Source organism: Ictalurus punctatus, chromosome 14 (genome assembly GCF_001660625.3).
Source record: "Ictalurus punctatus breed USDA103 chromosome 14, Coco_2.0, whole genome shotgun sequence".
In the NCBI taxonomy this organism is placed as follows: domain Eukaryota; kingdom Metazoa; phylum Chordata; class Actinopteri; order Siluriformes; family Ictaluridae; genus Ictalurus; species Ictalurus punctatus.
The window spans coordinates 25094904-25166992 of NC_030429.2; the positions used below are offsets into that span (position 1 = coordinate 25094904).

Here is a 72089-nt window from a genome sequence, read left to right on the forward strand (position 1 = left end):
ATGTTAGCTATTTTAACCCTGTACCTCATAACTAAAGAAGCAAACTTAACATGTTTTTTTCAAATCAAAATATTGCTTGATAGTTCAGTTGACTGTTTAGCAAGTAGCATTTCTTAAAACTCCATATAAATAACTGCTCTTGTCATTAATATTCTCATGAACAGCCAGGTGATCAATTAAAGGGGAAAAATGGTGGGTCTGTTATACTCTCATGGAATTTGTTTATTTTTGCTGGCATTGTTTGGTTCCCCTTAGAGTTAAGCACCGCTGCAAGCATCACTACTACACTACACTACGCTATGATCACCTTCATCCTACGATGACACATTTCTATGCTGATATTCGTGGTCTCTTCCAGGATGACCCCGCCCCCAGATACAGGACACGAGGACTCACTGAATGGTTTCATGAGGATGGAAATGGTGTCAATCATACGCTAATGCCTTCACAGTCACTACATTACAACCCAACGTAACGCCTATCATCATCAAAACACCAGTCGAGGGAAGATCTTTTGGAAGGATGGTGTTTATTGCACCAGTACTGCTCCGGAGAGTTGTAGAATCAATACAGATGAAGCTGTTGGTGTGGCTCATGGTAACCTTACTAACAAACTTTATGTTCTTGTTTTTTTCCCTGTAATTAGTCACTTGTCTGTATTTGCTATCCCCATATTCATGAGGCAGAATGGGAACTGGCAGGTCGAAAAATGGGGTAACCCAACAAATGAATCAATTAATTCAGTGAGAAACCTCTATAACCAGGGCTAACACTGTGCTTGATCTTGCTTAGCTGTGCTTGTGTGCCCCTTTTTTTTTAATTAATATTTATTTATTTATTTTTAACTACATGAGATTGACTTGTACAGCCATATGTCACACAATTGAGAAACTGGCTGCTTCTCTCACAATCTGTGCACGGGATTTGCTCCTTCTCCTTCTATTACTCTGGGCACAAAGAGGACAGATTGAATAATGCACATATGCTCATAACGTCCTGAGACTGCTGCAGGTCCGAAAGCTGACGTCTGAGGGCAGTCATTGCGAGGTAAATTGGTGCAAAACGGTTCAAAAATGCTGACAGCGTTTAACAAGACCGCAGCAAGTCTCTCAAGCAGAATCTAAAGCACTGTTTTAGGGTTCTACACAGAACATCAGAGGGACAACCAAAGTATCCTTAACCTCTAGATACATACCTTCAATTTATTTCAGTGGTTTTCTTTCAGCAACAGAGATTGTCAGAAAGCAGCTTTTATAGAAATCAGGATGTACAAATAGATCGCTCTGGTATTCTTCAATCATTGTGCTTTGAAAGCTTTAACAGTAATAATAATAATAAGAAGAAGAAGCAGAAGAAGAAGTGAAACGAAATAATAAAAAAAACATTTTGTTACTCTATAAACTAGTTCTGAACTACATTCTGTACTTTGTAGCTGTAGTTCATAGGTTATAATGAACAAAATATTCAAATATTACAAAGCTTTATTTCTATTACTAATATTTACCCTAGCACTGCTGAAATCTGCATTCTGATTGGTCAGAAGCTGTTGATTAATCACAGGTTCATATTAACGCACTCATTCTAATACATTATCGCTTCTATAGCAACAGCTCATTCGCAGGGACTTGTACGGCAGAGGTAACACTAAAAGCGCGTGTAATTGTTGATGTGGTGAAGTTTTCTGTAAGGGGATGTTTATTTAACATTAACGGAAGGAGTCTCCAGTGTCTGTGCTTTGTGATAGTCTGAGGTAAAGCTGTAACTTTAAAGGAGTCATATGATGCTTTTTTTCAAAGCCGGGTGTAATAGAATAGGTTAACATGCTTTACTGTTAAAAAGAAGACATTATTTATTATACATACTGTACATTATTGCAGTACCTCTGTTCCCAGGCTGCTTCTCCGACTGAGGTCCGGTTTCTCCAAAGCCGCTCTTTCCGAAAAGCCCAGAGTGCTCTGATTGGCCAGATGACCCATTGCGTTGTGATTGGCCCAAAACCTCAAGCGTGTGTCGGAAATGTAACGCTCCTTATCATAATGGCGAGCTTCATCTTCCAAGGCTTCTAAAGCAATTCTAAGCCACACAGTCAATAATGTCGTCAGTTTTACCCGAGTCGTATTCTGAAAATGCGGATGATCGAAAGCAGATCGATCGGAACCAACTTTGCAAGCACGATTTGAGCAGAACGTTTCACAGTGGGAGGTTTTTCTGTTCCAACTCTTTCAGATATAACGGTTTCATTTGGCTTATGAAATCAACAAACAAAAAGACCCACAATACAGACAGGTAACTGTGAATATGCGTTACTGTACACGTTTATAGGTAAAAATTCCCTCGGTTGAATATCAAGACAGAATAACTTTAGCTAGCACGTTAGCAGACATCTACAACTGATCCCTGGACCACAACACAAAACTCAGCATCTGAACAGTCAGTAGCAGATACTTCATAAAATAATTAGGTTCTGATTCAAAAGCGCAAGATTGTTCGAGCAAAGTGGAAATTGCTCCATTTTTCTGGTGTAGCTTATGTTTATAGCCTGAGTTGTACTTTCCCAGGTTCAGGAAGCTCTCCTCCGTAAAATGTGCTGTGCACAAGCAACTTTTGGGTTGTACTTCTCAGGAACAGCGTTATAAATAAATAAATGTTAACCACTGATTCCTAATTTCGTCCGTTTTCAAAGGGGGTTTTGCTTTCGCATGGAAACACACAGCATGTTTATGACATGGCACCAACACTAACACAACTCACTGAAGCCTCGCCTTCTTTCTTCGCGCCTGCCTTTGTGCAGGATTATTCTACTATTTCAAATTGTGACAGATGTTTGGAAAAGGAAAACATTAAAAAAGCATCATATGTTCACATGTTCTGGTTTCTTGTTAACGTGCCAAGATGTGTTTTTTTTTTTTTTTTTTTTTGGTCTTATTAAATAAAAAAAAATAAAAAAAATTATAAAACAGAGAAAAAATGTTTAATGTAAGTGAGAACAGGAACTAGTTCCTCCGATGTTCCACAACATTAAAGTATGATGTGTTATACTTTACTAAATAAAGATCTGGCAACCCTGATCATAGCACGTACATCCTCACATCTAACTAAAAGAATGAATAATGCTGTTTCTCCATTTCATACTCAACTGGATTTCCCTTTGAGATTGCTCAGGCACGTACATGCGTTAGTAAACGAGAACAGGAATAAATGAGAGACAAACTGTGAAAGAGAAATGCAAAGAATAAGCCAAAGTGTGATATGCAAGAGCTGGAGAAGGAAGATGAGAAAAGGTTAAACAAGGAATGAAAATAGAGAGGAAAGTGGGACTAGTAGTGAGAATGCAGAAAGTGTAACACTGCCCCCTAGAGACACAATCACACACAGCCATGCATGCTGCATTGATGTTTTTTTGTTTTTTACCCCAGCTAACCTGGAGAAGCATTTTCCCATCTTTCAAACTCGTAATACAACCATGAACAGGTTCAACCTGTGAGCTCAAATCAGACGACGTGCAGAGCAGTGCATGCTGGGAGTGAGACGAGTCTGTAGCACTTCACAGCTGAATCTGTCCCTCCATCGATCGCTCTCTCGCCGCACCTTTTAAATATTGCACAAGAACACACCGACATTGCTGCTTGATTTTTAGTGCTAATCACTTTTAACGACAATGAGACATCCCTCTTCCTTACGTCACCTTCTTACCCTTAACTTTCAGAGCTAAATGGGTATTAAAAAATGAAGAATAATTGCTTGTATTGAAGTTTCTGGGTGTTTTAATTTTTTAGGTTTTTGAAGCAACGTGACGATAATTATTTCTATGCAAACTCAAATTAGCGCTCAGCTGTTGTACTGAAAACCTACCTGGCAAAGGCAGTGAAGAGTATATCTATGAAGCAGATTTTAAAAAGAAATAAATGAATAAACAATCCTCCTCTCAGAAATCCTGTCAGGTTAGCTCATGTTAGCTAGACAGCTAAGTAAAGAAAATGATAGACATTTCTGAACGTGACTTAAAGAAATCTTCTCAAAAAGCCTGGGTTCACTCGTGTTAGCTAGCTGGTTAATGTCAGTAATTAGCTCATGTTAGCTAGCTGGTTAATGTCAGTAATTAGCTCATGTTAGCTAGCTGGTTAATGTTAGTAGTTAACTCATGTTAGCTAGCTGTTTAATGTCAGTAATTAGCTCATGTTAGCTAGCTGGTTAATGTTAGTAGTTAACTCATGTTAGCTAGCTGTTTAATGTCAGTAATTAGCTCATGTTAGCTAGCTGGTTAATGTTAGTAGTTAACTCATGTTAGCTAGCTGTTTAATGTCAGTAATTAGCTCATGTTAGCAGGCTGGTTAATGTCAGTAATTAGCTCATGTTAGCTAGCTGGTTAATGTTAGTAGTTAGCTCATGTTGGCTTGATGGTTAATGGAAACAGCTAGTTCATGTAAGCCAGCAGGCAAAAACTAGCAGTGAAGATTTATAAATAGGAAAACTCCTGTCAGGTTAGTTGACGTTATCTAGCTGGCTAAAGACTATGGAAATCCTAATAGAATTTGTAATGGTGTTAATGGTTATAATGGGAATTGTATTGGCTTTAATGGACACGGTAATGGTCCCTGTGGGTCTCTACTGGTAATTTGTTGCCTTCATGGTGGCATGTTATGTCTAGTGGACATCAAGGACCCATAATGGTAATGGTTTAATAGTTAGCTGATGGTTTTCAATGGTATTTGTAGTGGAAACCATTAGAATTCCTGTGACGTTTCTATTATCTTGTTTGTTTGTTTGTTTTCAGCAGGGTGGCTAATGTTAGATTAGCTAATACTAGCAATAGTCAACAAAGATGGTTATTAAAACACTCCAGGTTTGGGGTTGTCTACCAGATTAACCAGATTAATTTTTAAAACAAACAAAAAAAAAATGATTAGCATAGACGATAATATGAATGTGATGAAAATTTCTCACACATTTTGATCCTCACAGAAATACTGCCAGATTAGCTGATCATTTCTAGCTAGTTAAGGTTAAGAGTGAATATTACATTAATATTATAACGTTTACAAATATGACTAAATATTTCAAATACAGACTTTGTCCTATAAATAAAATAAACACTCATTTAACGGCAGTGCCTGAATCAAACTGGCACCCAGTTTAGCTCGTTGTTGCTAATAGCTATAAGAAGCTGCACAAACTGCACTCCTACTTTCCAAAATCCAAAGTATAAAGCTCGAGCATAATAATGCAGGTATCCCAGTCTCTCCATCCCAAGCCTGCAGTGTGTGTGTTAAAACTGTAGAGCTGGCAATCCTAACCTAACCTAACCTGAGTTTCCTCCATCACACACCGAGTTGTGTTTTGCTAATAGTCAGCCTGAGGTCCCGCCCTGCGCAGTGTCACAGCAACTGATCTTATGAATATTTAATCTTCTGCCCACACAATCCTCCCAAAATGTACAAGGTAGAGAATAACTCCTACACTGCAGTACAGCGCTGAGGGTGTACAGGGCTTTCCATCCAGCTCTTTTATGTGCATTTTGAAAAAAAATACGAATGAGGAAAGCTCAATTAACCAAATTTAAAAAAAACACCCAAATATCAGATCTAAAATAGATAAATAAATAAATAAATAAATACATTGAGATGCACAAATTGGCTTTCACTCACGAGTCTCAAACATGCTTATTGTCCCTTTCCTTAAGCCAAATGGCTTGTAGAGGAAATCTATTTTATCATCGTATAAATTTTAGTGTTTATGAATGCTTATTGATTATTTGTCCATACGTAGCGTGAAGTGTTTTATTCCTCTTATACTACAGCAATTCACCAGCATTTATGAGTCAAGGGCAGTGGTAGCTCACTGGTTATGGTGTCGGTCTATTATGCTGGAGGTCATGAGTTCAAATCCCAGCCTTATCAAGCTGTCACTGTTGGGCCCTTGAGCAAAGGTCTTAACCCTTCACTGCTCAGATGTATAAATGAGATCAATGTAAGTCACTCTGGATAAGGTCAAATCTAAGTGTTTATTTATAAACACTGATATGTCATGAGTTTTATCCATTTATAGTTGCGTTTAATGTTGAGGAATGTCTGTAAAATAAATAAATAAATAAGCTAGTTTTTATTATCACTTGCATTACAGCAGCTATAAACATTCATTGTTCCCCCACTTAGTTACAGCTTTATCTCTGACTGGTTCAAGGCACTGAAACTGTAGACTCCATCCATAAATGTTCCATAAAACCTCACCATTTAAAAACAGACGCTTACGTGCAGAGACGTTTATGTTACAGTGAAGTGTATGGTATATTTGGCTTATATCCGTTTGTCCATTGTTTCGGCTTTGTTCGAGTCTCGTTTAAATTATGCATAAGTGGGTCTGTGTAAATAAAAGTTTGGCCACATCGATTCAATCACATTTAAGCCGTCAGCACACCTCATACAGTATTCATAGAAAATGGATTTCCTAATTCATTTGTAAATAAAGGTCAACCATTAACCTCAACTGTTCATAACCTTACATACGAGTTCAGTGGAAAGTGGCACTGTGTTATTAACAGGCCTGACACAGCAATGTTGTTGAATAGGAAGCATGAGATTTTTTTTTTTTTTTTTTAAATATTACAAATATGATGATACTACTGTCTTGTCTGATATTAAATGCAATGCATATTTATGGAGTTATGGAATTCATTTCAGGGCGGGGATAAGGAAGAATGCTAAATAAAATCAGTTATAATAAAAGTGTGACACACTCCTACGTTTTGGGTTGGATAGCAGAAAGACAGGGGCGGGGCTTAACCTGCTAACCCATTTATCTGCTATTTAGTGATGCAAATCCAAAATCCCTTGATTTTCCTGGCATCCGCTTCATCTCATTTCACACATTTTCTCAGTCTTAAATGCGGCATTAGCTTTGCTAAGTTGGTACAGCATTGTGACTCATCCAGCACTCACTTCCACAGCGTTGGTGAGAAGAAGTGAAAAGCAAGAAGAGCGAACAAAAACACAGTCATTCGATTTGGACGTCATGCTGGGCCAAAACACGACGGGGTCCCATTGGAGGATGGATACAAGCAAAAATATTTGACAGAATACATTTGCTGGATCTGCAAAGACAGCAAGAGCAACAGGAGGGTTTTTTTTTTCCTTTCAGTTTTTTTAAAAAGAAAATATGGCCATAATTGGGTATGATGCATTTTCGGGTAACACAAAAATATTTTATAGAATACATTTTCTGGATCTGTAAAGACACCAAGAGCGACAGGAGGTTTTTTTTTTCTTTCCTTTGTGGCCATAATTGGATATGATGCATTTCGGGGTAACGCAATATTTTTCCTAGGAAGAAAAGACTTCATGAATGGAGCTCATCTGAGCAATAAGGACTGTGTCAGGTGGGTCCCGTGAAATAATCCATGTGAGAAAAAGCAGGAAGGACTGTGGTCTCACAGGAGGGACCACAGCCATTTCAATAAAGTACATCCATATCTATATATCTATATCTGTCTATATATAAGCTTTAAAAAAAAGATCGATCAAACCTGAGTTTGATTTGCTCTAAAAGGATTTTTTTTTTTTTCCAGCAATCGATCTACAATTCCCTGGAAAATACTTTTATTTCCTTCGATAATTCTGTCAACACCGCTCTCGAGACAAGAAAATCAAAACAATACCTGACATTATAAAGACTAACTTGTATTTTCATCATATGGTACACACACAACTGTCACACAAGTGTGACATTTCATCCATAAAATACTTGCCAAATCAATCGCTGTCTCGCGAGTGCCCTCTGGGTGATGCGGTATGTGAGGACGCTCAGACATCGTTAGTGTCCGTCAGACCGTTTGGACACCTTATAGCCAAAGGGGAATTGGAAGCTCCTGGGTCACTGTTTGGTCTGAAAATTCAGTCAAACCAAAAGGATGACATTTAGAATGATGAAACGTTGATGAGAGTAACCAAGGATGTGTGAGATGACAGAATCAAGGCTGTCTGAGAAGCAAGTAGGATTGATGATGTGGCGAAGTGGGCCAAGGTTTCTGGATTCTTTCGCTGTTTTCTTTAAGGGAAGATGGAAAGAAGGCAGAAGACCAGTTCAATTAATTTAGGTTAACAAAAAAAAAATAATCATTTGCTTAAACTGTTTGTTGCCATGGTTCTTGCTCACTACTACTCTACTCCAGACCCCAAACAGCACTTCTGAAGATAAATGTATGGATGAAATATAGCTTGATCTCTTAAAGTTCTTAAAGTGGGGTCCAGGGACATAAACATAGACATTTTTTTATTACAGCGGGGAAAAAAAACAAATAAACAAATCTCACCATTATCAGAGTTATTAAATGTATTGATGTGTTTTTCTGTCTTCAATGAGTGGAACGTTCATAAATAAAAGATAAATAAATCTACAGATTGGACGGCCCCAAAGGCTGAAATTGATTGGCTCTAGGCACTTCTTTTTCAGTAGGAAATGATATTTTAAACACATTCTGGAGCAAAATATAGTCAATGAGCTCAAAATAGTGGAGGCTGAGTGGTTGAAGCATAGTTCTACTGATGAGAAGGTTGTGAGTTCAAATCACCAAACTGCCCTTGCCATGCCTGTTAGTAAGACTGCTAATCTCTCAAGTGCTCAGGTGTATATCGGAAAAGTGTTCATCAAATGGCTTGTTCTTGGCAGCGTTTATTGAAAAAAAAAAACATACTAGGATCTCTAGCGAAGACCCCTCCAGTTTATTTTTACTGTCAAATTAACTCTATTGGTTTGCCTCATAAGGTTAGTAAAACATTGCTCAAGGCATACCTGGATATTTCTATATGTCTGTTATCACTGCGAAACCGTTGCAGAAATCTAGTGAATCCTATATAAAATTCCTCAGAACAGGATGAAACTACCAGATTTTTCTGGTTCCTCCTGTGTTCCAGGAGCCCAAATTTCCTAGAATGAATCACAAAAGTCTTCAGCTTGATCGTTGTGGTGTCTTTCAACTCTCCATTTGCCTCTCTGACAGCAGGATAGGCATTTGATAAATTATGCCATATGGTGCAATTGAGTGAAGGCTGAAGAGGCTGAAAAATAATTCCTTCCCTGCTGCAGAATTCATCGCATGAATCACTAAACTCAACGCCAGAGGAGCAAGTATGCACGAATAATTGTGCTGAAGAACGCAGCCATGCTGGCGTACGGTAATAAGAGAAGCCGGGTTAATAAATAAATAAATAAATAAATAAATAAATAAATAAACAAACACGTGTACAGTAAAGCTGCCTTGAGAGACGTTCTCTCGGCTTTTCTTTGAAGATCCACTGCAGTGAATAAAACAGAATACTCATTAGATGCTTAGCTCATAAATTCCAACGTCTGAATCAGTCAGATGAAGCAAAGCAATGGTCGATGATGACACAGTGGTGCAGGGGTCACTGGGAAATTCTCGAGTTTCCTTTTCTGCCACAGTAACATCTGATTATTCACCCTCTCTCATAAACCTGCAAAGATAATGGGGAAAATACACACACACACACACACACACATAGTGGAAAAATCTCAGTGTAATCTCAGAGGTATAAATAATAGTCACACAAAGCTCTGTGCCGCCATTACTATAGTGAAAGATTGTTGCTTTTATACGCCGTGCTTTGTTTCATATCCCAGGATTAAAGGAAATTTATACCACAGTGTGGCTGAATTCTCTAAACTGAAAGTGTGCATTCATTTCCTATAACAGCAGCTCTGACACTAGTTCCAGCTGTAACGTAAATGTTTATATGAATACACTCGTCCTAATACATTAATATCTCTATAGTAAACAGCTCATTCACAGGGACGTGCACATAAACTAAGGTTAATAATAAACAGATTAAAAGACACGTCGTTGTTTAACAAAGAAAATCATATAAAGGTTGATGCCGAGATGGTTTCTGTTAGGAGATGTTTAAGTAACATTTATGGAAAGAGTCTCCAGTGTCAGTGCCTTGTAACAGTCAATAAGTTTCCAAACATGGGATAGTCTTATGCTTCCTGGTGTCTGGGTAAAATGGCAACCTGTTGTTTTGCTTGTTTGTGTGTTTATTAATGTCGAGAAAGAGAAAGAAGAGAGTGTGGTGAGGGAACGGTTGTTTATAGCTACTATAACGTAGGTGATGGCAGGAACTAACTTTTTTCATGGACGGTCAACACATGAAATGTACCAATAAATGGAAGGAAAAAAAAATAGTATGGCACTCTTTAATAAATGAAAATCGTCCGCATCGGTAAATTGTTGTTGTATAAGAGGAATAAACCACTTCGGGATGTTTGCTGTTATAGGACGGTAAGAGAAACTCCACTTCTCGACTGTCATCTGGCATCCCACCAGGCCCTCGTTGATTAATTTCCCATAATAGTATTCAATTCAATTCAATTCAATTTGATTTGTATAGCACTTTTAACTATGGACGTTGTCTCAAAGCAGCTTTACAGAAACATATAAACACAGGATACGGATTTTAAGTGTGTGAGTTTATCCCTATTGAGTGAGCCGGTGGTGACGGTGGTGAGGAAAAACTCCCTGAGATGATACGAGGAAGAAACCTCGAGAGGAACCGGACTCAGAAGTGAACCCGTCTTCATCTGGGTAACGACGGATAGCGTGAAAGTAAAAGAAAGTTCATTATGACATCGAGTGTTTTATTCCTTAGATAAGCGTCTGATCATTGTGTCCAGTTATACGTGAAATTCCAGTATCACACGGTAAAACTTGTCAGTAAGATAAATAAATATATCATTAAAAGTTACTTTTTAACATCAGGTCAAAAGCCTCACAGGAGTTCGGCTTAAACCAAACACAAACTCATAACAATAACAATATGCAGGACGTGGTGAAAGTGCTTCAATTTATTTATATATATATAAGACAGGAAATGACTTGCATTAAGTTTCACCTTAATCCTACAGTCCCTTGATAACCACAGAAATGAAATGCGCTTAATCTGCTTGTTAGGTGCAGATGAGTCTCGCGGCTGTCGGCTTGTTGAAGTGCCGTCACACAATTTTTTCTTTTTTTCTTTCTGTCCTGCCCACAGGAGCTTAATAACCACTGCGCTAATAAGAAAGATACCTGACTTTAGTTCCTTATTAGCGTTATGGTTTTACCTCAAACAGATAGAGCTCGATTCACCATGCAGGGATTGAACGCGTTGGTGCCAGTGGATATAGAGGAAAATATTTCCCGAGACGACATGAGTGTGTTGTGTTTGCATCTTTCAGAGGGATTGGGATTATATCTTTAAATGCAGTTTTTCTCGCTTTTCACTTTTGTGTCTTTAAAATGGTAGAATGTTTCATTAGGATACATGCGAAGAGTAACACAGAAACATGAACATACAGTATGGTGTAGAAAAGAATGTTCATATAACTTCCATACATTTTCTGTACAGTTTGTCCTACACAGGTTTGCGAGGAGCCTGGAGCCTACCCCAGGAGTCTCAGGGCACAAGACGGTTGACACGCTGGACGAGGTGCCAACCCATTACAGGGCACATTCACACACATACACACACACTGCGGACAATTTGGAAATGCCAATCAGCCTACAATGCTTATCTTTGGTCTGGGAGAGGAAACTGGAGTACCTGGAGGAAACCCCCAAAGCACAGGGAGAACATGCAAGCTCTGTGTACACCGGGTGGAGGTGGGAAGGGAATCGAACCCCCAACCCCGAAGTGCGGGGCAAACCTGCTAACCACTAAGCCTCTGTGACCCTCCCTGAATTTAACCTATGAAGGGTTTTCCCAAACCACAATATACATTTTAAGGGACTACGACTACTGTTTTGTGCAATATATGACATCATTTGTGAAAAAAAAAGTTATTTTAGAAAAAAGAAGAAGACTTAAAAAAGCCAGATACTTCTAACATGAATCTCTCTGGACTGAGAAGCAGCATCATCAGCTTCTGGAAAATGCTGATCAAGCAGAAATTCCTCCAATATGGTGGTTTGTCAGTGCTGCAGAGACTGAAAGCAGGCTGGAGATTAAAAGACAAACAGACTAAACAGCTCTCGCCCAGGAGCATCATCCTGTTAACGGATATAAATTGAATTCGGGGGCTTCCAAAGAATTTATCATGATCTAAAACACCTCTCCAAGGATCCAGCTTTACTGCTGGAGGAGTCTTCCACTGCCAGCTTTCCCTGCGAAACCATTTTTTTCCCCATCCATGGCAGTAGCAATAGGTCACTTTTTATCTAAAGTGGATGAATGCACAAAGCTCACAGTTTAGTTCGAGTTTTCTCCATTCCTCATATCTGAACTCCATTCAGTAAAACCTTCCACCAACCACAGTGATAAAGAGCACGAAGCTGGGCTTCACTGAAAGAAAATCACTGCACCTGGAGCGCTATTGGTGTAGAGCCAATACCAGCTTCAACACCTTGGAGAGATCCCAAAACCAATAACTAATGCACATGCATGATGAGAAGCCAGCCTCCAGCATGCACAGCTGGGGAGAGATATCACACTCAGCAGCTTGAGGGGTTTGTAGACAGCGTGTAAGGCTAGGAGAACAAATATTAGACACTATTCCGAAGAAGCTACTTAAATCTTTCAGTATTAGCATGGAGAAAGTTACAAATATTCAGTACCAGTACTTGCCAGAAATTGCTGGAATTCTTGTACTGTTGCTGTAGGCCTCTTGGCAGCCTCCCTGACCAGTTTTCTCCTGGTCTTGTCATCAATTTTAGAAGGATGTCCTGTTCACTGGTGTGCTATATTTTCTCCACTTGTTGATTATTGTCTTTAGAGTGTTCCATGGTATATCCAATGCCTTGGAAGTTTTTTGTAACTGTCTCCTGATTGATATTTTTCAACAGTGAGAGCCCGTAACTGCTCTGTAAGCTCTTTGTGGCCCATGGCTTTTCAAGTTGGATGTTACCAAGAGGGACCAAGAGGGATGTTACCTATAGGAACTATAAGAACAGTCACTCTAATTGATAGCCGGTGTATACTAATTAGTATTTGACATGAGTTTGAATGTGATGTGATTGGTCGATTCTGATTCTGGGACTTGGGAAAAGGTTCTGACATGATTTCCTTTAACTTCAATTATTATTTTTTTTACATCACAAAAACATCCCTTTTTCACAGAGGTGTGCCGACTATGTATGTGCACTGTATTTCTACTGAGGTCTTTGACATTTATTGAAACTTTGCTTGATTAGTTCCAACAAATCACTTCTCCAGTGAAACCATTAAAATGGAAAGTGTGTGAAAGGCAGTATCATGCATTGTTGAATGTCACTTGTGTATTATTCAAAAGGTGAGTAAACAACAGAGAACAAGAGATGTGCTTTTGGCTCTACACCAGCTGTCTCATTAATATTCGTGTTCTGTTGAAAAGGAAAATTGCACTGGGACTCGTGTAAGGCAGGTTTTGTTTTTGCAGTTTCATCGTCGCTTTGGAAGTACTAGCCTCACAGACCCAGGATTCCGACCCGCTAAGGGAGCATTAAACCATTCATGTTAAAGGTTTATAGTTTGCAGTGTGGCAATTATGTGATTTGTTTTTTTCCCCCCTTTGGATATTCACGCATGAAATGCACTCTGATTTGGTATTTCTGGGAAATGATGGGAAAAGCTAGGTGTGAGGATCTACTGTTAAATGGGTTTTTTTTGCGAAATGCTTGATGGGTTTTTAAAAATATGCAGGATGACTTGGGAGGTCTTGAAATCCAGTTCTTTACAGAGTAAATGCAGTGCCATTAATTGATCTCATTCCCTCTTTGCCTCATTTCTAAATCATAAGAATATTCTTAGTACGTTACAATCTGTAAACTGTCGTATAAAGCAGATATTATGGCAACACGTCTCTTCTTATTAGGAGTCGCCATTGTTTTAACACCTCCTACAAGTCTCTGTCTCCAAGTGCCTCTATATTCATAACAACTGGATAGCAGCAGAACAAAGAGACGTTAGATTAAACATTAAATGAGTTGACATTAAATGAGTTGATCTCACTTAGCCGCCTATACAGCGGTGCTTAATATCTGCTCATTATCTCAGAGTGACTAATTGTCTTTGTGTGAGAGTCATAAATCAGTGAGAGTGTAAGAAGGTAAACTCATGAGCTCATCCAGCACTTCCTGCTCTATTCAGCCCCTGCTTTATTAATGAACAATGCAGCTGCGGTTGATTATGCAGCAATGGTAAAGTATGTTTTAAGCAGAGATTTACTCCACAGGTGATAATTGCCTCATTGAATGTTTAATGCACCTGGGTAAGTGAAGGATGGATGCAGGTTATAATGAATAAACGGCTTTATTTGAGAAAAAAAAAATGTATGTGAACTAACCAGCAAGTGTTCAAGTATGAGTACAAGTACATGTTTTTTGGTAGTCATCAAAAACGATACTGATACTGAAATGAGTACCGTATGTAGTATTACTAACTAACGTTTTATTCGAACATTTTCTTCAACTCTGTTCGGGTTTGCCGCTGCCATGTGCTGAGTTTTATGTTGAAGATGTTATAGCGCAGAGCAGGAATTAACCTGGTCGAAACTATACTGTCTGAAATGTCACCGATGCTCATGTTGTCTTTGAGGCAGAGGTGGGTAGAGTAGACAAAACGTTCATTCACGTACATGTAAAACTACTTACAAAAACAATTACTCGCGTAACAGTAAAAGTAACAGCGTTAATAATGACCCGAGTACGAGTAACAAAGTATCCAATGAGAAGACGACTCGAGTAGCGAGTTACTAGTTACTTGGGATCTGATTTAAAACGAAGGGATAATCCTGAATCTCAGACCGCGTGGTGAACTGTAAGTCACACCTCTCCCTGAAAGTCTGTCCGTTCTGTTTATATGATAGAAAACCTGAAGCAGCACGTCCCAGTCCTGTGATGAGTACAATAACACAACCTGTCATTTTCAACACAGAAACTCTCACACACACACAAAACTCTCACTAGGTCATTATACTTGATTTAAACTAATTATTCAAACGACATATATTCATTAATATTTAACAGTAATTGAGGAACGCCACAGAACGTAGAGAAGTAAAAGTACATTTCTGTGATTAAAAATGAACTCGAGTAAGAGTATGGCCAGTTAAACCTACTCTTATAAGTACATTTTTGTCCAAAAAATTACTCAAGTACGTGTAACTAAGTAAATGTAACGTGTCACTACCCACCTCTGCTTTCAGGTTTTGTACATTTATAATCTGTGTGTGTGTGTGTGTGTGTGTGTGTGTGTGTGTGTGTGTGTGTGTGTGTGTGTGTGTGTTTGTGTGTGTATGTGTCCCACCAGTTTCCTGACTCACTGCTGAGTGAGCAAGTTTATATATTATTAATAATAATAATAATAATAATAATAATAATAATAATAATAATAATAATAATAATAATAATAATAATAATTTTTATACAGCACCTTTCATGTAAAAAGCAGTTCCGAGTGTTTTACAAAATGACAGACTATATAAAACAGTAAAAGGATAAATGTCAAATGATAAGGCATTTAATACAAGAAAAGCTGAACTATAACATTAGGACATTAAAAGATATATGATAAATACATATCTAATTAAAAACGAAATTAAAACTAAAAATATGAGAATAGAAATGTGCTGAGGAAGGGATGACCGCCTGGAATTCAAACAATACGAGTCTCAACGGACTCTGAGACCCTTGCAGGCAGCCTAATGCACTCACTTCCTTAAGAGGGAATAACAATGAAGAGTGACTGACAGAGAGAGAGAGAGAGAGAGAGAGAGAGAGAGAGAGAGAGAGAGAGATTAGAGAGAGTTTAGTCATGGTCATAAATCTTTATACCCTGATAAAATATGTGCCTCCCTGCAGTAGAAGCCAGTTTATTGAATCTCTTCTTATGCTATGGATATCGCCTCAGACCTCGGGGTGTAACTTCATTCGACGTTCATAAATCATATTAGGGCATTCGGATGCTGCTGAGAGAGTGCTCTAATGGATTGAGTCAAAAGGAACACACTGAAATTTTGTTTCCATCACTGCTTTTATCTGGATGTTCATTTCGCAAATGCAGACTGTGCATTCATTTACAAGCACGACTTACTAAAAAGCTCACTTTTTCGAACGTGTTCACACAGGGACATATCCAGAGTTGGATTAAGCAAATAGTGAGGATTTAATCTAAAAATGAAGCACGTTATTATTAAAATCTCAGCTGGAAGTTTCGACGTTATAAGACAATTTAGAAGTCACGTGGGAGTTCGTCATGCAGAAATGTATACCTTTCGGCTATAGAAAAACAAAACCAAAAAAAAAAAAAAAAATATGGAAGACAACTTGAAACCAATATTAATTACATAAATATGACACTATTAATTCATGAATAATATCATTCTTTTAAGGTGTGTTAGTGTGTGTGTGATTGTGCCCTGCGATGGATTGGCACCCTGTCCAGGGTGTACCCCGCCTTGTGCCCTATGCTTCCTGGGATAGGCTCCAGGTTCCCCCTCGACCCTGACGGGATAAGACATTTCACTGTGCTCATGTAGTCTTTGACTCAGACATATTAAGCTGGAGTAGCTATATAGTAGCATTGTGAAAAACTCAAAGTGCTACAACGAAACCATTATAAGTTAAGGTGGTGCACGGTAGTGTGCGGATTTCTCATTATATACCAATATTCGAAATATTTACAGTGAAAACAACAAACACTCGGGGCAATGGTGACTCGGTGGTTATTGTTCTGAGCTAGCAATACGACAGATGTGAGTTTAAATCTCAGAACTGCGAGAGAACCATAGTTGAGATACCATTGAGTTACAGCTTGTCTGCCAGTGGAATGCTGTTAAAGGACAGAACGGCTCAGGGTTAAGTTTCTCACGATCATATGTGCTGTCTGCCCATTACAAATTTTTGACATCAGCCAAAACTTTCATGGGTGAGTAGTTTCAGTTCAAGAGCCTTTGGGAGTGATTGCACTCATTCATCAAATGCCACACGAAAGTGAGGATTTGGAGAGCAACGCCCGAGACGCCTTCCATAAATATTAAATAAACATCTCCTACCAAAAACTTCACATCAATGATTATACGAATTACAAACAACACAACCTTAATTCCATGTATTAATAGTCTTACATTATGCAGAGTGTCTGCTGTACAAGTCCCTGTGTATGAGCTGTTACTATAGAAACAATAAAGCATTAGAACAAGTGCATTAATGTGAATATTCATGTTAAAGCCAGACCTACATGTGCTGTTATGTGAATAGAATACATATAACCTTCTGACCAACCAAATTCAAGTTTTCAACCACACTGTGATAAAGCTTTTATTAGTTATTCATTTTTTTTTTTTTAACAGTATTCCAGATGAAGCTTTGTCCAATTTTTGGCAACCATCTTTATAACAAGCATCATCCAGGATACATTTCAAAATAGTAATTAAATTTGTCTTAGGAACAAATTTCTTTAAAACAATACAAACCTTAATATGGGTGACAAATTAAAGGGGGGAAGCAGTTGCTCTTTAATGCAATGAGGGGGCACTTATTTATCTGCTTGCAATGTTTGGCTTCTCTACAAATCAATCCAAAGTTCTTCTGATGGATCACCTTAATCCTTTAATGAAATATTTCTATTGTAATGGTCGAGGTATCTTCCACAGTGACTCCACCCCCATCCACAGGGCACGAGGCTTCACTGAACGGATTGATGAGGATGAAAATGATGTAAATAACATCATGCTATGACTTTCACACTCATCAGATTTCAACCCATATGAACAGTATTTTGTTTTCATGATTAGTTTAGGGAAATATGAATAAATTAAAGAGAATTTTGTTTCGTTGAGTTTTTTCCTTTTGTCTGCAGGTTTCCACTGCCAGAGGATGCAGAGCAGCCCCAGAGCATCACCGAGCCACCACCATGCTCGACTGTGGACAGAGTGTTCTTTCTTCATTCTTCTTCCTCCAGACATACCGCTGATCCATCATGCTGAAAAGTTCCAGTTTTGTTTCATCGCTCCACAGAATAGAATCCCAAAACTTCTATGGCTTACTTATATGATTTTGAGTGACTTTTCTTGGGCTTTTGGGTCAGTAGCGGTGAACGTCTTAGAGTTCTAGCATGGAGTTCTTGGAGTTCTGACTTCTGCATTTAGTACGCGCCATACTGTGCTCACTGAAACCTCAGTGCCTGCGGCACCAAGTCTTGCTGCGGGTCTTTTACAGTCACTCGAGGGTTTTTCACAACGTGCCTTCTCACAAATCTGCTCGCTGATATCTGATATCTTCCTTTTTCTGCCCCGTCCAGGTATTTCATACGTTTTCAACCCCTAGCCAGTTCAGGTATTTCATATCTTTTCTGCCCCTAGCCAGTTCAGGTATACCATGTGTTCCAGCTCAAGCACGCCTGCTGCAACTAATGAAGCTCTTGATCAGTTGCATCAGGTGTGCTTGAGACAACACCTGTTTTGCATATATGTGCCGTTGTGAGGGAGTCTATTCAGGGGGGTGAATCATTTTGAAACTGGAGAATCCATTATAAGTTGTATTTTCAGTTGAACTTGGTGAATCCACTTGAAGCATTCGTCGTGTTGAACCATTTCAATCGCTTTTGCTTGATGTGTTCAATGCAAACAGCTGAAAGTCTGTACATTTTGACAGTAAACCTGATTTGCACTGGGGGTCGAATAATTTTGATTGCAGCTGTATATATTGTAAATAATTATTTGATGTTTCACTGTGGCACTGTAAATACTATCAGGTGTTTTCTCTTAATGGTCTATTATTAAAAATCAGTAGCCCGAATCTGTCTCTGCCTGCTTCATTCCACCACACAATTTCCAATAACTGAACCCCGTTTATTATTTAATATTTTTTCTTTATTTTATCACAAATATGTTGCGTGCCCTTTTACCCTAGACATTAAAAAGGTAGTTGTAACATAATTGGGGGCTCGTGCTCTTTTTGTTATCGTGCATGGAAGAATTGTGCGTTGTATTGATAATGGCAGAGATTAATTAGGGGAGGCAGGGATTAAATATCAGGTGGAGTATTTTCCTGTTTATGCGAAGACAGGTTGTGATAATACTAAGCTTGATCATGGCATTCAATTTGCAAGGCTTTATAATCCATCTTGGGAGGTAATTGAGAAAAGATGAGTTTATAATGGCTGCATACTTCTGTATTAACATTACCAAGGAATCATTAAAAAAAATAAATAAAACATTCAAATTAAAGCTGACATATTAAACTGACTGTTCGAACTTGGAATTTTAAAGGCGTCTGAGGATCATGGAGAGACTAAGTGTGATGAGCTTGTTACGGGAGAAGTAGGGAAAGGAGAGGTGGAAGCAGACGTGAAGGAGGTGGAGGTCGAGACCAAGGCAGCTATACCACCCTTCAGTGGGGGGGTTATACCCCCAGTTTGAGTGGGGAGGCACAGATGAAAGTGCGACTGAATGATTGCACGACTCCATACGGAGACACGAGAGTGTGTACAGGCCTGGCAGGCAGAGTTGGATCTCCGTCTCGAAATCCACAGGCTGGAAATTCAAGCTGATAAAGAAGTGAAGCTTCATCAGCTGGATATGGAGATGGCGAAGGTTGCGTCGATCTCCTCTTTTCAGCAGAACATCTCGTCGTGAGTGATGATAATGCAGCTATTTCGGTTTCTACCACATTTGATGTTGGGAAACATATTGCTTTGGTACCGAATTTAAGAGAATCGGTAGTGGACAGCTTTTTTATCGCTTTTGAGAGAATAGCAACTTCCTTAGCGTGGCCGAAAGATGTTTGGTCACTACTGTTGCAGTGCAAATTAGTTGGCAAGGCTTTAGAAGTTTGGAAAATCTTTGGGAAATAGTCTTAAGTATGACGTGGTTAAACTGGCCATACTTAGAGCTTATGAATTGGTTCCAGAAGCTTACAGGCAACAGTTTCGTAACCGTAAGAAAAGTGCTACACAAACATTTTTAGAATTCTCTTTGACAGGTAGAGCATTTCCGGTGAGGCTGACGATTGTAATTCACGTATCGAACTCATGTTACTTGAGGAGTTTAAGCAGTGTCTTCCTGAGCGGATGGTACTGTATTTAAATGAGCAGAAGGTGACCGCACTTTCTCAAGCTGCAGTGTTGGCTGATGAATTTGTGCTCACTTGCATCTTTCATATACCAAGTGCCAAAAATAGTGGCTTATCGAGGTCCCTGCTGAATGTTCAGCTACCTAAACAGAACATTGAAAAGTCTAGAGAGATGAGAGAATGTTTTTACTGTCATAAGAAAGGACATGTAATAGTCAACTGTTTACCTCTGTTTATTTATTAACCATAAACTGAATCCTCCGGCATTTGTAAACCCTGTCAAGTCATGTTCACGTTTTGAAGAGAGAGAGGAAACGCCTGACTCTAATGACCTGCCTTTTCTATTAAAAGGATTTGTGTCTTTGACAGGCAAAAAGGAAGACCAGGTGGAGGTGCAGATGTTATGTGACACAGGGGCTGCACTATCTTCTGTATGTGCTGACGTGTTGCCTTTCTCTGATCAGACATCGGTAGGTTCCAGTAGAGTAGTGTAACGTTTTGACTGGGTGACAGACTTTTTAGAACTTGGAGTACGTCCATGTTTGCCAGTGAGAGGGGTATCTTCCATTCTAGGCAAAGATTTAGCTGGGGAAACGGTACTACCTTTACTAGAGGTACTAGATACTTTGCCTACTCAGCCTATGACAGTTGAGTTGTTCCAGAAGTATCCGACAATTAAGCAGCACCCTTGTAGGGTTAACGAATTACGAGAGCTATTATGAAAGAGGAAACGCAGTACTTCTTGGAGAAAGGATTAGCTCATTCTAGTATTAGTCTTTGGAGTTCTCCATGTCTTTTAGTACAGACATCGGATTATCGAACTGTTACAATACCAGGCTGCTTTCCTTTATCCAGAATGGAAGATTGCATGGATAGCTTAGGGTCAGCAAAGTTTGTTAATCAGCAAGTTCTTTTCACCCCCCAGGGCTTCAGAAATGTCTGCTCTCGTAACACTAGATTGTTTTCTACAACATAACGTTATGGCATTTGGTTTACGAAAGGCCGCTGCTACGTTTCAAAGACTGGTTAACATAGTGCTTGCTGATGTTCTTAATTACAATGCTTACCTTGATGATTTGATAGTGTATTCACTATGTTGTTTTCTGATTGGAAACTGTGCTTAAATGTCTAGAGAAAGCATCCTTGACACTAAATCTTGCCGAGTGCAAGATTGAGCAGGCCACTGTGACTTATTTAGGTAAAAAAAAAAAAAAAAAAAAGTAGGGCATGGCCAAGTGTGCCTTTTAACGGCAAAAATTCTAGCTATTAGTAAATTTCCCAATCCAACTTTGACGTTGCCCTGCGATGGATTGGCACCCTGTCCAGGGTGTACCCCGCCTTGTGCCCCATGCTCCCTGGGGTAGGCTCCAGGTTTCCAAGTGACCTGAAAACGATTAAGCGGTATAGAAGATGGATGGATGGATGGACTTTGACGTGCGTTGCGTAGGTTTTTCGGCATGGCTGTTTCCTTTACTTTGCAACTTGTCTGTATATTCAATCGATTGTGTCCAGCCTATTGCCTACCAGTACATTTTACAAATGGAAATGCTGAAAGCAGGGAAGATTTGCTGCTTTATCTGTCCTTCAGTATTCTGTTGTTCCTCAAAGAATGTCCAACGAGCCAGCACAGATAAGTGTTCACCCACACACTTCCAAAAAACAGCTGTTGGCTTTGCATACTGTGTTTAGAGAGTGTGAGTTGCTGTGAAAGGAACATTTCACCTTTGAGTAAAAGGAGAAAGCAAGAACAGACCTTATCCGCATTCTATCATAATGAGCAATGCAACATCTCGAGTCAACAAAATGGATGAGCTCTCAGTATTTACTAAACGCCATGAAGATTTTAGCAGCAAACCTTTGCTTAATGGAGTATCTAACTGTAATCTTATTTATTTCAGATTTAACCTGTTTGCTGTGCCTGCTTTTGATCAATTGCATGTAATTCATTCCCCTAGAAGATTGCGCCCAGTTGACTCCACCTGCCTACACGATATTAAACAAATATTATCTTTATTCCAGCAAAGAATTTATGTAAAGTTGATTCGTGCTTCATTTAAAGGGTCTCACCCTAAAGTGCTGCTGCTGTATGTGGAATCGTATCGCTCTGCTTTAGGGTAAACTATTGAATAAAAACTCCGAGAATTCTCTGAGAAACAAGTGTACAAAAGTTCATCCTTATAAAAATGAGTTCGCCACAGCACACTTATTAATCCCGGGAAAAATGTTTCTTCTGTCCTACTGAGTTATGTTTACATCACGCTCCATTCTCTCACTGCACACAGAGAGAGAGAGAGCGAGAGGGAGGTTAAAGACATCCAGGATCAAATGAGGGGTGCACTAAATTACTTCTCCATCACTAAGAAAACAGTCATAAATTACTCAGCAGCACTGAATAAATACAGTACTGAAGACAGTAGTGCAGCTGCACTAATCACAGGCCTATATTAATCCTCGTATTATCTTTTGGTCAATTTGACCCCAGTCAATGTTTAACGTCTGTAAATACATGATTGACATACTTTTTTTTGCTTCAGATTGAATGAATTCTCCTAATTTAATGGGGACAACTCGGTAAACATGAAATTAACATGATGATATTTTTTCAACGTCTTGCATTTTGTAGCATCGCTGTTCTTCGGGGTCAATTTGACCCCAGGTTCTTTTAGATGTATAAAACCTAAGAAATATCAAAGTTTTACACACATTTGTTTTGGTTGTTTTATTGAGGTCACGACAACATGCTACAATTTTAAAATGTTCATTTTATAATAAACAAATCAAACAAAAGCGATTGAACTAGTTCAACACAACGAATGTTTTAAGTGGTTCAACTGAAAATGCAACTTATAATGAATTCGCCAGTTTCAAAATTATTCACCCTCCTGAATAGAATCCCTCACAACAGATATATATATATATATATATATATATATATATATATATATATATATATATATATATATACATACATACATACATATATATATATATATATATATATATATATATATATATATATATATATATATATATATATAATTTGTCCATAGTCCTGCAATAGGTATTCTGGATGTATAAGGGGGGAAACAGCCGTATCCTTATTAGTTATTTGATTGATTGGTTGATTGATTGATTGGTTGGTTTATCTTTTTGTTTTTTTGATTGGCTGGGTGATTGGGTGATTAATTGAGTACTTGATAAGTTATCTGTTTGATTGCTTGGTTGGTTTGTTGGTTGATCTATGGGCTCAGTGACTGACTAACTGATTGATTTATTAGATGCTTAGTTATGTGGTTGATTGATTGATCTATAAATTGGTTGGCCGATTGGTTGGCTCATAAATTATTGAGTTGTTGATTCATGGAGTTATTGATTGATTGATTGATTGAATTTGGCACATGGGATGACAACCATCCATCCTTGGAGAAACTGCCATGGTTGTGCTTAGGTTAAGAACTATGTGACTCTAAAATGTAAGGATGCAGAGTAATACTGTAGGTTCAAGTACAGTACAAAAATGGCCACACCAAATACACACAGATGCATCAAAAGGCCAGACGTGACCCTACCATGTATCTGTGGAACAAAGAATCCTTACAGTTTTCCCTTCTTTTCGAACACTTCACTGGTCACAAGTTTTGGAAGCTTGAAGGTTTCATTCTCTTTGGCACTTCCCTGTACTCATTCCCGAGGGAAAAAACAAAATTTTGAACATGACATGGATGGTGATGAGTAAGCGAGATGTGTTTTCCAATAGCCTATAGAAAAAGTCAGTGGGTGGTTGTTTGCAACATCAGTCAGATAGCCTTTTCCTGTGAAAGTAGGTGGTTCTTGGCCAGTTTTTGTGCATAAATGTATCAGACTTCTTAACAGCAGCTGGTACTCGGGCTTGAAATACATCATTTACATTTATTGCATTTAGCACATGCTCTTATGCAGAGTGGCTTACAGAACTGCTTTGAGGTTATGTTCAAAAACACATCTTCTTGCTAGTACAAATAGGTCAGGGATTAAAAATGTAGACCCTGCTGATATCATAAAGGAGAATCCTACATGACCAAGTCAGGTTAGCAGTATGAGAACAAAAGGATTGCCCAGACCAGCACAAATGTTGCTTGCATTGTCATAATCCAAGAGTTCCCTAAGGAGATTGCTTCCTACTAATGTTTTTAAAAGGTGTTACCAACTATTTAATAAACTGTGTTAAGCTAACTGGCACACTGTAACAAAAAAAATAGCATTTGTTTGAAAAATTTCAGGTATCTTTACATAGCAGTGAGTCATGGCTGTTTAGCATGGGATAAATAGCATCAGGAGTAAACAGGTATAAGGACTGACAGATGTTCTGATCTCCACATGTTTGTGTCTCACATTTCACATAATCTGAGTTACTGAGCCTCAGCGCTGTTAACCCACAGAAACTTTGTTGTTTCTTCAGCTTCAAACAGAGAAGCGAGCTTGTGTACTGTATCAGAGCCTGGCCTTTCAAAGACACACTAACACAGAGACTCTTCAAAAGCCTGACAGGATCTGAGGCATTGCTGGGAGGATGTGTGAAAGGTAAGCTGTGAAGGTAAAACATACACTGACACTACCCGAGTGATAATTACACACCGGGTGTCCATACTGTCAATCATGTAGGAAAGTGACAGTTATGGGGAAAAAAGTATGTCCTTTAATGTCAGTTTAATTGGAAAGCTTTTGATTGGTTGACTAGCTGAATGATTGGTTGATTGTTTATTTGCTGGTTTTTTAATTGATTTATTTGATTAAAAGATTGGTTAATTGTTTATTTGCTGGTATTTTAATTAATTAATTTGATTAAAAGATTGGTTAATTGTGTGGTTACTTGACTGATTTGTCAATAGATTAGTTGATAGATTTGTTAATTTTATGGCTTGATTTATTGGTTGGTTGTTGGTTAACTTTGAATTTATTTATTTATTTATTTATTTATTTATTTATTTATTTATTTATTTATTTCAAAAAGGGACAGTGTACATTAATCAACATTCATAAATGTATATGTACCCAAGCTAGCCGAAGGCTAAATTTCATTGGTAGTCCCTTTGCCAGATGTTATTACGCATAAGGTTAATTAATTGTTTGCTTAGCTGATTGATCGATTAGTTGGTTGGCTGCTTGTTGCTTCCTTAATTGGTTAATAGACCATTGATTGATTGATTGGTATTTCTGTTTGTTGATTGAGTGGTTGGCTGGTTGGTTGATTGGCTGGCAGATTGGTTGATTAATTGAGTAGTTGATTAATTATTTGATTCATTGCATGCTTGGGTCATGTGGGTATTGATTGGTTGGTAAATTGGTTGCTTAATTGGTTGGTTTGTTGATTGATTGATCATGAACATGAAGAGTTGGAATGCTTTTTTTTTTTCTTTTAATTCAAGGGCAGTACAAGCTAAATTCAGTTATGTCTGAATACTAACCCAGTAAAACCCTAAATGAATTCTCTTTTGGAAAAGCAAAAAAAAAACAACAACAAGAACAAAAAACACATACATTTCACACCATTATGCGTCACCATTACATGAGAAAATTCTGAAATCTCAACATGATATGAATTTAAGTCAGTATGTGATAAATAAAAGCAGTGTGTGTGAAAATGTATGTGAAGGTGAAATCATGTGTAGAAAACCATAAAACACTAACCTGATTATCTTCTGTCCTTTTGTCATTTTGACATTGACTGTATGTTTGCTTAGTCTATCTACATTTCTAAAAATGGCAATTTGGTGTGTGTGGAGATTCTCTCCGTGCTTTGGGGGTTTCTTCCGGGTACTCCAGTTTCATCCCCCAGTCCAAAGACATGCCTTGTAGGCTTATTGGCCTCTAAAATGTCATTAGTGAGTGAATGGATGTGTGTGTGTGTGTGTGTGTGTGTGTGTGTGTGTGTGTGTGTGTGTGTGTGTGTGTGATTGTGCCCTGCAATGGGTTGGCACCCTGTCCAGGGTGTCCCCTGCCTTGTTCCCAGACTCCCCTGAGATAGGCTCCAGGTTCCCCGCAACCCTGTGTAGGATAGGCAGTACAGAAAATGGATGGATGAATAATAAGCCAAATATATGATTATTACACTAATTTCTAGACTTTCGCAAGCTTGAAATAGTCTTGTTAAATTGACAAAAGATTGGCCAAGTGTACATGGTGGAGTTATTGTCAATTCAGATATGTAGCACTATATACTGTATGGACTCGCAGCATGTTTTATACATCTGTGCATACACATATGACTATTCCAGGCAGACTGGAGTCGTGCATCATCTAAAGCTGAAAGATCAGTCATGCAAGTCCGATCATATACTCATCATCCATCTGGGAATCAGACAGTTTGATCTTTGACAGCATCAGAAAGACTTTGCTAGAGCTGATTAAGGACTTCCTTCTCAAATATGCCGTTTCTCAGGAAACTTTCGGTTCTATTTTCTGATCTTGGAACCTACTGCAGGAAGAGAGACATAAAAAAGCAATGTAAAAGCAAAGCTAAAAAGAAAAGAACGGTACAGCTGCCATTAAATTGATTAGCGTATATAATAGACTAGTGATGCTGGGTGCATTAATTCTACACTGATATTTTGAGTTTTAACAATCGTACATGGAACCCTTAAGGATTTAACACCCTGTTTAACAGAAGCATAAAAACTAGCATTCTTTAGTAGCATTTTATTCATTAAATTGTCCACACAATGGCTTACTGGTTAGCATGTTCGCCTCACACCTCCAGAGTTGGGGGTTCGATTCCTGCCGGTGCCCTGTGTGTGTGTGGAGTTTGCATGTTTTCCTCCAGGTACTCCGGTTTCCTCCCCCAATCCAAAGACATGTGTGGTAGGCTGATTGGCATGTCCAAAGTGTCCGTAGAGGAAAAACAATATTTTTTGACAAGAGGAATGTTCACAAATTGTTATTTTTATCTATTTTTTATTTTTTATTTATTTATTTATTTATTTATTTTTTATTATTTATTTTTGACGACAACATGACAAAATGTTTCATCAATGAGTTGGAGTTCTTAACTAAAACATAATAATTAAAAAGTAATAAATACAATACATATATTTGAAAATGAAATTAATTAACGGAAATGTGGTAAATTAAAAGATAGAACATTACAACCTGAAGATGATGTAATTAAAAAGCAAATTCAAAATAGATGTATATTTATGGGCGTGGTCACAGGAGGAGGGCTGGACAAAGAGCTAGAGCAGAAAAGTAATCTGGAAGAGGTGAATCTGGGCGCTATTCTCATGCTGAGATGTTGTAAAGGCTTTTTGTCCGGATCATCATACCTCCAGATGAGCGGATTTACAGAATGTCTTATAAGATGGTGTTGTAAAATGTTTTCCTGCTGAGACAGGATGATGTTTCAGCCCTGATGCTTGGCTCTCTGTTCAGAGAGGTTACAAATCATAATAATCACATTATGTCATTTAGCTGATACGACTGTAGACACCAGCTGAGATCGAACTCATGAACTTGAATTGACAGCATAAATGTCTTGTCATCCACCACACACACACACACACACACACACAAACTGTTCTGAATGGGTTTATTTCTTATCATCCTTGTGGACCAGCATGAGCCCTTTTCTATTAGCCACAGGGACGAGGTGAATAAAGCACTGGGGACATGCAAGATGCTAAATGAACCCAATCACACTCTGGGAAAAACCATCTGTGCCCACTTCAAGAAGATTCACAAAGCCAAGTGCATTCTGGGAATCCAAAGACATAGAGCACGATCTAAAGTCTCAACTGGCTTATGCACTTTTGCTGTCTATTGATCACCGGCTCTTTGAATTTTGTTCTCTTTGACTTTTATATTTTTATTTTTTTTTATGTAATACATAAAAGTCAACATGTATTTCTTTATTTGTTAGCATGTAAATGAAGCCTGTACTATACTGACTTTTGTTGAACAATTATTTATTTATGTTCATTTTTATCATTCGTGGTATGAACTAGCAGCCCAAATTATACGTGTTGGCGCATCTACTATGAACTCCAACTCCCAGGATCCTCATCCAGTACCCATGTCACATGACTCTCCCGAATTCTAATGAGACCCATTTGTGCTCAAGCAAGCACTCTGTTTAAATCAGCTGGACTTTTAGGTAGTCTGTGTGTTGTGTCAATCCAGGGATGTTTCTGAGCCCTTTGCATTCTATGTCTAGTCGAGCTGAGTCATGTGAGTTCGAGTCGAGTCATGTGAGTTCACGTGACGTCGAGTCTAGTCATGTAAGGTCGAGTCTAATTACTTCAAGTCTAGTCTTATTAAGACAGATTTAGTTGCCAAGTCTAGTTGATTTGAGTCTAGTCAAATAGTCAAATGGAGTGTAATCAAGTTAAGTTGAAGTGATTTGAGTCCAGTTGAATTGAGTCTTGTGTTGAATCTAGTCAGGTCTAATTAAGTCAAATCTAGTGTCTAATCAAGTGTATTCTAGTTGAGTCAGGCTGATTTGATTCTGGTCAAATAGAGTCAAATGGACTATAATCGAGTCAAGTCCAGTTGAATTGAGTTTTGTGTTGATTCGAGTCTAGTCGAATCAAGTCAAAGCAAGTTGTCTAGTTGATTTGAGTCTAGTTGAATTGAGTCGTGTTAAGTTGAGTCTAGTTGAGTCAAGTCTCTTTGATCTGCGTCTAATCTACTCAAGTCAAATATAGTTGTCTAGTCTAGTCAACGTGAGTCTAGTTAGTTTGATTCTAATCAAATACAATCAAGTGGAGTCCAGTCAAGTCTAGTTGATTTAAGTCTAGTCTAATCAAGTCAAATCTAATTGTGTCAAGTTAAGTCTAATGGAGCCTAACTGACTGAAGTCTAGTTGATTCAATTCTAAGCCCATCAAGTCAATGTATAGTGCCCTCCACTAATATTGGCACCCTTGTTAAATATGAGCAAAGGAGGCTGTGAAAAATTGTCTTTGTTTTCGTGAAAAATATTTGAATAATAGCGTGTTTTGTATGTAAAAAACACATGTATAAATTTCACGTGTCTGTGGGTCTGTTCTGTAATGGCGTGCTCGTCTCTCTGAGACATCATTCTGTTTACAGCCATGACAGAGCCTCAATCAGGTTTCTCTCCCCGTCTTTTGCAGTTGTTTCATTGTGGAAAGGAACAGTCTCTCTCTCTCTCTCTCTCTCTCTCTCTCTCTCTCTCTCTCTCTCTCTCTCTCTCTCTCTCTCTCTCTCTCCCTCTCCATGATCACTGCCAGCTCAGCCTTGACGTTCAGAGTCATGTCATGTGAATTAAGATGTGAGGAGGCTTTATACAGAGATGCTTCATAACCTCGGATATTTGGAGCGTTACTTGTTATCATGACGTTTGGGTCTGCATGATGGAAATTCAACAGCTCTATGTTTTTCACGTGTTTTTTTTTTTTCACGTCATATGTGATTTGCTTTCACTATTTTTTTTTTTTAATTTTTTTTTTAAACATGACCTCACGGTCCTCCTAATCTCCATTTCCCTCAGGACCAGTTACCGATTTGGACATGTTTCAGACTGAGTCATTTCATTAGCTGAACAAATTCACGACACAGACGAGTTTATTGATTTTATTGTGAATAAAGCGCCACAGTAGGCAAAGAGAGAATTAATAAGGATTCTCTTGCTAACATAATATGATTAAAATGTCTGGGGAAAAAGGATATGCGGTATTTATTTAGACACTAACTCTGAATTACAATGAGCCATTCACTTTGTGCTGTTCTCTAGTGTGAAAACTTTCACTGACTTCGATTAGCCGAGGATTAAAAAAATGTCAAAATAAATAAATAAATAACATAAATATAAAATTCAAGTCGTGATTCCAAACGTAATATCTCAATGGCCTTCTTCTCCTCCATTAGTCAGGGTGGAAATATCAAGATGGTTATTATGGCTGACAAAATTTGAACTTTTACCACAGAGCAGCAGGTATTAATATGGAAACAAAAAATGTTACGACTAGAAAGAGGTGTGTTCAAGTATAACCAAAGCCAATTTTTCACCAATAACTCATTTTTAGGTGCAATTCATGTTGAAATCATTCACCCTGTCACCGTAAGCCTTGTGTAGCTTGACCTTGTCTAAATTGCACTTCATTACTATAATATTTAAACTTTACTTGAGTATTATTGAAATGCAATACTTCTTTCTATTCTAATCTAACTACGTTCACAAGACAATAACATTTTCTTTTAATTCCTTACATTTTGATTAGACCTTGAAGAATCTTGAAGGTCTCTTCTTCTCTCATCCAGCCAATGTCCATGTGCTTTACATCAATCGAACGGGCTCAGTTTACATCCAACCATTTCAGTTTAGCAATCAAGTTCAATGTAGAAAAAAAAAAAAAAAACAAACATTGAACCTTCTTATGATACACAATGCTACACAATGGGGATACATTTATAAATGTAAAATTTATATCCAGATCTCTGTAAAGCTGCTTTGTGACAATGCCCATTGTTAAAAGCACTATACAAATAAAACTGTATTGAATTGACGTGAATAGTTAGCATTGTAGCTAACCATGCACGTATGAAGAGGCATAATACACCACACTGAAGTCTTGAACTCGAGGATGAGCACCCTGGCCCTACCTCAGGCCCTACCTCAGGTTTCAGTATGCTGGCGTAAACAAAGAGTGATATAAAATAAAGCAGCTCCTTTACCTGCTTATAAAACATGAGGTCTATCTTATTTGAAAAAAAAAAAAGTGAAGTAAGTTTAGCTAATTTTCTAATATTAAATGTCTATAATTAACTTGTTTTGTTTGCTAATGCCAGATTAGTTACATGATAATAATAATAATAATAATAATAATAATAATAATAATAATAATAATAATAATAATAATAATAGTGGCTAATGTAATTGGCTAGGAAGCAAGATAAATTCTAACTAACAGTAATTATTGGTTCATGACTTTTTTTTTTTTTTTTTTTTTTACTTCTGAATAAATTATTAGAAAATTACGTAGCATTAGTCAAAAGTATGATCTGCAGTCTTGCAGTGTTTTCAGGCAAAATGGTGTAGTTGCTTTAATATGAAACTCATCCCCATTCATTATTGATTTTTCACTACTAACTTCTAACGACATTAAATCAATGTTCTAAGCAAGTAAACACTAACTTTGATGCTTTTGTTCCCTCTTTGTAATGGAGTGTAGTTTTTGTGATTAGGTGAAAGTCTCCAGAAGGCCATTAGGGCTGAGTCTGCATCTTGTCTTTTATCAGAGAGAAGCAGCTATTGATGAAGATAAATGGTTCTTTAAGAGTGGAAAGAGAGGCACAGAGGAGTTACTGCATGCTCAGGTAGGCTATAATCAAAATCCAACATTCCACTAATGGCTGTTCGGTCTGGTCCTACACAAGGTCACAACGTGTATATTGTTGTCTTGGGTTATGATAATCTTTCCACATGTTATGCCTATAAATAATAGATCTAGATCAATAACATCATCAATCTTGACGGCATTTGCATTCCACTTTAATTGAGGATCCATCCATCCATCCATCCATCTTCTACCGCTTACTCCTTCTCAGGGTCATGGGGAACCTGGAGCCTATCCCAGGAAGCATCAGGCACAAGGCATCGGGCACAAAGTTGATTCATTTCCTACATCCTGAGTGTTTTACTCCTCTTACACCACAGCAAGTTTCCAACCATTACAATGGTTTATCTATCCAAGCACATCATGTATTGTTTTTACTGTTACTATGGAAACCATTACGCATTAACGTATATGAACCTTTGATTTGCAGCCGCACTACTCTCAGAGCTGCTGATATAGAAAATCAATCAACACCTTCTGACCAATCAGAATCGAGAATTTATCAGATGTGATGTAAGCTGAAAATACCGAAAAATGTACTTGCAAGAATCTGGTTAGATTACTATATACTATTATATGCAGTGTACTATAGATGATATGAATCAGGAATGACGAAGTACAGCATGCTTATGTCGAGGGTGTGATCATCACATCATCACGATTCTCATGTTCAGATCCATTGTGTGCAAATAACAGGCTAATTTTTACGTAGAAAGGAAGCTGCAGACTGATACAGGGGTTCATCGTTGGAAAGAAAAGCATTCTGTAAAGCCAGAGTCACAAATCAGTGAGGAGAATGAAGAATGAGCAACGCTCTTGTTTTCCTCACATCACTCGTTAATTACGTCCCACTGCTGCGTCTTGAAAAGGGGGACGTTTCGCAATGGATTTCCTTTGCAGTCTTAAATTGACGATAATTTAGTCGGAATTTCATACTCCGTTTCCGTTTCTCTCAATTGGATTCCCAAAGTTCATGAAGAGCTCCACAGAGGCTAGGACTGAAATGCCGCGAGAGAACACCGAGGATCGTAACGAGAAGATCGACGTGCGAAGTCATTAAATCGCAGCACATTCGATGCAGAACTTTCCTCTGCGCTACGTCTGACAGCTCATATTTGTCTTGCTACAATTATACTCAAATTCCCGCTCCCTCCGGAGGACGTAATGAACGAAATCGGTAGCATTTTCATACCACGTGCTCCGTTCGTTTTGATTCAGAAATTCACAGTGGCACTGACTCTACAGGTTAAAGGCGATGGCTTTGTGTTTGTCACGTCTTTGTCTTGCCTGGTGGAAAATCGAATACATGTAATGATAAACAGTGTGTGTTAGTCCGTGTCTCCCAGCCTCTGGAAGAGATGGAGCTGTCTTCCTCGTCGCTTTGTGAAACTTGGAATAAAAAGAATCCAACACTACAAACTGACTTCTGATTTCATGCTTTTAATAAATATTATATGGAAGGAGAACAAAGTTTGTAGTAGTGCAAATGACGCCCCCAAACACACGTATCGTTACCTTCCTTTCTACCTCTGACTACACGTTTCAAAGTCTGAGGTCACAATAGGACGGAATGTGTACAGAATCTGAATATCAAAATGTACTTCTTCACATCATTTCACCCAGGCTGTAGTTCATTCACACGCCTCTGGACCCATATCCCTTTTTTTTTCTATTGGTTTAGTCTGATTTCAAATTCCACTATTAAGCCTTTGGGGTCTATTAAGCTATTTTTAGCCGATTATTAGCCAGTGTTGCACGTGTATCACCCCGCTGAATACAACAGGATACAATAGTATGTCACCATTAGTCCTGTGTCCGTGTGTTCACCTTAACACAGCGGTGCTATTGTACACTACTGTCCGCTATGTTTGCTCACTAACTGTGATGTATTAGTGGGTCACGTCAATCCGTCACTATTTCACACATATAAGCCATACTGAGTGCAGCACGGTGAGCCTTTGTGACCATAAACATCGTGGAGTGGCTGTGTCACATTGTACAGTGCAGTCCTCGTTGGAGAATCCGCACACATTAATAACAGACAAGTTAATGTAGTGATGCGTAAATACTATGAGGAAAAAGTGACTGATTAAAAAAAAAAACATAGCAAGTAGTGGAGATACATCCATCCATCCACCCACCCATTCATCCAGACATCCACTCTTCCATCCATGCATCCACACATCCATCCACCCACCCATCCATCCACACATCCATCCACCAACTCACAACATCCCTCCACACATCCATCCTTCCAATCCATCCCTCCACACATCCATCCACCCACCCACAACATTCCCCCACACATCCATCCACTCACCCACAACATCCCTCCACACATCCACACATCCATCCATGCATCCACACATCCATCCACCCACTCATCCCTCCACACATCCATCCATGCATCCACACATCCATCCACCCACTCATCCCTCCACACATCCATCCATGCATCCACACATCCATCCACCCACTCATCCCTCCACACATCCATCCATGCATCCACACATCCATCCACCCACTCATCCCTCCACACATCCATCCATGCATCCACACATCCATCCACCCACCCACAACATCCCCCCACACATCCACCCTTCCAATCCATGCATCCACACATCCATCCATCTACCCATCCATCCACACATCCACACATCATTGCATGCATCCACCCTTCCACCCATCCCTCCACACATCCACCCTTCCATCCATGCATCCACACATCCACCCTTCCATCCATGCATCCACACATCCACCCTTCCATCCATGCATCCACTCATCCATCCACCCACCCACAACATCCCTCCACACATCCACCCTTCCATCCATGCATCCACACATCCATCCACGCACCCACCCATCGAACTATCCACCCACCCATCCCTTCATCCATCCATGCATCCACTCATCCATCCACCCATCCATGCATCCCTCTACACATCCACCCATCCCTCCACCCTTCCACCCATCCATCCACCCACTCACAAATACATCCATCCCTCCACCCATCCATCCATCAGAGGCAGCAGCAGTTGCTGTCTTAATTATATATCCTCTCAGAGCCAGCTTGCAGCCATTGTAGTGGATCTGACATGTTGACACATCATTTGCATGTATAGTATAAGGTGCTGTTTGCACAATGCCTACGTGTTTCGGAGTCAATGTACTTCCTTGAAACACCGAACCTTCAGGTTAATTTTGTTTCCCCTGATGCAATACACCTAAATGAGCTTATTACTGTTATTTAATAATTACCTAATCCTGACCACATATGTTCAAAAATCCAGTGCACTTTGCAACACATATAGTAGGTATAATAGATGAAATTAATAGCTTAAGTAGTACATTTCATATGCTTCATGAGTTGATAAACATTCTGCAAACATCAACCCACTATGGATATGTATTTATTTTCCAGAATCTCCAATTCTTTTGTATGTTTCTTCAACATGAACATAGTGATATGCAGTCGTAAACCGGAATATGGTCACCATAGCCATTGTGATGTAATGTTACCCGCATCAGGGACAGCAATCTTTTATTTATTAATGTATGTTATTTTATTAAAACAAATCCAAACGTCAAACATGTTCTAAGCTTAAAATAAGCTTTAAATATCTAAGTATTATAATAATATCTAAGTATTGCTTTTCTCTTGACTATATTTACACATGTGACCTAGAAGTAATCCAAAAGTAATCAGATTACATTACGTTCATATTGTGATACTTGGATTACGTTACTGATGACATTTTTCATGAAGTCATTTGTAACTGTAACAGAAAACATTTTTAGTAAGTCATTTGGGAAGTAACCCTCCCAACCCTGCTTGTTATCGAAGTTTAATGATGCTGAGCCTGATATAATTCCAGACAGAGCATGCAAGTCATCTGAGCTGAATTCTGGTTTTCTTCTTATCCTTCCTTGCAAAATTGAGCTCATTCACATCCGTCTTTTGTATTGTACTCACATGGGTCATTTCATCGCAGCGCTTCGGTTCTGATCATTTTCAAGCCGCTGTGGAATTTCTGTCTGCTGATTACTAAATATTGTATGTACTGTTCTCCTTCCTGTCCCTCCATTAGCCTTTCTGTTTTATCCGCAGCCTTCTTCTGTTTCAATTGTATATATCTTTTCTCTAATCTACAAACTAGAAACACTAATAGTGGTGTATAAAGTACAGCCCTTTTGAACTTTTCAACCTTTTGTTGGAACTGAAATGGAGTTAATTGAGTTTTTATGGCATGAATATACACATGATATTACACTTGGGAAAAAATTCATTGCAGTTCATTTATAGTTGATTAGCTGCGTTTAATGGCCAGAGAACCGCTATAAACCGAGCGATAAAGTTAGTTTTCATGACAGCCTTATGTCAAGAAAATGAACTCATGTTATGCCACCAGCGATCACGAAAGCATTTTACAGCTGATGTTGAATACTCATGTGGGTTTATGTGATGAGGCGCTTTTGTACGTGTCCAGAACATTAACTTTAAGTAAAGTGTTACCACAAACGAAGTATCATCAGTGTTACTTTACATTGTGTCAAGCTTACATCTTTTTTTTATATATATATATATATAATTCTGCACTTTGAATGCACTCTTCCTACCGTTCAGACCAGCCAGTGGTTTACATTTATCCATTTAGTTCATAAGCATGAAAATGTTCTATTTTAATCCATTATTATCTCTATAGTAACAGCTCATTAACAGGGACTTAAGGGGTATGATGGACACTTAATAATAAAAATGACTGTTAAAATGACTAACATCGATATGGTGAAGCTTTCTATGAGGACTCTTCAGGACAGAGGACTTTCCAGTTTCTTGGTAAATCGCAGGGCACAATCACATAAACATTCACACACCCATTCATACACTACGGACACTTTGGACATGCCGATCAGCCTACCGTGCATGTCTTTGGACTATCATGTTGGTACAGGTGTACAGTTGGTGTGTGTGAATAGATTTTATCCAAATATGGTATCATAGTGTTCAGTTGGGTGTTTTACAAATAAATAGTGTCATAAACAGAACTGTGGTGTTGTTTCTCCTGTGATAAAAGCAGTAAGTGACTCCAGCAATAAAAAATAAAAAGAAAAGAAAAAATGTAATGTTCTGCAGGCACACTATACTTTCCCAGGTACCCCCTGAAAAATTAAGACCCAGACTCTGACCCTATCTGTTATCTTGAGCATTACATTTAAAACTTAAGTTCTGTCTAAGGAACATGAATGTGCAAAATGTTTATATATGTACACGTACCTTGCAACCAACTTTGCAATTACTAGACCACTTGAGAAGGAAGGAAGGAAGGAAGGAAGGAAGAAAGAAAGAAGGTGTAATGTTTCTGGCTAAGGCAATGGTTTGAAATATCATGGTCTGTCCTTTGTCCATTCTTGTTCTACTTACATACTAAATCAATGTGTATTGGTCAGATCTCATGGATTCTTCTTCCAGTCCTATTCTAATGTATTTATTAATTACAGCCACAGTGCAAAACTTAGAATTTTGTTTTATATTACCACAAAATTAGCAATAATTGGTAACTTATTTTCCTTCATTTCTGTTTGCTAAGTGATTTCACTTATTCATACCGAAAAGTCATATATCATACAAGACAATAATCTGTGGTTAAAGACTGCTGTCGTGTGATTTTTTTATTGTTTTGTTTTGTTTTTCATATTACCACTCTAAAAATACCATAGATATGACCTTCACATCTCATTTTTATTGAATTTCAAAGCCAGGAGGAAAAAAAAAAAGCATGTATTTCATTTTTTTCTTTACAAACTGAAATATTCATAAACAAAGCATGTATTATTTTAAATGTTTGAAATGGTCAACCAATCATCTGGGTAAATAAATAGAGTTTATACTTCACACTCTTTGTAAGATGGTTGCTGACACTTGCACTGCCCGTAACCATTTATGATTACAAGCGCACCGTCATTGTGAGATAGTTCATACTCATTATAGGGCAGCTGCGTGGCCGGGTCCGCCATCGGCTGCCTTTCTTGTGTCCGGTTCTGTTGCCTATTCTGAATGGTCAAGCAGTGGTGGGTACGTTGTATTGAGTGTGGGCAGCACTTCCATGAGATGTACACTATGAAAATGATGAGAAAGAAGAAAAACAAAAGAGCCATGGTACCTACAATTATTGTCTGGGTTAGTAACTTGTTGTCCATCATAGCAGGGTCATCAGTAACTTCTTTCACCTCTTCTGTGGTGGTAGCCATGGTAGTTTGTGGGTTTTTGGATGTTGTGACAGGAGTGGTGAAAATACTAAAGCTTCCCAAATTCTCTGCATAGAAGTTCTGTGTTGGCGTCTGCATATTCCCAAACAAAGATCTAGTGAACTGTTGGGGTAACGTGGCCTCCATCGTGGTACTGGTCGGTGCAATAGGTGCTAAGATGTTTTGGCAGAGTTGGAATCCATGAACAGCGTCTAGTATTTCCTCGCCCTGTGTGAAGTCAGGGCTGTGGCATAGGATGGATTGCTCCCATCGACCCTTAAACTTACTAAGCCAACTGGCCAAGTTGCAGATTCTGTTGGTACATTCCCAAAGGTTGCTGGACAACCCGATGGTGTTCAGAGACTTCCACATATCCGTGGTTTGGGTATCAAGGCTGGTCAACTTGTTGTTATCCAGCAGCAGAACCTTTAGGTTCGGTAAAGTTTCAAACACTTCAGGGGTTAGCGTGCGTATCTCGTTCCCAGTTAGATCCAGTTTTTCCAGAGTGGTCCACTCCCACTCCATGGTACATGATAAATTGTTAATCTTGTTCCACTGGAGATAGAGGAACTGGAGGGCGACGAGACGCGGGAAGTGGGCCAGATTGATCTTGGTCAAGTGGTTGTGTTCCAAATGGAGCTCCCGTAGCTTTATTAGCCCGGCGAATCCATTCCGAGCCAGGCTCCGAAGCCGGTTGTTGCTCAACCCAAGGTATTCCAGACTCCAGCAGTCCCAGAAGGCCCTGACAGGCATAGTCCTCAGTAAATTGGACCTCAGGTGGAGAATCTGGAGCTTCCGAAGCCCGTGAAAGAGCTCAGGCTCCAGCGCAGTCATCTGGTTAAAGGATAGATCCAGGATTTGCAGGTTGATGAGGTGGATGAAGGTTGTGTTGGGCAGCTTGGTGATGCGGTTGGAGCTCAGGTTCAGGTCCTTGAGCTTGTAGAGCCCCTGGAAGGCATCCTCATGCACAGTATGTATTTGGTTGTGGTCCAAGTGGAGCCAGGTTAGCTGGGTGAAGTCAAAAAATTGGTCAGGGCTGAGCTCGGTGAAGCTGTTGTGCCGGAGCGAGAGTCCCAGGGCTCCTCTGTCCACGCCGTCTGGGGGCGCCAGGAGTCCCTGCGTGTCGCAGTAAAACTGCAGTTCCTCGCAGCGGCATTTCTGAGGGCAGGCTGTGCATGACGCAGGAGGGAAGCACAGTAGTATGCTGATCACACAAAGTGCTGCTGGTGCTTGTCCCACCAATGGCCACCTTGGAATGAAAACCTGGGTGGGTTTAAAGATAAGCACATCTGATCTCAGCAGGGCATATATGTGTGTATATATATATATATATATATATATATATATATATATATATATATATATATATATATATATCCCGTTCCACTCTCTGCCAGTCTCTTGCTCTAGGTTTGGAAGAGATATTAATATTGATACAGAATTTGAGGTTTGGATATTGTTTTCTGGCTTAAGATTGAGCTGGTTTCCCATTTTAATAATAATTAATTAATAAACAGTAAATATGCCAAATTCCCAAATGCATGCATTATTCATTTGGCTGTTTCAGATGCTATATCTGTTGCTCATTTGCACATTTTCCATTCCCATCTACATTTATACTGCATTTGGGAACCATATGTGGATGACTTTATCAGCACTCTTTTACTCATCATTATCATCTCTCTATCCTGTAGTACTGCTGTTATTTAAAGCGAGTCTAAATCACAAGTTTGGATGATTCAATATGGGGAAATGGCGTAAGAAAGATGACATTTTAACTGCACGGGCAGTCTACTCCCTCACTCTCTCCCCACCGTCTTTTCAATTCACTATTCATTTCCTATTCAGGTCCAGACTGTGTAAATCAAAGAAAGCGAACTTACCCATTCTATTGTGAACATCAGTGACTGCATTCAACTGTCCTTTTCTGCAGACTTCTGGAAAAGCCAGACGAAGGACAAATCCAAGGGGAAAAAAGCCAGTGGAGTGAATGCAAAAAGAATTAAAGAAATACCAAGCCTCCTGATCTGAAACAAATTCAGAAATTCCATGTTGTCATTTGTTTTTTTTCCAGAGCTCTGGGCTGAAAGATAGCGAGCTGCAGACGGCAAAGTGTTGTCGATCATCCGTGCCATTTATCCCTCTCTCGCTTGCTCATTCTGGCTTGTGCTCTTTCTCTCTCTTGCACTCTCTTGTCTCTTCACTCCCTTTCTCACTTGCTTTCTGCCTCACACTCGCAATATGCTTGCCCGTTTGATTCACTCCTTCCTCTGCATTTTTTTCCCTTGATGCGTCATCATCTGAATATTGATCATTTCAGCATGTTGTGTGGAAAATCGCCGCTGAAATGAACACTGTAAATCTCTCGCTGCCTCTCGCCCCATCTAGTCAGCTGGTCTCTCATTAGAGATGCGTGTGTGTATTGCAGCTCTGCCGTCCTGTGGGATTCATTTACATTTAGGGGATTCGTTTTAATACAGATTGGTTGGATTGGAAAAGTATAATATGAATCCTCATTATTACTATCAGCTATAGCTTCAATGATGGAAGTATTATTGAATGGTTAAAAAAAGAATGTTGTTCCTTTCATTTGAGAGATTGCTATATTGCAGCAGGTAGCGTTGCGCCCTCACAGTTCCTGGGTTCCTGGTTTGATCCTGAGCTTGGGTTACTCTATGTATGGAGTTTCTGTGCATGTTTTCCCCATGTCCTTGTGGGTTTCCTCCAAAATTTTCAGTTTTTCTCCCAATGAGCATGTGCATGGTACATTGCGTTGGACTGAAATTCTATCCACACTTTATTCCCGCCCCACACCCAGAGGTCCTGGGAAATGCTCCGGATCCACCGCAGAATAAAGCACGTCCTGAAGATACCCGAAAGAAATAAATTGTTTATTCTACCATTTTCTTCCGCTAGGTTTGAGTACTACTGTATACGGCATCCGGGTGAAGCTAGCTTACCCCGACGAAGGGATCAGAAATAGCCGTCTGATTACGTCACAGGAATTAGCAAATTGAAATTAGCAAAGTGATTGCACTATAAATAATGAAGAAAGAGAAAAATAATGGACCTCAAAAACCTGTAAAAACTAGACAAGCTTTAGAAACTGTAATAAGATCATATAATGAAATGGAATGAGACAAAGTTAACCTGATCTTACATATTCTTGCCAGTATATAGCTTTTCTTATAACTTAATGTAACATAGGACGTATGCCGTCTATACATGGCAACATTATACAGTTCCCTTTCCATGAAAGGGGTTCTAAGTATCACCACCTCACACCCGAGCTATAGGAGTTCCCCAGGGGTCAGTTCTTGATCCATTTTGTTTGCCTTTTATAGTCTGATTCACAGGTGTCATTCCAGACTAGGGCAGTACTCCTCCTCACCAGCAGAGGTCAATGTCTGCTGAATTCTTCAGTCTTGCCATTCTCTCAAGCTGTTGAAGTTCCGAGCTGTTTTTCCTGATTTCTTATCCTGTGTATTGCTCCTTTTGCAGTGTCATGTTCGACCGTTCTGTTTTGATGATTGATACTAATACGGTTTTTGACCATTTTGTCTTGTGATTTGTTCAGGTTTGCACATGGTTCTTTGCTGAGTTTGGTTCACTACAACAGGGCAGTGTTCAGATCTCATGGGTTCTCCTCACAGTGCTATTCTAATGGAAACTTTATTCAGTTTTCCTCCTTTCATCTTTCTATGTTAATTCTCGGCTTATGGCACGTACTTAGCGTCACCTGGTATTCAATGTTGACTCTAGAGCATTTTTATAAGTACGAGTAAATGACCATGGTCCTGGATCAACACCCAATAGCAGATTGGAGTCAGTGCATCCTTAGTGTGTGGTATTGTTGTCATGGCGATGCAGACGACTGGATGGACTTTGATCACTGTCCTTAATACAGCAGTCAGGCTATTCAAATAATTCCAGACATGAAAGTTGCTGTCTGCAATCCCTTGAACTCTTTTTATTCATACGGTCACTGAACTGAATCATTCTAAATCAAACCTCTGGCACTAATGTATGTGTGAGAAAGAATAAATCTGCATGTCATGCCCCTTTGATCATTAAAGGCTCTTTTCTACAGCTGTGATTCATACTTTCACCGCATCATAGACTAAAATCGATAGCACTCTTTGGAACCAACATAGAAATATCCATACCGTGTAGTGTCTTCGTGTTCCTTTTAATGTGACAAAATAATAAATAATCCAGGCCAATTACATTTTTTTTTTTTGCACAAATTTAACAAAATCTAGACTAGTTTATTATTATTTTTTCCACTGAATAGATGCCCTTTACTAACAGAAAGGCTCTGTGAGTCATAATCAGAGTCGGAGACTTAAGTTTTGTCAATATCTATTTCCCCATACCACGTATTACAGAGGTGCTAAATAGATAAAAAGTTTAAGACAATGCAACATAAAATCAAGAGACAGTTTATAAATGAAAGACTAATATTATGATATAATAAGATCATAGAAGAAGATGTCAAACATTAAAATAAACGTAATAGGAGTCTAGTGTGCTGCCAATATATTGCTGCATGACTAGTCATGAAAACGTTATTTATTCTGACACATTTTGAAGGATTATCAATATCAGTATAAATATATGTATTTAATATTATATTAGCATTAGCGCTGGATTGGCTTTCCGTGTTTTATTTCCCAGTGCATTTTTACAGATATGAATTTCAGCATGCTATATTTTGATTATTTGTCTGTGGTTATATCTGAGATCTGAATACCAGTATTTACCTGAATTTCAGTATTATATCCTCGCACGCTTATCTCAACTCACACACTTAAGCTCAATGTGATCATGCTTAATTGTGTGAAACCATCTAAATAAATGTAAAGAGTTGTGCATTTAGGAGAGCTGGCTTAGAGAAGTCAATAGAGAAGTTAAAAGCCCATGATCTGCTCATGTTTTGTTGCTTAAGATGTTAAGAAATGACTCGCACGGGTTTTTACTTGTTCAGCTCGCGGTATTAGATTGTAGCCGGAAGTGGATTAAGACGGATGGTGTTTCAGACCTCTGGGCCATGTCTTACCTGGTGGGTTATGTGATCTGGTTTAAAGGGTGATGGTGGAGGGAATTTTGCTGCCACAGTCATATTTGACTGACTTTCACAAATTTCCCCAGCAGCGAAAAAGTTCGCCCTCCGGGACTCTTGCTCTGCGGTGATTTAGCTCCCTGCAGCATGTGAGCAATTTAACCGAGGTCCCATAAATCAAAACCAAATATTATGATCTGTAATGAGTAGCTGGTGCCCGAAATGTAGAACATCTGAATGTTTCGTTTAGTTGCCGTTAACCACGAGTATGCTCAAAACCGGGAGAAGTGTAGAAAACGGTGCACCGTGGAACCATTACGCACATATTGAAACACCTCCTGTGAAAACACACATGTACGAGTGTCAAAATATGAATCTTTAATATCACAGCTTTGTTTTCTTGCGCTGTTATGACATTCTAAAAGCCATTGAGGATTACAAATTTCTGCCGGTTTTCTACCAAGTTTCCTACCCAGGCAGCCATAAAGGATCAACAGAGCGCCAAGCCAATACTCACACTTTATTTCACAGTTAATTAAGAGCTGTTCAACAAATCCCCCAAAGCCACGCAAGGGAAAAAAAAAACACTTGCATGCAATTCAAATGGAAATATTCATCATGGAATGTAGCATAGAAGGAAAGATTGAAATTACCCATCCATCCATCTTCTATACCGCTTATTTTTTTCAGGGTCACGGGGAACCTGGAGCCTATCCCAGAGAGCATGGGGCACAAGGCGGGGTACACCCTGGACAGGGTGCCAGTCCATCGCAGGGCACAATCACATACACACTCACACACCCATTCATACACTACGGACACTTTAGACACACCAATCAGCCTACCATGCATGTGTTTGGACTGGGGGAGGAAACCGGAGTACCCGGAGGAAACCCCCGCAGCACGGGGAGAACATGCAAACTCCGCACACACACAGTGCGACGGTGGGAATCGAACCCCCGACCCTGGAGGTGTGAGGCTAACCACTAAGCCAGCGTGCGCCTGCTTGAAAGTTTTATTTTTTTAAATGTTCTTCAGTCAGTTGTAGACCAGTCTACAACAACAATCTTATCATCAAGGTTGCTGACGACACCACAGTGGTCGGACTTATCTCAAAAGGAGAGGAGGCAGCCTACAGAGAGGAAGTCCTAAACTTGGCAGCCTGGTGTTCAAAGAACAATCTGACTCTAAACACCAAGAAAACCAAGGAACTTATTGTAGACTTCAGAAAACACAACACGGAGCTGGCCCCCCTCTTCATTAATGGTGAGTGTGTGGAGAAGGTCCACACCGTCCGGTTTCTTGGCGTCCTTATCTCTGCAAACATCTCCTGGACGGACAACATCACAGCGGTTATCAAGAAGGCTCAAACGCGGCTATACTTCCTGAGGGTTCTCAGGAAGTACAATCTGGACTCCAATCTGCTGCTGATCTTCTACCGCTCGTCCGTCGAGAGCCTGCTGACATACTGTATCACGGTGTGGTACGGTAGCTGCACCGCAGCAGACAGGGAGAGGCTTCAGAGAGTAGTAAGAGCAGCACAGAAGATCATTGGCTGCCCTCTCCCCTCCCTGATGGATATTTACACCTCCCGTTGCCTCAGCAGAGGAAAAACCATCATTAAAGACAGTTCTCACCCTGGCTTTGATCTGTTCAATCTGTTGCCCTCAGGGAGACGTTACAGGTGCATCAAAACAAGGACTAGTAGATTTAAGAATAGTTTCTTCCCGAAAGCTATTACCATGATAAACAAACACATGTACTGAGTCCATAGCATATGTATATAGTGTCTCAAAACTGTGCATTTCATAGTACCCCCATCCACCCCAATATCTATCTTGCATATCTATCTTGCATATCTTGTATATCTTGTTTATTTATCTTGTTTATTTATCTGTGTATTATCTGTTTATTCTTCTTGTTTATTGAATGTACATGTTTGCACGGAACAAAAAGGAGTGGCTCTTAATTTCATTGTACATATGTATAGTGACAATAAAAGGCATTCATTCATTCAGTGCTTTATCCTGGTCAGGGGACTGGGAATCTTTGGCATGAAGTGGGAATGCACCCTTGCAGTCACATGTTCTTCTCGTGTCCACGAGCGTTCTCCAGTGTCCTCCCGGTTTTGAAACTCACATTTGAAATTCGTCCAAATATATGTGTGCCTGTGATGGACTCGTGTCCTGTCCATAGCCTTGCTCCCAGAGTTCCAGATTCACGGCTGCTCAGGTAAAACCATCCCGGTCTCATCGATTCCCATGCCCACCTGATCTCCTCAGGAATTTGTACAGATTTGAACAAGTGTAGATAGTGTGGTTAGATCTCAATTAAACCTGATCAAATAAAACTTCTTCCCAAATCCTTGTCTTTACAGTTGTAACTTTTTCGGATTGTGTGGTGCAGATCGTTACAAAAATAGCGTTATGAAGTAACTAAGGTTTGGGAGAAAGACCGCTCCGGAAGGTGCTTCTTCCTACTTCATGTACATCCACACAAGTTTCCACACTCACCATTTACACCTCCTCTCTGTTATTCGACAACTCCTAGCACAAAACAGAACCAACAACAACAAAAGTTCTCAAAGTTCTCTCCAGTTCCACATCTACTCTAGATGACATTTAGTTAAAGGCGCGCTCTGCACTGCTAAATGTGCGATTGTGACGCCATGTCGGTCTATGTCGAATATCTGTGAAAATTAACACTTTTTAGTAAAATGTCTGAATATTTCATATTCAGATTATATATATATATTTTTTTTTTTTTTCAGGTTTTAAGATCACCTTTGACCAAAGAAGAAGGAATTGAAATACTGATAGTGAGTCTTTATTGGTCACAGCAGAGTGAAATTCTTTTCTTCACATACCCCAGCATGTCAGGAGGTTGGGGTCAGAGTGCAGGGTCACTCGTGATACAGCACCCACTGGAGCAGAGAGGGTTAAGGGCCTTGATCAAGGGCCCAACAGTGGTAGCTTGGCAGTGCTGGGGCTTGAACCCCCGACCTTCCGATCAGTAACCCAGAGCCTTAACCACCAAGCCACCACTGCCCAGAAATCATTCTCATGGCTGGAACAAGAAGTTTTCACAAGGTTGAAATGGACCTTAATAGAAAACATGGCGGGCACATCGCACACGACACTGCTGCCAAACTTATTAACAATTTCAAAAATACTGGAAGTGTTGCGGACCGACCGAGAAGTGGACGCCCACGACACGAACATCCACTGGAGAAGGAACAACCGACATACTGTAGTGCTGGCAAACATAGCGCCCTATATATGGATTCTTTTGGGACACCCTTGTTCTCTTCTTATTGTAACTGTAACTCTAACTCCACCCCTTTTCGAGTCTTCACTCGTCTTTCAATGTTTCTTCCTTGCTCCCAGGGTTCCTCTACTCTCCGTTACGAACCTGACTGTTATTAAAAGTGCCATACGAATAGATTAAAATGCGTCTTTGTCTCCTGTCACCTCGCCTACTGGATGTGTTTGCAGAGGTAATGATAATGAGTATAAAAGATGCGTCCTATGCTAGAAGGGGAAGAAAGAAGTGACGCTCTGAACATGAACATCAGATGAGCTAATGACAGAATGGATAAGAAATCCGCCGATTTGTTTAAACTACCTACCTTCTTCTTCCTTCTAACTCCCCCCCCCCACCCCCACCCCCCTTTCCTGGGGTTAATTGTTTCATGCAGAAACCACATTTCTTTTTTTTTTTTTATGTAGGATTTATAATATAAAAATATAAAAAACCAATCCTGAGGCATTTTTACGATCTCTGCTGGGGATAATTGTCCATAACTCATTACGTGACACTGTTTTTATGTTCATGCATTAGATTATTTTATATTCTTTATGTCTGTGTATATATTGTTTTATTCCTGCATATGGAATGGCGATGTGTCAAGAAGACGTGCTTTGCATTTGAATATAGTTTTCTTGGAAGTCTATGCATTGCAATTTGTGTGTGTGTGTGTGTGTGTGTGTGGAGAGGTGTTAAGAAGTGTGGTCCCACTTTACAAGTCACTGTACGATAAAATTGCTCTGCCACAACAGCTTTTAAGTGCAAATGTAGTTTATTAACACAGATATTAATATTAATGTTAATAGTAATGCGAACATCATTACATTATTACACCACAGTGCTCTTGAATTGTGGAATAAAATCTCAGGAAAATAATAAACGGATTTTTTTTTAAAAACGTGCTGTACTGTAAGGAGATGTTTATTTGACATCCATGGAAGGAGTCTCCAGTGTCAGCGCTTTGTCACAGTCAGTAAGTGTTCTGCTTTTAGCTCATTCGCTAGTTGGTTTCATTTTACACTGCACATTACTCAATGAACCAAAAATAAAAACAAAGGCGTGTACTCGTAACAAATTATTTCATTTATTGAACAGAAGAAGAAGAAGAAGAAGAAGAAAAAAAAAAGGTTAAAAGGGTAAAGAGAGTTTTTGAAAAGCGCACAAATAAATCACAGAATTCTCCTGAGAAAGGAAACGAAGGAGCTGGGGATAAATAAAGAGTTAGATCATTATAAAAAATGAATTAGTTTAAAACATTTTGTCTTACACTCTCAGAAAGGATGTGCTAATATCCTACACACGTTTTGGTGTTAGTACTATTTCAACACATGTCGTGTTAAATTCTCCAGTAAATGCGTTAAAAAAAACCGCCGATGTCATCGTCCGACTCTGAACTCGCCTCAAGGTAAATGTTTGAGAGTCCTGAGGCGAGGAAACCAAATGACAACAGGTAAGCTAGCGTTCATCATTATTTAGTGTTCACGATGCTGAAAATGCCTGGCCGAGTTTGTGATATTTAGGCAGGGAGCTCTCGAAAATGTATTCATTATAAAACAGTAACTCAGCGAGTGATAATTAACTTTACCTATCGCTACGGCTGCAACAGTGAATATCGTGCACTGCTTCCTCAGGGTCGGAGTTACACTACTAGTGTCATGGGTTTATATTGGATGTGAAATATGGACTGAGGTTATTCTATAATTCTCTGGGTCTGCATCGTATCTGAGGCTCTGAGTTAGGGTTAGCTAGCTGGATGCTATCACCAATCACAGTAGGGATGAGTGATGCTAACCTACACACTCACCTGAGCTGATATACTTTAGCATACAGCTCGCGGTAATGTTAGACATTCCCATTCCCTTTTTGAGAGTTATTCACCATGATGCAATACAGAGAGTGGGTTAATGTTAACTATATTTAGTAAGTGTTTTGGACAAGGCAAGCATTATGAGGATGGGTTAGAGCCGTGTTTCTTCACGTATTTGGTGAATGTTAATGCTGGATAACAGGTGCAGACAGTCAGTGACTACGTTCACATGGACAGCAGTGATCTAATTATTGACCTTATTCTGAATAAGACAATATTCTGATTAAGGTGTTTACATGAGTCGCTTTTAGAATATTCCTTTCATTTTCAGGCTTTACATGTTATAGAACATAGATCGATTAATGTCACACGTCATCACGTCACCGCGCCACGCCGTCCGACGTCCCTCCAGAATTTAACGTATCGACATACAGTTGGTCTTCATTATGGGACCGTATACAGTTTTGGGTGTTTTTATTTTTAATTTTACGAAAGCTTCAAGTGCGGTTAATTATTTGTCGTGCCGTACGTGCTAATAGACGACTGCTTGAAGCCGTGGGCTGCGTCCCAAACCGCGTACTTACCTACTGTATAGTAGCCGATATACATGAATTTCACCTACTATATACGTGTATTTCTCCTACTATATAGCAGGTAAGGACGCGGTTTGGGACGCAGCCGTGCTCTCCTGTTTGCCGTAAAACGGTCGAGTGCTGCCGTGCGTGTACGTGTCCTGTCGCACAACGCGGTGAAAACTCCCACACGACGTTAATAGTGTGATTAAGGCGTGTACATGTCGATAATGCGACTAAAACAGGAAAACTCCACACGTCCTAATTCCATCTGTGTTTACTTCGAGTACGACTTTAATCGGATTAAGATCATCAATAATCGCTGTTTACACGCTAGTTTCTTAATCAGAGTTTCGTCTTAATCGGGTTCATATCGGAATATCGTTGTCCATGTAAACATACTGAGTGGCTAACGGAACTTAGCTAACTCAGTAATGTCGAGGCCAGAAGTTCTTCGCAAGGTTAATGTGACAGAAAGAGAGGTTGGGGTTACAGTAGGTTGTAATGTTTTCCACTATCTCTGTAATGTAGGTTGACTTAATTAGGTTGTTTAAAAAAATGGCGTTGAGGTGCTAAAGGCTGGAAAATAAATATTTTCAAGTCAGTTTGATTTTCCTGGTGAGTCTACAGCGCCATTTTGTTCATTAGGAGAGAGGAGGTCGCATTTCCAACATTTCTCGGTTCTCAGTCCGTATTTTATAACTAAGAATTAACCAACACTCTCTGTGCTCTTTTACTGCTTTCCAAACGGAAGGGAGCGGTTAGTCGGGACACTTGAGTGAGATTTGTAAGAAGATGCGTCAACTCCAATTCTTACATCTGTCAAGCGTTTTAATGATTTGAATAAACGTCACCTGCATTTCATGCAATTGTTTGTTTATATTGTAAATCATTCTAGTAGAATTTTAGCATGGAAACAACTTAAATTTCAGGATAATTGCAGGGAGAAATGTATAAACGACACATCTCTGTGTGGAAATGTACTAACACACAGCATGGGTTAAATGTACTAACACACTGTGTTAAAAGCAACACAAAATGTGTTTGTTTGTTTGTTTTTTTTTTAACACATCTGTTTGAAGATTGTACATCTAGTGTTTATTCACTCTTTATGTTCTTCAATCCAAATCTCCAAAGCATTCCTGCAGCGCTATAGCTCTGTCCTTTGGCTCACTTTAGCTGCTCACATCTACCAAATATTTATTTATTTATTTATTTATTTATTTATTTGCGAACCAACACACAGAGAATATTCGATTCACTTCCTGCAGGGAGTCGATTCACAGCCGAATCACTTTCTCGTTAGAGCTGTGAATTAGAGTATTCGTCTACCAAATATTTATTTATTTATTTATTTATTTGCAAACCAACACACAGAGAATATTCGATTCACTTCCTGCAGGGAGTCGATTCACAGCCGAATCACTTTCTCGTTAGAGCTGTGAATTAGAGTATTCGTCTACCAAATATTTATTTATTTATTTATTTATTTGCGAACCAACACACAGAGAATATTCGATTCACTTCCTGCAGGGAGTCGATTCACAGCCGAATCACTTTCTCGTTAGAGCTGTGAATTAGAGTATTCGTCTACCAAATATTTATTTATTTATTTGTTTATTTATTTATTTGCGAACCAACACACAGAGAATATTCGATTCACTTCCTGCCGGGAGTCGATTCACAGCCGAATCACTTTCTCGTTAGAGCTGTGAATTAGAGTATTCGTTACCGTATTTTTCCTGAATATTTTGAACAAAAGATCAAAAGGTTAAACAATTAAGGCAATTTTTGTTTTTCACATCCTTCTTTGCTCAGGGTACCAATGTTAGCGGAGGGCGCTGTGTATGTGAAAACACCCTGTCACTGTGGATCCATTTTAAAACAAGTGATTGATACATCTGTAATTAGACTCCTATATATTCTCTCTGCTGGGACTGAAATGGAAAGGACATTTTTTGTTTCTTGTACATCATCTATTTTACGGTGAAGGGTTCTAAACGCACGCACACACACACACACGAAAAAAAAAAACGCTTCAAAAAACATCTCTTGGGATTTTGTTGTTGCAGAGAGGAGTTTCTTTTAAGTACGTAAAAAAGTGCTGAACAAAGACTATAAATGTCTCTCTCTCTCTCTTTAAATGTGTCTCTGTCTTTAGTGCAGTGTAGTAAAATCTCTACACTAATTAATCAACTCTTTTAAAAAATCAAACACTATAAAGCAATGAAATTGCCCACTCTTTTTTTTTTTTTTTTTTTTTTTTACCCGTTTGATGTCTTTTCATAAACTAAAAGCTCCAAAAAACCCTCTTTGTGTTTTCATATAATGGCGCAGAGTGAAAAGTGACAAGCTCAGCACTGTTTTTTTTTTTTTTTTTTTTTTTCCTTCCTTGTAACACAGCACACTTTCTCACAGCCAGGGTGTTAGACATCACTCTAATCCAGGAAGTATGTTCCAATCTCAATTTTGCTGAATTTTACGGATCCAATCTGTCGCTCAGAGAATATATTTACACATTTAGTGGTTACAATAAAGTCACTAACTGACATTAGTGTCGAACAATGGATTCTGATTGGTTCATTGTAAAGTAGCTGCAAAAGCTGTGAATATTAATGCACTAGTGTTAATGTTATTGTTGTTATAGCTACAATCTGGCACATGGACTTGTGTAGAAGACAGACCGTCTAAACAACGTGAGGTTAACAGTAAATGGATTAAAGCGTGTTGTTGTGCGACATCGATACGGGGATGTTTTTACGTATTCGACATCAACGGCATGTTTACTGAACATCTCGGATAAAAGAAAAATGAATCACATGATTTATTTCATAATAAAGTTGAATTGTAGATCATGACTTTTTTTTTTTTTTCAAATTTAAACTTCAACAGTATTTTACTTACAGTTGTTGTTTTGTTGTTGTTGTTTGTTTCTGTTCTGGTCTTGTCGCTGCGTCTGTCCTGTCATTAGTGTTTTCTGACACAAGCTTGTGGACACACGACCGTCACACATGTGCTTCTTCACTTCTTCCCCAAACTGTTACCGCAAAGTTTGAAGCACACAATTGTATAGAATGTCTTCGTGTGCTGTAGCATTACAATTTCCCTTCACTGGAACTAAGAGGTCCAAACACTGTTCCAGCATGACGACGCGCGTCCCTGTGCACGAAGCGAGCTCCGTGAAGACGCGGTGTGTGAAGGTTGGAAGAAGGTAGAAGAACTCGAGTGTCCTGTACAGAGCCCTGACCTCGACCCCACTGAACACCTTTGGGATGAACTGGAACTGGAGTCTCCTTACATCAACATCAGCGCCTGACCTCGTAGCTGAATGATCACAAATCCCCACGGCCACGCCCTAAAATCTAGTGGAAAGCCTTCCTAGAAGAGTGGAGTTTATTATAGGAGCAAAACGGGAATAAATCTGGAACGGGATGTTCAACAAGCACATATAACGGGTTATAGTCAAGTGTGCACGTACTTTTGACCAAACTGTAATTTGTTTTTCTCATATCATGCATTTCTGTACATTTTTTAATCTTAGATTACTATGTCCTTGTTTCTTGACTTGTATGAATTAGCCTTGTTGTCAGCCCAAGCATACGGTCTCACGTCCTGCCGTCACTCCCTGCACGTTACAGTGAGACGTTTAATAACGATTATAAAAATGATTTTTTTTTGCCAGCACAAATCGTGAAATCACCCCGCTGGTTGACGACCCACGATGGACGCTTGGTTCTCACTCGGCTACTGTAGATGTCTGGAGTAGATATTTATCTTCCCCCGTGCTCGTGATCGAGCGACCGTGACCTACAAACGTTTTTGGAAATCTGATGTGGCGCACAGCCTATGCATTTCAAGTAGGGAGAGCGAGAGGGCCGAGCCAGCAGGAGTGTACAGGGGAGCGAAAACGTATCAGAGTCCCATTTATCTCTAATCTCAGAGAAAGTGAGACAGCTACAGAGAGGGGGAGATAGACAGAGGAACCGGGAGGAAAGATCATGTTTAATGTGAAGTGATGCAGTAACCTTATCCGTTTACCACCTACCCTCTGATTCCTGCGCTGAATACAAAGCGAGCACATCATAACTCTGACTCATAACCCTGAAGCAGATCTTATTCTGTGTGCACTGGAAATATATTTTCGAGGAGAGGCGAGGGCAGGTAGGGACATATAATCGTGTCTGTAGTGAACGTCGGGTTTATTCGAGCGACAGTAAGATGAATTTAGTATTAAAAAGTCTGATGGGATTGAATTCAGGCTTCACTGAGTGTGAGGGAAGATAAAGAGTCCAGCACAACACTCCTCACTCTGTATGGTGCTGTTGTATGGAAATAATCAATGACAGGGCGGTGTGATAAACTGGAGTTACTCTGACCGGCCTGACGTTGACACACTTTCCTATAACAGCACGTCCCGAAGTCTTTTATCCCTCTTATACTGCGGCAACTTGCCAACAATTCTGATTTTGTACTAATGAATAACAACCGGTCGTACTTTTTATCTGTTTATAGTTACGTTTAATGTATGTGGAACGATAACTTATTAAAACGAGCGCATTGATATAAAGCTACGGTGTGCTTTGCGGAATCGAAAATGTGAATCAACGCTCGGACTTGAGGATCCGAAAGCACCGTGTATGACATTTCAAAAAATAAAAAGAAAATAAAAATAATAATAATAATAAAATAAAAAACTTGTCTCCAACTCCACACTGTAAAACCGGATAATTAAATAATAAACAAATAAATAAATGATTGAGGAAATAATAAAGTAATTTTAAAAAATAAATAAATAAATAAATAAATAAATAGATAAAAATTGAGGGAAATAATTACCTCAAAATTTTTAAGTCGATATATCAGTTTCTTTAAGCCAAATACGCTTAAATATAACAAAAATTGAACTCAAACTTTGTAATTCAAAATACATTTTTGTTATATTTAAGCGCATTTGGCTTAAAGAAATTGATTTATCGACTTAAAAATTTTGAGGTAATTAGTTTCCTTGATTTTTTTGATTTAAATGAACTTATCCGGTTTAACAGCGCGGTTAAATTACGACTTTGCCCTTGTTTATAAATCTCAGTGAGATAAAATGAGATTTTTCAATAAAACATGACTAATATTATGGTCTCGCGTGTTTTTTTTTTTTTTTTTTTGCTTGTTTGTTTGTTTATGTTTTTAATATTTGAAACATACTGATGAATTTTTTATTTTCAACATATTTTACATCAAGTAGTAACTTTTAGAATCGTTTGTCGGAGGTTTAATTGACCATGTCAATTAAACCTCCGAGATATTTAAGCAAATATCCACCAATCGTGGATATTTGCTTAACTTCCTCTTTCCTGTAGAAGAATCAATAAGTCGTTAAGGAAGAAAGTGTTTAACGTGTTTATTACACAGTCCAAAGAAAGGATCCAAGAACATAAACACATGTTAAAAGTACAAAAAATACACTTAACTGCTAAATGAAAAACCCGTCACATATTAAATTCTGCTATACTATTTATACTCCTGAACATAAAACATTAAAGTTCTATATCGCCATAGACCCGGATAAACAAGGAAATGTTTTGCTAGGAATCCTGGAAACATCGGGGAATTGGGAGAGACTAGGTCACGCCGGAGGAGACACTTTGGATAGAGGAGTTGCAGGGATTAAAATGGCTGCCAGCACTGCTCTGCTGAACCACTACCTAAACAAGTAAACATTCCTGAGTGGTGCAGCAGAAACACGCTCCATCTATCGTTACGGGATCATGAGATCAATCCCATTGATGTCACAGCCATTCATGACCGGGAGACGAGGAAGCAAAACTGCCCATGCTCTCTACTCTAGGTGGGAGGGGCATACTCCCTCTCCCCTGTCAATCACAGCAACACTGGCCAGTCGCCTGTGTCTGTGATCTCATGGATGCAGAAGAGGGCAGATAGCGCTTTTCTCAAAGTATGTATGTTATGCTGCTCTGTGATGTGATGTTTATTCAATAAACTCTGATAAATAAATAACCTTAAACAAATGCTCAACTAAATAAATAGAATCATACATGAATAGCCTTAAACAAGCTCAAGAAAATGAATCAATAATGACCAAAAAAATAAATAATCCCAAATAAATACTCGATCTTAAACAGCACAAAATTATTAAACTCTTAAATAAGAAATTAATTAATTAATTAATTAATTTAAACATACATTAAGATAGATAGATAGATAAACAAACCAATGAATAAAAGAGAAAAAGCAGTAGTAATTATTATGCATTATCATCACTGTGGTCGCCATCATCATCGTCATCATCATCATCACCATCATCGTCATCATCGTCATCATCATCATCATCATCATCTTCATCATCGTCATCATCATCGTCATCATCATCGTCATCATCGTCAACATCATCATCACCATCATCGTCATCATCGTCATCATCATCATGATCATCACCATCATCATCATCTTCATCATCATCATCATCATCATCTTCATCATCGTCATCATCATCGTCATCATCATCGTCATCATCATCATCACCATCATCGTCATCATCGTCATCATCATCATCATCGTCATTATCATCATCGTCATCATCATCATCGTCATCGTCATCGTCGTCATCATCATCATCGTCATCATCAGCGTCATCGTCATCAGCCTCATCGCCATCGTCATCATTGACATCATCATCATCGTCATCTTCGTCGTCATCATCATCATCCTCATCCTCATTGTCATCATCGTCATCGTCATCATCCTCATCCTCACTGTCATCATCGTCATCATTATCATCATCGTCATCATCGTCATCGTCATCATCCTCATCCTCACTGTCATCATCGTCATCATTGTCATCATCATCATCGTCATCGTCGTCATCGTCAACGTCATCATCATCATCATCATCAGGATGAAGTGTGTTATACATAAAATGGGACACATAAATGAATCAATCTCATTCACTGGCACACACACACACACACACACACACACACACACACACACACACACACACACACACACACACACACACACCACGAGTACTTCTAAAGCCAGAAAAGCTCTAATACTTTAAATTAGCGAGCTTGTGATCAGCTTCACCTCAATTTACTGACCAAATACAGTATAATTACAATCTGTGTCATAATGGATGTCTAGGTTTCCCTTAATGAATACGAGTTTTATTCATGCTTTATGAATTGGCTGCAGTGAGACGGCTCTGAGACGGCTCTAACACGGCCCTGTGATTTACTGAGGGCCGGCTGGTTGCTGGAGTTTAATGAGCACTCCGGGCAAACTTTTAATCACCTTCCTCTTACAGCCAGGAAGAGCAGATGAAAGCACTCTTAAGTCTGTCTGTTCAATTAATCAGTTAAGTGACAGCTAGCAATTACACCCACACACAGCCTTGTCCTATACATACTGATACTGCTTTAATCTAGAAATATTAACTGATGTTATCGAGTGCTAACATGCTAACAAAGTTTAAATCCCCTTCTGATGTTCTTACTGGTGTTCAGATTGCAGGAATCACATGACTCAGCCATCTTTTTCTGTGGCTTTTCTACAATATGGCTCTCAGCCAGTTACTGGAGCTCAGGGGCCAGTTCTCCTTGGTTTTGAAGCTTAGTGTTAAAATGGACAAACACGTTGCCTCCTTAATAATAAATTGGACTTGCCGGGTGATTACAAAAAGCTTTTATGGCTGAATCGAATTCCTGCCGTTTCCTCATCTAATGCATTTGCCTTAAATATAATTTGGCCAGAGCGAGACTGAGGCACATTGGGAAAAATACACTAGCATTAGGTGATTTGAGACAAACTGCACATATTTCTGTAAAATGGAGCTCTTATGCTCTATGAGCTATAGGATTCACTCAACCACTTTGGGAAATGATTGCACATGATGGTCTCTTAGGTATTAAAAAAAACTGTACCAGAGAGACAGAGAGAGAGAGAGAAAGAGAGGGGGGGAGGGGGAGGGGGGGGAGAGTAGCCTGAAGGCTGGTTGCAGGGCACGCTGCAGGCTTTTAGGAGAAATAAGGTTAAAATTTGCTAACCCTAAGTGTCACATACAACTTACTTCTCATGTTTCTTTTCCCTCCATCCTCTCTAACCTGAACCTGCAGTTTTACTAAGTGCTATCTAACCGACGTTTAACCGACAACATTTTCAATTAACAACTGAAAACCTTTTACGCGACGACGGCGTTTCGGGGCCCGAAAACACGAACTTTTGAAAACGGGTTTCAAAGTGCGAGTTTTTGAAAACGACTCCCTTTAAACGTCCAAAAAAACGAGAATCTGTGCAAACGATGACGTCGTGCGCACGCGTATTACGTGTTTAGTCTATACGCGTGCGCACGAGTACTTCAAAACAACGCGCGAGACGTTTAAAACTACAGGACCGAGTCTGTGCTTCGTAGGTTTACTGCATCGTTACTACGGCCAGCGGAGACGCGTTTATTACATACACCACGTTAATAACACCGACGAAGCGTCTTCAAAATCTTATCATTATCATATATTGTCTGTTTTGGAGTAAATCTGTATCATTTTATTGCTGATAGAATATAGAAAGCAGACGGACTGCCAGCGTCTCACTATTCCATTTGTATTTGCTAATTTCGTTCCATTATGACAGTGATGGTCAATTATTATTACTTAAAGATGCACTGTTTCGATTTTTTTCAGTGTTTAAAAATGAACGAGCTTCGTTAACAGAATTCTGACCTGGAGCACGAGAAAAGCTAAAACATGGGCTTGAAGACAGAAAAATCCATTTCCACAATGAAAAAAACTTCATGTACATTCAATCATATTACGCTAGGGCCGTCTCGGCATTTATTAACCAGGAAAAAATAAGCCGGATCTATGCTTGACAAGCGTGAGTTTTCACGATTCTTTACGACGACGAATCATTTTCCAAGTCTAACTATCGAGATTCTAAGTGACCGGGTGGGACGAAACTCTTTGTCCTCCACGTACAACATAAACGACCGAAATCGTTTGAGAAATGTAAACGTCATTGTGCTTTTTATCCAGAAAAATCAGTACGGATCAATACGGCGGACACGCTGACGCGAATGCTTATGCGCACATGCGCATAGTGTTTCTTTACAAAGTGATATCGCCACCTGCTGGCCTGGTGTACATAATACAGCGTTTTTAGTCGTTTTCGCGGGGATCGTTTTGACGACGTCGTCGTCTGTACGTGAAACTTTCCCATTTTTACTACATCGCTGCCGTGTAAACGTGCCCTACATATAAATGAGCAAAGAGACACTGTGTGTGTCATTAAAGACCGTTTCTAAGAAAGCAATTAATACTTTAAAACCATTCTCTCAAGGCCTAATCGCACTTGCGCAGTCAAAATGGAAAGTTCATGAACCTTTTTTGAAGCACTAATTTAACCATAAAAAAAAATGGTCTCTGAAAATGTAAAGGTCTATGCAAAGTTAAAAATAAATAAATATATTTAAAAAAACATTATTGTTATTAGTGATCAAAAAAAAAAATTCAACTTCAGAAAGCAACATTGTTGATTATTTTCCTATTTTCTTTGATTGATTATTAAATGGAGCATTTTATTCCTTACTGATCGTCCTGTGTGCATTGAATTTGTCCTTTACTCATGATACACACTGAGCTAACACTTTTGCTTCCATCCTGCTTCCACTTTTTCATCTCACGTCTCTTTTCACGTCTTTGACAAGCCGTCAATGGCTTATAACGTGGTGGCAAGTCTTGTGTGCTTTTGTCTGTGATGCTAATAAAGCGCTCCATATGTAGTACACACGTTCAGAAGGGCTTTAAGCAGCTGACTAGACGCTAACAAAATCATTATTCAGAGCCCGATGAAGACAAATTACAGAGCAGCTCCATTGAGTTAATTGCTCTTAAAAGCCTTTTCTTCTCTGCAGGCTGTAATGCAAGGAAACTAAAGTGCTCGGTTGTGCTTTAGTGTGAGAGATGAGCCATGTAAAAAAAAAAAAGGGCGATATCAAATCTGTTTCTACTACAAAAGGGCAGAAAAAGAAAAGACGACGTAGGACGCATGTTAAGCAGACGTCAGTACTGTACACTAACCGGAGAAGTGCCATGTTTTCTAAACTATAAGAGAAACGGTAGTGATGATAATAATAAATGGATAAAAGCAACGTGTCGTTATTTAACACAGGAACGTTGTGTAAGGGTTAAGAGCGTGTTTTCTGTAGGGAGATATTTAACATTTATGGAAGTCTCCAGAGTCAGTGATTTGTTATGGTCAGCAAGTTTTGGGTCATCTTCAAAACTGAGGAGGTTACGCGGTGGGGTTTCTCGGTGACATGACAAGCTGCGTTTTCTGTCTTGAGAGCATGAATGCTGACGAAACGAATGTTTATCGCTGCTATAATGTACTAATATTGGCACCCTTGGTGAATGTCAACAAAAAAAGGCTGTGGAAGGTTGTCTTTATTGTTGAACCTTTTGATTAAATTCACAAAAATACTCTACTCTCATGGATATCAAACAATTTCAAACAGGTTTATAAAAAAAAAAATGGTTGAATATAGGTGTGTAACAATTATTGGCACCCTTTTAGTCAATACTTTATGCTAGCTCCCTTTGGCAAGATAACGTCTCTGAGTCTTCTCCTATGACGCCCGATGAGGTTGGAGAATACATGGCGAGGGATCTGAGAGCGTTCCTCCAGACAGAATCTCTCCAGATCCTTCACATTTCGAGGTCCACGCTGGTGGAGTCTCCTCTTCAGTTCACCACACAGGTTTTCTATGGGGTTCAGGTCAGGGGACTGGGGTGGTCAGGGCAGGACCTTGATGCTGTGGTCAGTAAACCATTTCTGTGTTGATTTTGATGATGTTTTGGATCATCGTCCTGCTGGAAGATCCAACCACGGCCCATTTGAAGCTTTCTGGCAGAGGCAGTCAGGTTTTCATTTAATATCTGTTGATATTAATATCTGTTAATATTTGATAGAGTCCATGATGCTGTGTATCCTAACAAAATGTCCAGGTCCTCTGCAGAAAAACAGCCCCAAAACATTAAAGATCCTCCTCCATATTTAACCGTGGACATGAGGGACTTTTCCATACGGCTACCTCTCTGTGTGCTCCAAAACCACCTCTGTGTTTATTACCAAAAATCTCTATTCTGGTTTCATCTGACCATAGAACCCGATCCCATTTGAAGTTCCAGTAGTGTCGGCACACTGAAGACGCTCGAGTTTGTTTTTGGATGAGAGTAGAGGCTTTTTTCTTGAAACCCTTCCAAACAGCTTGTGGTGATGTCGGTGACTTCAGATTGTAGTTTTGGAGACGTTCTGACCCCAAGACACAACTAATTTCTGCAGTTCTCCAGCTGTGATCCTTGGAGATGTTTTATCCACTCGAGCCGTCCTCTTCACAGTGCGCTGAGACGATACAGACACACGTCCAATTCCAGGATGATTCATAACATTTCCAGTGGACTGGAACGTCTTAATTATTACCCTGATGGTGAAATGGGTATTTTCAATGCTTGTGCTATTTTCTTATAGACACGCCCCATTGTGTGAAGCTCAGCAACCTTTTGCCGCACATCACAGCTGTATTCCTCGCTCTTACCCATTGTTATGAATGACGAATTTTTGTCTTATGCGTTACCTCATATTTATACCCCTGTGAAACAGGAAGTCAGGCTTAAACAATTTCCTGTTCCTAGTCACCCAGTAAAAAAAAAAGTAAAATATCAATGGGAATATACTTCAAATATATTTTTCTCATATGAATTTATAGGGGTGCCAACAAAAAGTTATATATATATATATATATATATATATATATATATATATATATATATATATATATATATATATATATATATATATATATATATATATAAAACAATGAAGATATTTTCTTTTATCGTCTTTGCTCATATTTACCAAGGGTGCCAATATTACTGGGGGGGACGACTAATCTGTTTCATGGACATTCCATAACATTTAACTATAAACAGTTAAAAAGCAAGAAGTATCGTCCATTAATTAAGTATAGATTGTAATCATTGGTAAGTTTCTGTAGTATAAAAGGAATAAAACACTTTATATATATATATATATATATATTTGTGTGTGTGTGTTTGCATGTGCATCATGTTATCTCAGGCCACCTTGCTGATGGGTTTGGCATCCAGGGCCAGAGCTGCTTTAATCACCTCCAATTACCAATTAAAACCAATTATCCTGCAATTTCATGAGAAAAATAGGCCCAAATAAACAAACACATCTGTCTCCATAGCATGACCACTCCTACACTCTCCATTCTCCCTGTTGTTTTTGGTTCTTTTTTGCTGCGCTCGATATAAAACAGAGTTGTTGTTTGCCATTTAGGGAGCACCAGCAATTAATCCCGGCCTGCTTTTAGCGAAGAGCCTCATTTGTCGAGATGGAAATAGCAGGATGAATGGAAGTAATTAAGGTGAAGATGGAAAAAAAAAAAAAAGGCGCACAGGGCATGACAGAGTGAGGTGGGAATTAGTGTACCTGATGGGAAACGTTTTCCAGCTGCTCCACCAGCTTCACGCCCTGCTCGTTATTAGAGATGGAGCAGGACCGGTTCAGCACCGGAATCTGCAACAATCAGTCTGACACAAGGCCACGCAAGAGTTAGACGCAGACCCAGGACATGATCCGAGCGTCCTGTTCCTTTTTCAGAGCGGTCCGTTTCCTGTCATTAAATCACCACAGAGACGATGGCCGAGAAAGAGAATTCGTTTTTTTGTTTTATAATTCCGTCGGTCAGAGAGCTGCAAGAACGCTGACGCAAGCAGGAGTCGTTCCATCTGGCGATATTTACACTCGGGGAATAATGTAGCTTGTGTTGAGCAGAAATAAACAATCCTGCAAACATACAGTATTTTTGCCTTTCAATTCAATCCAGTTTGATTTGTATAGCACTTTTAACCATGGACGTTGTCTCAACACAGCTTTACAGAAACATATAAACACGGGATACGTATTTTAAGCGTGTGAAGTTTATCCCTATTGAGCGAGACGGTGGTGACGGTGGTGAGGGAAAAACTCCCTGAGACGATACGAGGAAGAAACCTCGAGAGGAACCGGACTCAGAAGGGAACCCGTCCTCATCTGGGTCACACCGGGTACCCAGGCAATGATCTTCCTTTCACAGACAAGATCGTATTCTTATAGTCACTTTAATTGAAATATTAATACATTATCAGGAAAATGTTTGGAAACACAGGATGGTTTCTAATAATTATAATGAATAATTTACTTAATACATTTATCATTTATTTATACATTATAAATAATATATTTTCTTAATTATTTCATTTAATTTGTTTTTTTTTCTCACTATTTTTTTTATGTTTTAACACTTAAAGATGATGATATACATATGTATTATTTCTTTTCTCTAAAAAGTAGCTAGTTTAGTAGAGGATATATTGTTAAGAATTGAAAAAATAATGAAAGTAATTTAAGTGAGGAATAAAAACAGTTGGACATGTTGATATAGGACAATAATAGTTCAGCACAACAGAGTACTGTGCTGTAATATGGTCTGAAGTGAAGCACCGTTGATTATTATCCGACAACAGCTTGTCCCTAGGTGGTTAATTCCTCTTATGCTACACCAATTTTCGAACAATTATCTTTTTTTTTTTTTTTTTTTCATTAAAGAATGACACTTTATATCAAATTGTAATTAATGTTCTGGAACTTCTGCAAAGCAAGTCAGATCCTGTTAATATTTACATTTTAGCAGTTATAAACGGAACATTCCCTGCCATCTGCTTTGAGAGGATTTGGATCGCTGATCCTGATTGGCCTCGTGATCCGTGTTTTCCCCCGAAAGGATCAGAAAAAAAGAGTTGCAAAGCAACAAAGGCATTGAGACAACACGACACCCATTCTGCTGTTAAACCACCAGACGGTGTGATGAATCAAATTCATATCCCCTCTCTCTCTCTCTCTCTCTCTCATTGTTAATAATTGGTGTTGTTCATGTTCAGCGGATTGTGCTTTCTTTTGAGCGAGTGCAGCTGTTAGTATTGTTCTGGATCAGAGGTTAAAAAAGCAAGCGTGCACTTATCGTTAACGTTTTCTCCCATCAACACAGACAAATGAAAAAAATAATAATAAAAGCAAACATCTACTGGAGCACTGATGTGAAAAATCGACATCGAAGTGTGTATTGAGTTCTTTGTCTGATACCAGTCACAGAACCAGAATTCGAACCCTGCACTGGCTGATTTCCTCGCGTCTGGTACCAGGAAGAAGTCACACCGACACCATTGTTCAGTGAAACTATCATACAGAAAGCACAGTATATATACACACAGAAATATTGCTAAGGAATTATAATGTCAGTTGGAACAAGTCACAGATAAAATCAAAAGATTTGTTACGTAGGTTCGAGTGACATAAGAACTACAAGTCTACCAAATAATGTCTAGTCTACCAAATAATAAGAGAAGAAGATCAGAGAGAGAGAGAGTGAGGGCGAAAGGCAGGGTGATTAGGAACCATCAAAACAACACATAGCACGAACACAAAACAATTTGGTTCGTGACACCAGCTAGAGACCTGAGAACTGAGACACAGAGATCATGCCTGAAACTTCTCAGTGTGTGTGAGAGGGTTTGAAATCGATTAAAAAGGCAGAAATGTGCTAAGAGTTCATTCAGTCTGAGGTGCAATCATTGCCTTGAATTTTAAACGCTCTTTACGTCTTCATTACAGAGTCCATTTATATCATGAAATTAATCTCTAGCCAAATTCTTTGGCCTTGTGCGTTTTTAAAATGAAACTTTCTCTTAGTTTGTTTGTACCATTTGTCAACACTGCATCTAAGAAAACATTTAAAGAATTAAAAAGAAAAAAATTGTGTTAATCCATCTTAGTCAAAAAAAAATCTGACAGAATGTATTTTGCTCTTAAATAAGGAATGGTTAAGTGTTTATAATATAAAGACATTTTCTTTCTCATTTCTTCTGCTGCTTTATTATTATTTTAGCATATCTTTCTTCCTTTCTCTCCACCACACATTTCCTCACATCTCTTTCTGATCCCCTGCATTTTGGTTATTAATGAGGGAAATTAAATATCTGTCTATCTGTCTATCTATCTATTATTATTATTATTAGCAGTAGTAGTAGTAGTAGTAGCAGTAGTAGTAATAGCATTAATAGTAGTAATAGGATTAATAGTAGTAGTAGTAGCAGTAGTAGTAATAGCATTAATAGTATTAATAGTAGTAGCAGTAGTAGTAGTAATAGTAATAGTAGTAGTAGTAGCAGTAATAGTAGTAGTAGTAGTAGTAGTATTAATAGTAGTAGGAGTAGGAGTAGGAGTAGTAGTAGTAGTAACAGTAGTAGTAGTAGCAGTAATAGTAGTAGTAGTAGTAGTAGTAGTAGTAGTAGTAGTAGTAGTAGTAGTAATAGAAGTAGTAGTAGTAGTAGTAGCAGTACTAGTAGTAGTAGTAGTAGTAGTAGTAGTAGTAGTAGTAGCAGTAGTAGTAGTATTAGCAGTAGTAGTAATAGTAGTAGTAGTAGTAGTAGTAGTAGTAGTAATAGTAGTAGTAGTAGTAGTAGTAGTAGTAGTAGTAGTAGTAATAGTAGTAGTAGTAGTAATAGTAGTAGTAGTAGTAGTAGTAGTAGTAGTAGTAATAGTAGTAGTAGTAGTAGTAGTAGTAGTAGTAGTAGTAGTAGTAGTAATAGTAATAGTAGTAGTAGTAGTAGTAATAATACATTAGTTAATGTTACACAAACAGCCATGTTTATTATCTCCAGAACCTAATGAGAGCAATTCAACTGTCTTGTTTAAAAAATAATAGAAAAAAAAAAAAATCAATGGTCCTTTTGCATGTGATGTGATCATTCAAGTGTTACAGAACACACGCGCAAGGGTTATAAAAACCCAGAGTGCGCATTTCCATCTGTTTCAGTTATGGCTCCAGGTTGCACCTCTTACTAACTGTGCCCTCTGTTGCTGTGTAGCAGAGTCCAGGTTGGGGAAATAATTGGGCAGCTAATTCAAGTGGGCAGAGTCGAGCACTCAGATTTACCGAGCTGGGCAGTGACCCCAGGAAGTGAAGGAGACTGCTCAGGAGAGGGAGAGAGTGACCATGAGGACGTGCCATCTGGCTGTGTGTGTGTCACTCTCATAACACGCTATCCATCTTAATCACGTTCCCGTCTCTCACCATTCCCAGACTGATACTGGTACTGGAGCCGAGGCTGATGAGATAGTGGTGTACTAATGAGGAGACCCAAGTGGTTGGCGAGTGGGCAAAATCGCATTTGGGTGGAATTTGATCTCATCTGGTGCTAATAGTCCTCCTCACTGTGCTTGTGTATCTCTCAGACTGACCACACACAGTGTATCAAAGCCATTCCTTATGGAGCTAAAGCATTAGACATTTCTTATTGAAATATTTTAAAGATTTGAAAGTACTTTTTTTATTAATTCAACATTATTTAACCATTATAGGCCAACTTAAGTGGCGCTTGAAATCAGGATAAATCATTGGAGAGTCTGAATAGAGACAGACCATGCCTGAAGCTTGAATTCTGGATTCTGATTTGTCAGAAGGTGCTGATTAAGTTTCCATAGCAGCAGCTCGGACAGTAGGATTATATTAACGCGCTCCTTCAAATACGTTATCGTTTCCACGTACATTAAAAATGAGTAACCGTCGAGATGAAATTCTCTGCAAGCAAAGTTTATTCAGTAACATTTACGGAAGGAGTCTCCAGTGTCAGCATTAGCAGTAGGGATAAAATAGTATATTAACAAAGTTAATATAAGGAATGTATTTAAAACACCATTTAGCACAGTGTGTCAGAAACTGGATCAGTCAGTCAGGTTGAGGCGTTTAACAGCTTCGGTTTCAGTCACTTCTCTTCACAGTGACGGGTGTGGGGTAATTGTCCGGAGTAAACGCTCGGGGATTATCGCTCTGTTCCAAATGCCCCCCTGATTGATTTTCATGGTCCGTGATGGCTTTATGTTTAGCCGCGCCAAATCCGAGAGCCATTTCAACGTAATATAAAACGCATTAGCTACATAAAGTGATTGCAAATCTTTTTTTTTTTTTTAAATATCAAGTCGCTTTAATATTAGCAGGTGCTTTTACAAATGAACCGTCGATTATCTTAATAGTCTCTGGTGTATTTTAGACTGCTGCCAATTAATGATTTGTGTTTTTATATATATATATATATATATATATATATATATATATATATATATATATATATATATATATATATATATGTATATATATATATAAAAAATTTTCTGTGTTACTTTTCTTTATATAACAGCACTATTGAATTCTTGAATCTGATTGGTCAGAAGGTGTGAATTCCTCTTCCGTAACGGCAGCTCTGACAGTAGAACAGCTGCAAATCACAAGGTTTATATTAATGTCCTCGTTTTAATACGTTATCGTTTCCATAGTAACAGTTCATTCACAGGGACTTGTACAGCAGATGTTCCACATACACTGATTAAAAATGTGTGTAAATGTTGATATGGTGAAGTTTTATGAAAGAAAATGTGTTTATTTAACATTCATGGAAGGAGTCTCGAGTGTCAGAGGTAAAGCTCTAACGCTGAGTTTTCCAACATCTTCAGGGCAGCGGAGTTTACACGTTCTGGTTTGTCAGTAACAAGACAAGCTGATTTTTTATTTATTCATTTATTTATTTTTTGTCTAATGCTCTGATCTTCTAGTTATTAGCTGATATTTAATTTGGAATTAATGCTAACAGAATTTCTGCACATTTTTACGCCATTCATTCGCTTTATTTTACGCTCTGTTATGAATACATGTACAGTGGTGCTTGAAAGTTTGTGAACCTTTTAGAATGTTCTATTTTTCTGCATGAATATGACCAACTCTGGGATGTTGGTGGGTTTCCTCACATGAACTGCTTGCTTCAGGTCCTTCCACAGTATTTCTATTGGGTTAAGATCAGGACTTTGACTCGGCCATTCCAAAACACTCACTTTATTCTTCTTTAACCGTTCTTTGGTAGAACGACTCGTGTGCTTAGGGTCGTTTTCTTGTTGCATGACCCGCTTTCTCTTGAGATTCTGTTCACGGACAGACGTCCTGACATTTTCCTTTAGAATTCGCTGAAATCATTCAGAAATCATTGTTCCATCAATAACGGCAAGTCGTCCTGGACCAGATGCAGCAACACATGTTTCACAGATGGGATTAAGTTCTTACTGCTGGAATTCCTTTTTCCAAACATAACGCTTCCCATTTAAACCAAAAAGTTCTATTGTGGTCTCATGCATCCATGAAATATTTTTCCAACAGCCTTCTGGCTCGTGCACATGAAAGGGAGTGTTGTTCTTTTTGGAGAGCAATGACATTCTCCTTGCAACCCTGCCATGCACAGCATTGTTGTACAGTGTTCTCCTGATGGTGGACTCATGAATGTGAGAGAGGCCTTTAGTTGTTTAGAAGTTACCCTGGATTTCTTTGTGACCTCGTGGACTATTACACGTCTTGCTCTTGGAGAGATCTTTGTTGGTCTCCACTCCTGAGGAGGGGAACTATGGTGTTGAATTTCCTCCATTTGTACACAATGTGTCCGACTGTTGATCGGTGGAGTCCAAACTCTTTAGAGATGGTTTTGTAACCTTTTCCAGCCTGATGAGCATCAGCAACTCTTTTTCTGAGGTCTTCCGTAATCTCCTTTGTTCGTGCCGTGATACACTTCCACAAACATGTGTTGTGAAGATCAGACTCTGATAGAGTTCATAAACTTTTAAGCACCGCTGTACAGTAAAATCACACACTCTGGATAACCTGAGAGAACTGGGCATAAAAACCGCACTAAAATGCACAACTAAATGATGTGTTTTGACAGCAGATTGGGATTTTCTCTCCTCGCGGTGTGCTGAAGGTCAGTGTAGTTTGTTTTTTTTGCAGCAGCAGCAGCAGTTCATCAGGCAGTGTGGCATTTATACCGGTGATCTGCTCTGACATTCTCACTCACTTTATAGCACAATGTTTTAATCCCAAGGTGAAAAATATGAAATACCCCTGTAGTTTGGCAGCTGGCATATCATCTTCAGGAAATTTCCATTTTATGGAGATTTTCCCAGAGCCAGGTTCACACAGTTCCAGTTTTTATTATGAGAGAATCAGACAGGAAATGGAATGACATTTGTCTGGAAAATGATAGCACAAAAGTGTCACTTTCACCACCCTGTCTCTCTCTTCACCCTGTCTCTCTCTCCACCTTGTCTCTCACCACACTCTGTGTCTCTCTCCACCCTGTCTTCACAACATTTCTCTCCACCACATCTCTCTCCGCCATGTCTCTCACCACCCTGTCGGTCACCACCCTGTCTTTTACCACCCTGTCTCTCTCCACCACATCTTTCTCCACCCTATCTCTCTCTCCACCCTGTCTCTCTCACCACCCTGTCTCTCTCCACCACATCTCTCTCCACCCCGTCTTTTACCACCCTGTCTCTCTGCACTCTGTCTCTCTCACCACTACCTGAGAGAGAACCTCACCTGGTCCCTCAACACCAGCTCCATAGCCAAGAAAGCCCAGCAGCGTCTCTCCGTCCCACCCCTCACCCCTCAATTGAATCTTATCGGATCGCAAGACCCTGCAGCGCATAGTGAGGACAGCTGGAGAGGAACAATGGGGTCTCTCTTGGCTCCATCATAGACATTTACAACCCCAATTCCAAAAAAGTTGGGACACTGCGTAAAATGTAAATAATTGTAAATATGGAAATAAAATAAAAACAGAATGCAATGATTTGCAAATCTCATAAACCCATATGGTATTCACAATAAAACAGAAAACGTATCAAATGTTTAAAATAAGGTCATTTTAAATGTCATGGCCACAACACATCTCAAAAAAGCTGGACCAGCGGCAACAACAGGCTGGAAAAGTAAATGCTGCTAAAAAGATGATTAAGATGATGCAACTAATTAAGTTAATTGGCAGCAGGGCAGTAACATGATTGGGTATAAAAAAGAGTATCTTAGAGCCTCTCAGAAGTAAAGATTGGCAGAGGTTCACCAATCTGCAAAAAACTGCATCTACAATTTGTGGAACGATTTCAGAATAATGTTCCTCAACGTAAAATTGTGAAGACTATGAATATCTCATCACCTACAGTACATAATATCTTCTCTCTCTCTCGCCTTTCCTCTCTCCCTGTTGCTTTCTCTTTTTTCCTAATTCCTCATTTTCACTCTCATAATCTCTAATTCCTGGTTGTGTGCAGTACATTTTGTCTAGGTATAGGAGGCAGTAAGGCAGAGGTTGACTGATACGATTCAGTGGTCATTCTGGCTGGCGTAATGGTGAGAATAGTGATGTATGTGGTAGAGGAGAAGATAGAGAAATGATCAAATGGGGTTTAGAGAGCAGCTTAACACTTCGCTCACGTTCAAATCTGGTGTTTTCATCCATCTCAGGTTAATAGATCTTTGAAACCATGTTCGGATCTGGACCGAGGCTCATGTGGCCACATAACAGCAGTACTGTGAATGCGGCCGAAATATATGATCAGCGTAGTCACCAGAAAACCTTTCTGCTGATGAAAAAATTGCTTAAATAAAGGAAATTTAAAAATATGTCGAAAATTTCTCTCAGTGTTTGGCTGCACTGGTGTTTACATTGTGAACTACACATGCAGTCCCTCAAGCTGTATGTCTCACACTGTATCTTTTTTTTTTTTTTTTTAACATTTATATGAGAAAATCACTGTCTTAAAGACTTAAAATAAACAACTCCACCGTTCAAAGTGAATGAATTCACTTTGAAGTTGGCATATCATGTCACATTAACTGTACTTTTGCCTTCAGCTGTCATGCTGTTTGTCCTCTGAAGCGTGCTTATTAATCATGATTAAACTCAAAAGTGGTTGTGAAATGGATTCTTTAATTTAGACGCATGCTGTGGATTAGATTACTGCATGTGATGTATTTTTCCTGCATTGAGTGACAAGCACTTAAGTCGGTAAAGCCTCATATTTCTGAGTCCTGGATTTTTTGCCTCCTGCTTCTCCTGAAGACCAATCCGAGTCTGGATGAGGACATGTGCTTTCAACCTAGATATGTGTTCAAGAAATGTAAGGGTGTTTTCACACCTGGGTCTTTTGGAGCATTCGTTTCAGAACCTGCTGCATTTTCTCTGTTGGATCGGTTCGTTTAGACATATGTGAACACGGCGATCGTGCTCGGATCTGCACCAAAACAATCACAAACCGACTCTGGAGCGGTTCGCTTGTGGTGAGGACGCAATGCAACCCAACAGTCCAACCAGTTTCAAAACACAGAGGTTTACAAGGTGTTTCGTGGCGTCTCGAAGAGATGGGCTTGAATCACTCTATTGAACATAGAAATAAGATAAACTATAATAACCACAGGGGTTAGCACGTTCGTCTCACACCTCCAGGGTCGGGGGTTCGATTCCCAAAGTTTCCTCCCTCAGTCCAAAGACATGCACGGTAGGCTGATTGGCATGTCCAAAGTGTCCGTAGTGTATGAATGGGTGTGTGTGTGTGTGTGTGATTGTGCCCTGCGATGGATTGGCGCCCTGTCCAGGGTGTACCCCGCCTTGTGCCCGATGCTCCCTGGGATAGGCTCCAGGTTCCCCGTGACCCTGAAGAAGGAGTAAGTGGTAGAAGATGGATGGATGGATGGATAATAACCACAGGTAAAAAGAAAGCCACAATAAGCTTGTGGAGTTGCTGTCTATCCATCTTAACGGATGACGAACCCCAGTACATAAACAGGCACACTCTGACCAATGAGAAGACAGTTTACTCACATGTGACCTGCATAAATACATTTCGGCATGCTTTTAAATGTTGCCTTGTGAAAGCGAACAGAGCCAAGGAGAAACTGCAACACTGTAACAATTTGAGTCCGCGTTTCGGAACAAAGCCCATATCTACAGGTCTGAAAACGCCCTAAAACGAATCAATTCGTGTACCCAAAAGCAAGCAATGAAAATAAATCTTAACTGTAAAGGATGCACCCACAGCTCCCTGCATAAAATATATACAATTTACAGCACCCAGATGTGTTTGTGAAACTCGGTGTAGCTGAAAACAAATTCAAGTTTAATGGAAGTGTAAATGAGCTGTGAACACAATATGTAGGAGGCAGTGATAAAAGATGTTGCCGCTTGGTACGCAAAGAAATTGTCTCCCCGTGCCTTTTTTTTATTTGTATGAACCTGCTGACGAGTTTTCCTGGGAGCACTGATGAACTGAAACTGATGAACAAAACGACATCCGCTGTCTACATTAGATAGGACACACTCTTACCTCAGAAATGATATTTCTCCTTGTTCTGGTGTCTTATTGGTAGATATTTTAATTTAAAAGATTTCCACCAAATGTTACCTTTGCATCATTATCAGATGCAGTACACGTGGGATATGAAAAGGCTACCAACAAGTAGAACTCGGGATACCTCCGCCCACAAGTCTAGTCCTTCTTGTTATTAATTTGCATGCTTCAAATAGCTTTAAGATACACCATGAAGAATGGGAAAAAAATGTAATCAGTTCATCAGGTGGGGCAGCAAGAATAAGTTCATACAAATTCAAGATATTTACTAACAAGAATTCCCTACAGAGGAACTGGCTTAGATAGTCAGAAAATGTGGCCACCTTGTTGTAATACACCGTTTGTAACAGGATATACACACACATATGTAATTATAGGATGGACTATACATGCTATACGTGCTATACATGCTACTGAAGTTATGGCAGAAAATGTTTGAAAACAATTGAATGCGATGATTATAATATATTCCATCAGTATGCAAATACAAGGTACATTTGCAGCCACTCTGTTATCTTGCATTGCTGTGGTCCATTGCCACTGTTCCACAAGAGCCCAAGTAGAATAAACACTTGCAGTACAAATAGAACAGATGGCTCATGTGAGTCACCACTTTATTGTAAAGCATTGTCTGTTCATTTGGAGTTTGTTAAAATGACTCATTCGAGAGACAGAGCTTGCTTGAAGTTAAACTTAGAAAGACGGATGCCAACCACTTCCCTGAGTCTCGATCATGGACCTGGTACCTCTTGTTTATGTTGAATCATGTTTCTGATTGGCTGTTGATGGTGAAATACAGCACTCCGTATGAGTTTTGATCTGCAGTCACATCATGGAGCAGTCATGACAACTTAACGACTGAAATTCTACACAGTGCTAGGATAACATATGGTTTATGACTTGTGGTTGAATTGGCTGCAGGTGGTATTTTTGAGAGGACATTGGTAGTGAAAAGTCCAGATGTAGTCCAGTGGTTTTAGGCTACTGATCGGGAAAAGGTTTTGGGTTCAAATACCAGCGCCACCAAGCTGCCACTGCTTGAAGCTTGAGCAAGGCCCTTAACCCTCTCGACTGCTCGATTGGATCCTGTCTCCATCGGGATGCCCAACACACACATGCTAAATCAGACTGTGTGTACAGTCCTCAATTGAAGGAAGGACAGCAGGTGGATGACAAAAAAAAGCACTTCAAAGATAACCTCAGAAATTGCCTGAGGAAATCTAACATAAAGCAGAAACACTTGAAGGAAATCCATCCAGAAGAGAGCCATGTGACATGAGCAGGACCTCTGATGTGCCAAAAAGAATAAAAAAAAAAAAAAGGAGTGGAAATTCAACAAGGGACAACCATTATTCACATCCACCACTCTTACTGAT

General features: G+C 39.2%; 1 protein-coding gene across 1 annotated transcript; it reads right to left on the reverse strand.

Moving 5' to 3' along the window:
* Positions 1-37040: 37040 nt before the first annotated feature.
* LOC108274667 (leucine-rich repeat transmembrane neuronal protein 2) lies at positions 37041-39967 on the reverse strand. Its single transcript, XM_017484895.3, has 2 exons — positions 39494-39967; positions 37041-38873 (listed from the first exon to the last, which is right to left on the reverse strand). The coding sequence occupies exons 1-2, from the start codon at positions 39521-39523 to the stop codon at positions 37248-37250; spliced, it is 1656 nt and encodes a 551-aa protein (XP_017340384.1). The 5' UTR covers positions 39524-39967; the 3' UTR covers positions 37041-37247.
* Positions 39968-72089: the final 32122 nt, after the last annotated feature.

Bases quoted from the DNA above. Each gene is read 5' to 3' on its own strand.
- LOC108274667 (XM_017484895.3), bottom strand. From the start codon at position 39,523: ATGCAGTCACTGATGTTCACAATAGAATGG. The intron at 38,874-39,493 runs GTAAGTTCGCTT...AAACCCACCCAG, and splicing joins TGATGTTCACAATAGAATGG to GTTTTCATTCCAAGGTGGCC.